At 48.3% G+C, this 71,578-nt stretch overlaps 1 protein-coding gene across 1 annotated transcript; it reads left to right on the top strand.

Moving 5' to 3' along the window:
• The first annotated feature begins 11,662 nt into the window (after nucleotides 1-11,662).
• LOC140904859 (uncharacterized) lies at nucleotides 11,663-21,870 on the top strand. Its single transcript, XM_078851041.1, has 6 exons — nucleotides 11,663-11,671; nucleotides 13,384-13,503; nucleotides 20,328-20,450; nucleotides 20,946-21,025; nucleotides 21,463-21,568; nucleotides 21,835-21,870. The coding sequence occupies exons 1-6, from the start codon at nucleotides 11,663-11,665 to the stop codon at nucleotides 21,868-21,870; spliced, it is 474 nt and encodes a 157-aa protein (XP_078707167.1).
• Nucleotides 21,871-71,578: the final 49,708 nt, after the last annotated feature.

Here is a 71,578-nt window from a genome sequence, read left to right on the forward strand (position 1 = left end):
TCATTTCCCCAGCGTGTGGCTGAGACTCCTTCTCATGAGATCACTCCCTCTCAGCTGCAGAGAAAAGCTTGACAAACTCAGGGACCCTGAGTTTAAAGGTTCAAAAGCAGAAGGCACATATGAAGAATCCATAGTTTAAATGAGACACACTTATTGCTTGAGGGCCCCACTGCCTGATTTTGAGATCCTGGCCAGGCTGACGAATGGGGACTTGGCTCGTTCAAGTAGGTGTGAGTTGGATCAGTGTCATTTCTAGGAGTCTCATTTCGAGCCCCCTTCCAGTGCAGTCTCTTTTCCCATCACATACACCTCAGGTTTACTACAGATCCACCGTCTTTCCATGTAGCACCGTGAGCTGCTGACCCCGTTCTCCTCGTTCAGATACGCACAGTCACCTCCTCCTCTTATCTGAAACCTGCAACACAGAAGCCAGGGAGCTGCAGTCAGGCAGAGGCTGGGCATTTCACACCAGTCCCAGCCAGGGGAGCCGTTCTCCACAGTGCAGGCCTGAGTGCGGAGCAGCTACTCTCCCAGCCCCTCAGGAGCAGAGCTCAGGATAGCGGGGGCTTTGCAGAACCGCTGACTGTTCATGACCCTCTATGCTGAGCAACCCACAGGGGTGCTGGAGAATGGAAAGTCCCCAGCAGGATGGAGAGAATTTGTTAGACTGATTGTCAAAAGGGACCGATCCTCTAACAAGAGGGGCAGACCATCACCAGAATCAGACAACCGAGCAGGAAAAGCGGGGGGCAGGAGGAATCTCGCCTCCTTGAAACACACGGAGCAGAACCAAGATGAACCTGAAAGAGGAAATTGCATTCAGGGGTTTCCTTTTCCATTGATCTCTAACTCCTGAGCTTTCCATTGGGGATGAGGGAAAAAGAGAGTGTTGAAGAAGTTCCTTTGTGAAAGCATGTGTGCCTTGTTTGTAATCCTCACGTGACCCTCCCAGAGTTCCTCTGGAGTGGAGGGTGGAGCTCTAGGGACAACATGCCTCTCAGGAGGTTTGGGAGGGTTCAGACCTGGTTTTGGGTCCTACAGCAGCTGATCTGCAGGGTCCCACATCCTAAGGAGGGAACCAGACAGGGAGTCCGTACCCCAGGAGAGGGCCACAGAGGCCCGAACTCAGGACAGTGTCTGGTGGCTATTCAGACCCAGTGAGGCTGGAAGCAGGTGGGATCCAAAGGTTGGGTCCAATACAGCAGAATGGGGACTGTCCATTGGGGAGCCCTGACCCAGCGCCATAACAGCCTGAGTTTTCAAAGTACTGAAGTAACCCAGACCAGGGAAGTGGGGGGTCTCCATCCCCCTCTAATGGCTGGCCTGCATAAGAGCTTTATCAATCGGGGGAGGGGGGGTTCAGTTAAAGAAGTGGATTCTTTCGCTCCTATGGCAGAGGCTCATGCTTCTAGTGCTGAATTCCGGGGTTCAAACCCTGCTCCAGGCTCAAGGTTTTGTGATCACACTTGGAGCCCACTGAAACCCATCGCGGGGTGTTGGCTGGGCAGCCATCACTACTGTACCCCGTTCCAGTGGGAGCCCCAGGCGTCCAGCACCTGTGAACCGCAGGCTCCCTTAACATCGGTGCCTTGCTGCGGATTCAGAGGCCTCACCAGCCAAGTCACTCAAACCTGCCGGCTGCAATCCCCAGCGGGACCTGCACCTGCCATGCACTGCTCGGCATGCTGCCCTCTCTAGCAGCCACTGTTAACCTGAGCTCCCTGCTGCCTCCTTTCCCCGGGGGGGGTCAGACACCCCAGGGACCTTGCTGAAGAGGGCTGGGGGAGAACAGCGAGTGTCCCAGCTGAAATCCCAGCGCGCAGCGAGGGCACCTCTGGCTATGGCGGGCTCTGTCTCCGGCCCAGCACCGTGCTGCGGGGAGGAGCCGAGAGTTCAGGGACACGCCGGCTCCCATCGGTCTCCGATACACGCAGGACGCGAACGGACCAGGGTCGTGTCTGGTGGTTTCACTAGCACTGAATGGTGGATCTACCTGAGCTCAAACCTCTCAGACACCAGAATCCCCAAGCCCAGGGAATTAGTCCAGAGGGGTGAGAGAGACTCACAGGCCCTTGAATTTGGTGCCGTTGGCCCATGTCCAGGGCTGACCCTGCTCCCTCCGGAGGCCGATCCAGTCATAGACACCCTTATGGTGCAGCAGGAATGCCTTAAAGAAAGCCGAGGGACAGCAGGTATCAGCCCCAGCTCCCGTGCTCCCCCCACCGCCCCTCCAGGGCTCTGTGCTGCAGAGAATCCCAGTCACATATTGAAGGGCGCTCAGTTTATTTTCGGGGGGGGGGGTTTCCCTTCCCTCTTGCAAAGCACAAGACCACCCGGGCAGTCTTAACCCTCCCACCGCACACAGCAGCCCCACCCCAGTGCTCCCAGTCACCCACACCCCAAGTCCCCCTGGGCTGGGGGCAGCTGCTGGGTCTGAGCTCTCTGCAGAGACGTCTCTTCTCACAGAGCAGCCCCCGCTCACCACAGCAGGGTAGGAGGAGGGAGCGAGTCAAGCTGAAGTGGGAGGGGTCAATGTGACAAGTTCCCACCCCCACCCCACCCCCCCACATCCTCACCTGGCTGCTCCTTTCCCTTCCCCCAAACAGGAGCACTGGCTGGGTTCTCAGTCCCACTCCCACAGCCAGTAGATGCCTGAGCCAGCCGTGCCCTAGAGAGGGGCTGTCTCCCTATTTGGGGAGGGTTAAGCTGAGAATGGCCAATCCTCGTGATCACACCCAGACAGTAGGGCCCTGGGCCCAGCCAGGGCTGGCGTTCAGCAGCTGGAAGTTCATTCACTCCGGCCTCCCAGCACGGGAGGGGGCACAGCTGCTCCTCACCCCACAGGGGCAGAGCCCAGGTCCTACTGTAGCAGCCGCCGCTGAGCCAAGGCCAGTGTCTGGCAATTCGAAAGTCTCTCACCATTTCCTGCTCACTGTCGATCCCAACCAGGGAGGCACCCGGTGGAGAGCAGCGGCTCTGGCTGTCGGTCCAGCTCCCTTCCCTCTCTGAGAAATAGTAACATTTCCCTCGGTATCCCATCCAGCCGTCTAGGCAAGCAGGGCCAGCAGGGGGGCACAGATCAGCTGATGAAAGCTTAGATGCCAGCACTGAGAATGAGACAGTCACATGGAGGGTAAGAGTTGCACCTAGAATTGGGCATTTGACTGGTACAAAAATTGGTTAACTGACCAGTCAAATGTGCCAGATAGTGGTCAGATATTTTAAAATACCAATTTATCAGAACAGTAACAAAAAAGAGCAAGACGTCATTGTCTCCAGTAGCTTTAGCTTGATATGGATCTACTGAATTTTTTTTTTTAAAATGTACTTCATTGAGTTATTTTAACTCAGAAAGCAAAGACAAAACACTGAAACCAAGTTCTGAAAAACACCAGCCAGGCTCCAAGACGCAATCCGAAAGGCAGGCTGCCTCCTGCCCCCAGGGCTCTCGCTGGAGTATTTGACTGTGGCCAAACGAAAAGGAGGACTTGTGGCACCTTAGAGACTAACCAATTTATCTGAGCATGAGCTTTCGTGAGCTACAGCTCACTTCATCGGAGTGTAACTCACGAAAGCTTATGCTCAAATAAATTGGTAAGTCTCTAAGGTGCCACAAGTCCTCCTTTTCTTTTTGCGAATACAGACTAACAGGGCTGCTACTCTAAAAGAAACAAAGAGGATCAATCAGCTCCACACGCTGCCAACTCATTTGCGGAGGGGTTTGGAGGCAAGGGGACCCGCTCCCCAGCCTGGCATAAGGGGCCCCTGATCTCGAGCGGGGGATGGGACTGTCTCTCACTGTGTCTCTGGGCAGCGCTCAGTACAAGACAGCCCTGACCTCAAGAGCTGAGCTCTAGGTGCTGCCATAACACTCACAGTCATTTATAAGTGACCCAACTGCGTCTCCTTCAAGGCCCGGAAAGGGTTAAATCTCACACACTGATTTTGAGTCTCTCTCTTGTTTAACCCGTCTCCTCCCGTGAGAAACAAGCCCCCCCCCCCTTTAAATAAACGGTGAATCACGTTCTAGCAGTGTCTGGAGTTAGTGTCTAACAGTCTGGGGCATGCAGTTCTTCTCGCACCGCCCCACATGCCCACTGCCTGCCACTGAGTGAAAATCACAGCACTTTTCCAAGCCATTCACCCCCTTTGAATACCCACAGGTTCATTCTGAAAGGTTTTTTTTTTATTTGTTTAATGAAGCCATCACAGTCTCTTTAGCACATTAATAAGCCTGATATTTCCCAGCTGCTTAGGAGAGAATCCGATCAGACTTTCTGCCCCCTTATTTATTATTATGATGATTTTGTATTACATCAGCTCTTAGGAGCCCCATGCATGGACCAGGGTTGTGCTAGGTGCTGTACAAACCCAGAACACAAAGCCAGTCCCTGCCCCTTGTGCGAGAGTGGCACTGTTAGCCCCATGCGGGATTGATGGTAGGAATCATTCCCTTTGAGGTGGGTGAGACTGGAGGAGGAAGGTAGCTGGGTCCATAAGCGTGTGCCATGAACACAGCTGTGCAGGAAAGGAACAAACCGTGGATCAGGGTTTTAAAAATCAATGTAGAATAAAGGATTAGATGAAAAGCAGATGATGCTATAAAAGGAAATGCTCTGCTACATAATGCGTAATTAGCCTGCGGAACTCATTGCCCCAGGATGTTGTTGAGGCCAAGAACTTGGCAAGATTCCCAGAATAATTTTATTTGGATGAGGTGAGTATCCAGAGTTAGATACTAAAGGTTGTTTTGGAATCACTAAAAAAATTGGGAAGGGCTATAAACCCTCATGCTTCAGGGCACGATCCAACCTAACAAGGGTCAGGAAGGAACTTGCCTTGGGAGCACTTTTCAGAATTTGTTCATGCTCTGGGAGCAGCAAGACTGGTTCTTTCTTTAGGCAGCAGGAGTGTGGGAGGGTGGGGCCAAAAACTGGCTTTACCCAGCAAGATCCAACTTACACTCGCTCCCAGGAGGGAGGAAATTCCTACCTGCTATGAGGCCACAGTTAAAGAAAACATGGATGCAGTTGCAAGAATATGAAATCAGGTCACGTAGAATATCAAGGTTGGAAGGGACCTCATCTAATCCAACCCCCTGCTCAAAGCAGGACCAATCCCCAATTTTTGCCCCAGGTCTGTAAATGGCCCCCTCAAGGATTGAACTCACAACTCTGGGTTTAGCAGGCCAATGTTCAAACCACTGACCTATCCCTCCCACCTCCTTGCCTTCTGCTGACACACATGCACTCTACATGCCTGTCTATAGAAATCTGGGGTCCATCATGTTTGCTGGAACCCCACCCCTTCCATTCCACCCCAGTTACAGATGTTTTGAGCTCCGGGTCCCGGTACAAGTGTCACACCTGTCCCATCTCTCATCAGCCTCACACACTCCACTCTCTAGGCTCCTCCTGGTCCCCTCTCTCCCAGGCCCAGATCAACAAGGTATTTGGGCTCCTGACCTCTACTGATATTATGGGACCCTGTCGCTCCCCCAGGGATGCAGAGCTGCCTGGCATCATTCACCTTCTAGCCTGGCCTGGCTCCTGGTGGAGTTAGTCCCTCCCTAGCAGAAGGGGCCGTGGCCAGGCTGGCACTGAGCCCGTCGTCACAGTGGTGGAGCGGCCCACGAGGCTAGGGCCGCGACTGCGGGCGGTGCTCGGCGCTGCTAGGGAGCCGGGCCCAGCTTGTTGTAAATGCTTTAGTAGGACATGAGGATGTTTGAATGGTTCTGTCAGCCAGGGAGTGCGCACTTTCCCCTAGAAAGTGACTGAAGTATTAATGGAAAAGCTGATTTTAAATTGCTCTTAGCGAGTGGGGCTGATTTGATCCTGGGAGCGGCTCCTAGGGAGCTGGAGGCGACGTTACGGACCGCGCCGATCGCCTTGGGATCGTTGACCCGACAGAGCCAGCTGTGCGAGCAGCCCAGCGGGCTTCAGCCGAAGCCGGGCTCTTGGCGAGACTCGCTTTTAGCCCGCTTCAAGGGCCCCCAATCCTGTGCGAACCGGGCTCTGTTGGCCTAGGCTCGGGCTGCTTTGGCACTCCGGCGGCAGATGGAGCCATCGGCTTCTCCCCCTGCCCAGGCAACACAGCCCGCGGGGCTTCCTCATGGCAGCAAAGCCAGGCCCAGTGTCACTGGGGGGAGGTTTTCGCCTCCCTGCTCCTGCCCGTGCGAGCAGCACAAGTCTCTGTGCGCTCTGCCTTCTCCCCTGGCCGTGCTCTGCCTTTGGATTCACCTGCTGCGGTGCTAAGGGGAGGTGCTGCTGGGGGTCAATGTGGGGCAGCAGCCGGTCACGGGGCCAGTGCCCCAGCGAAGCCCCAGCTCCAGGAGGACCCCGACAGCAGCAACGTGAAGGAGGTGGAGGAGATGGGGGGACAGGAAGAGGAGGAGATTCAGACGTGGGGATTCCTGGCCCTACCAACACCCTCCACAACCTCCCAAGGCGGGCTCCTGACCCATGAAGCCAGAGAAGGCACTTCTGGTGAGCGAACCTTTGTAAATACAATAAGGGTTTAAAAGCAAGTGTGTTTAGTGATTCATTTGCCCTGAAGACTTGGGATGCATTCACGGCCAGTACAGCTACTGGAAAAGTCTGTTCATGTGTCTGGGGACGGAGCGGGAATCCTCCAGGGACATCTCAGTGAAGCTCTGCTGGAGCTACTCTGAAAGCCTTTGCAGAAGGTTTCTGGGTGGGGCAGCCTTATTCCGTCCTCCACGATAGGACACTTTACCACGCCAAGCCAGTAGCAAGTCGTCTGGAATCACTGCAGCACAGAGCATGGCAGAGAATGCTCCTGGGTTTTGGGCGCATTCAAGCAACATTTGTCATTTATCTCTCTGTGTTAGCCTCAGGAGAGCGATATCATTCATGGTCACCTGGTTGAAATAGGGGAATTTGTTCAAGGGGACATTCAGAGGTGCCTGTTCTTGCTGAGCTGTTTGGGTGTGGCTGATGATAGCCACGCGGTGGGGCGAGGGGTGAAGCGATCATCCCAGAGAATTGGGTTGATGGGGGGTGTGTTGTGTTGCACATCCACCTAAAAACTGCAGCCTCTCCTTTTCAGTGGCCAACCCACCAGGCATTGCTTGGTATGGGAAAGGAGGGCACCGCAGTTCGAAAGCATTCCCACATGTTATGAAGGCGGAAGAAGCCAAACTCCGCGGGCCCCTTGGGATTACTAGGGCTACCTGCAAGCCAAATTCTGGTGCCCAGCCACATGTGATGTCTCACACCAAACCAGCAGGCACTCAATATAACAGGCAAAATGTGACCTTGTATCGAAAGAACATGTGCTGTGTGGTTTGAATCGCTTGATTCACTCTGAAAGAGTCTCCCCTTTGTTCTCTAAAATGTATCTTTTTTAATTCTGCTCTCCCTTTTTTTCCTCCCACAGGTGCAAATGTTTCTACGCTCCCCCTATCATCTCCATCCCAGAGGCTATCCCAGATTAGAAGGCAAAAAATCCGCACTCGTGATGACATGTTTTCCGAGCTCATGCAGTCCTCCCGCCCCACCACAGTTGGGGAACCCCATTGCAGCAAAGCCATCCACTATGACCTGCACATTTCCCAGAGTCACTACCCTTGGTAGCAGCAGCTCAGTGATTGCGTTGGCTACTTGGATCCAGCAGCCCCCAAAGTTGATTTGCCCACTCCAAATTAATTCCCAACTGACTGGTAGCAGTCAGGCGTTGCAAGCTTCCAGAGGGCTATCGCCACTCGTTTCTCAACTGTGAGGGCTCCTCCCATCTTGGTATTCTTGCGCTTCAGAGCAGAGGAAAGCAAGTCACAAAGTTCCATGAAAGTGCCCTTACGCATGAGAAAGTTTTGCAGCCACTGGGAATCATCCCATACCTGCAACACTATGCGGTCCCACCAGTCTGTGCTTGTTTCCCAGGCCCAGAATTGGCGTTCCACGGCATGAACCTGCCCCATTGCCACCAAGATGTCCAAATTGCCAGGGTCCGTGCTTTGAGAGAAGTGCGTGTCCATGTCCTCATCACTCTCGTCACCGCGCTGCCGTCGCCTCCTCGCCTGCTTTTGCAGGTTCTGCACGTACTGCAGGATAATGCGTGAGGTGTTTACAATGCTCACAATTGCAGCGGTGAGCTGAACGGGCTCCACGCTTGCAGTACTTTGGCGTCTGCACGGGTAATCCCGGAAAAAAGGCACGAAACGATTGTCTGCCGTTGCTTTCACGGAGGCAGGGAGGAAGGGAGGGGACACTGACGACATGTACCCAAAACCACCCGCAACAATGTTTGGTCCCATCAGGCATTGGGAGCTTAACCCAGAATTCCAATGGGCAATGGAGACTCCGGGGACTGGGGGTAGCTACCCACAGTGTACCGCTCCAAGAATTGATGCTCCCCACTGTACTGTGGACGCACTCCCCGATGTAATGCGCTTAGTGGGGGGACACACAATCGACGAAATAAAGTTGGTTCTGAAAAATCGACTTCTGTAAAAGCGACCTAATTTCGTTGTGTAGACATATCCTCAGTAACAAAAGTAGTCCCCCAGCCTCACTACTTAGATCTGTCCTCTCTTGGTGGATACTTTCCAAAGCCAGTCATAACGGTTGCAGTAATTTTAAGACAACTGCCAAGAATCACTCATAAGAAAGCCAGCAGGTTTTCCCAGGTTGGACTCATTTGAACTTCAGTCCCAGTGTATCTTCTATTTGTTTCCAAAATGTTCAATCCTTTTGGACTCTTGCTGAAAAAAGAGTCATAAAAAAACCATGAAATTTGTGGCTTTTTAATGTCTTGGAGATTCTGCAGCTTGTACTAGCGCTAGTTGGCGTAGATGGCCTCTACAGTGTGTGTAGGAGAGATTAGGGTGACACTTTTCTCTGAGCAGAGCTTGTACTCCACTAAGTCTTCCAGAGAAGTTTGTAGCTCCATCAAATGCACAAGCAGCCATCTCTTTGGGGTTCAGTTGACAAGCATTTAACTCTTCTAAAATGTCACAGATGCAGCTGATGTGTCTCCTATAACCTGAACATCTAGAATGCACCTACTGGCCTACCAGAGACATCAAGATAACATATGCAATGACTTAATAATTGATGCCTATTTGCATTGGTGCATTCGCCAGCCATGTATGCACATATTTTGAATATAGTGAGAGAGTTCTTCATTTTTTCAGCTCCTGAGTCTTTCCCTGTTGCACTGCATGTTTCTAGAGAGTCAGCTGAGCTTCTTGCAGAAAGATAGTGAGCATTTGCCAGTCTTGTTCAGAACCAGTGTCCAACTTCAGGATTAACAAGTGACAGTGCGCTTAACATAGGCCTCTAGTTTGTAGTGTGTGGTATCTCCTGCACAAATCCAGGTTCTCGTGTGTGTGTGTGTGTGTGTGTGTGTGGTTTTTGGGAGGGGGGTGAGGGGGTGAGAGAACCTGGATTTGTGCAGGAAATGGCCCAACTTGATTATCATGCACATTGTGTAAAGAGTTGTCACTTTGGATGGGCTATCACCAGCAGGAGAGTGAATTTGTGTGGGGGGGTGGAGGGTGAGAAAACCTGGATTTGTGCTGGAAATGGCCCAACCTGATGATCACTTTAGATAAGCTATTACCAGCAGGACAGTGGGGTGGGAGGAGGTATTGTTTCATATTCTCTGTATGTATATAAAGTCTGCTGCAGTTTCCACGGTACGCATCCGATGAAGTGAGCTGTAGCTCACGAAAGCTCATGCTCAAATAAATTGGTTAGTCTCTAAGGTGCCAGAAGTACTCCTTTTCTTTTTGCGAATACAGACTAACACGGCTGTTACTCTGATAAACTGAGTTGTGTCTCCAGCATTCTTAACAGCCTCCTTAAGTTCTTCTAAAATTGGCTTTGACAGGGACTGGCTTAGAAGGCTTTCTGCATGTCGACGCAGTCCAGAGGCAGCCTTTTCATGTCGGTTGTCAGCATTGGCTTAGCTGATCAGTCTGGCAAACCAAGCTCCTCCACTTCTACTATATAAATCCATGACATGCTCACATCTTAAATACTGCATGTAGTTCTGGTCACCCCATCTAAAAAGAGATATATTGGAATTGGAGAAGGTACAGAGAAGGGGAACAAAAACGATTAGGGATATGGAACAGATTCCATATGAGGAGAGAAGACTGGGCCTTTTCAGCTTGGAAAAGCGTGGATAGGATAGAGTCTTATAAAATCTTGATTGATGTGGAGAAAATGAATAAAGAAGTGTTATTACCCCTTCATTTAACGCAAGACCCAGGGGTCACCCAATGACATGAATGGGCAGTACGTTTAAAACAAACAAAAGGAAGTATTTCATCACACAACGCACAGTCACTTTTTTGCCAGGGATCTTGTGAAGGCCAAAATTATAACAGGGTTCAAAAAAGAATTCGATCAGTTCATGGAGGCTAGGTCCATCAATGGCTATTAGCCAATATGGGCAGGGATGCAACATCATGATCTGAGTGTCTCTAGCCTTTGTTCGCCAGAAGCTGGGAGTGGACGACAGGGGACGGATCAATCAAAGATTCCCTACTCTGTTAATTCCCTCTGAAGCACCTGGAATAGTCATTGTCGGGAGACAGGACACTGGGATAGATGGACCATTGATCTGACCCAATATCACCATTCTTACATAAAATAGAATTATAATAAAAAAAAAGTTTAGTACAGAAACTCCCCAAGATAATGACCTCTTGAGATAGCGATGATGTGAGATAATGACGTTGGCAAATAACGCATTTTAAAAATCTTGGCCTACTAGGGAAGATATATTGATGTAAGTTTCTCAGTCACAAATCTAGCTTCTGGAGAAAGGTCACTAAAACATAGTCCAGTGCTCTGGCTGCTGTTGTTTGTCAGGCCACCGTTCACCCGATTGCTCTGCCCCAACAGCCCTGCGCTGTCACCGTCTGCTGCCACCTGCCACTGTGACCTCTGTGAGTTGGTCTCTCGCGGTTCCCACCCAGCTCTCAGTGGGGGAACCTCCCTGCTAGTGCAGGCTGGGCCAAAGTGTCTTCCACAGAAACACTGTCCCACAGCAGGTCTGAGCACTTAGACCTGATTATCAGAGATTTCAGCTGCAGTGGTCACTGAACAGAACAAAAGACTCTCTATGGAGCCTAATCAGCTCTGTCTTTAAACAGTGGAGAGGGACAGGTCCCCACCCTCTCTCTTGATGCCCTCAATCAGCGCAGGCTAAGTACAGTTCTGCTGCCCTTTACTCATGCAATAAGAACAATAACCTTTCTTTCCCCCCCCCCCGCCCCCCCCACCCATTCAAGGGATTTGTAACCCAGCCCCAGCCAAAATCTATCACTTGGGCAACAGAGCTCTGTTTGCTGGATACCAAGGTAGATTAGGTGTGAATGTAAATATAATCTGGTCCTGAAGCCTTTCCCCCCAGTCCCCAGCTCATCACTAGCTCTCAGGGGGAGCTCATTTAGACTTTGCTTACAAATCATCATTTGAAATTACTAGGTTGGCCAACCTCACTGAAATGAATGCGCTGACATCGCCACCAAAAACAACAGCTGTATAAGGAAGCTAGTCATGTTCATACTTTTCAAATCTATTGTATTTTTTTCAGATACACGTATTTTATCATACACTCTACATGCTTTTAAAGTGGGTATTAATGTTTCAATTTCAATTCAAATTTCCAAACAATCACGAAAGTGGCAATGCTGCAGGTAACTAGTTCACAAAACTGTGTGTGTGTGGGGGGGGGGGTGTTGGGAAAATTTGGGGGTGGGGGTGTAGGGAAATCCCTGCCCCCAGCTTTCTCTGTGAAAAGTTTGCTGGGGCTGTGAGAAGGAAGCTGGCATTATTTCAAATCCCGGAGCTGTGCTCCACCCATGCGGTGGGCATGGGAATTGCACCTTTCCACGTTGCTTTTGAACACACAGTTGCATGAGCTGGCTTTCAGCACCCCCCACTATAAAACCGGATCGAGCCCCGCTGCCCTTTGCCCCCTTGTAGCCCTTGTAAAGAGCAGGCAGTAGAATCTGATTCCAAGTAAGGGGAGGCTGAGGACTGCGGCTTCAGCAGATGTTACCGAGCATGCTCAGGACTATCTAAGCAGCAAATTCTGTCAGGGAGCAGTTTTTTCACAGGACACCTGCCCCCACCCCCCCCGCCATGGGTGGAGTCTAGAGGGGAGGGAGGGGGTGTAGGCGTGAGGTGTTGCAAATATTATTACAATCTTAGGCGAAAAAAAGACAATTTCCAGGGTGAAACTGGGGTGGCCAAACCCTGGGGCGTTGGCGAGATCCGATGTCGTCGCTGTAGCCGGGTTGCAGGCTCCTGGCATCGTTAGCACTGACACAAGGTTTACTCTGACTTGGACAGGAAACCTCAGGGCGTTGGGGCATTTTTTATTGTGCAGGGGGGATTGCCAGCCTGAAAAGGTGGGAAACTGGTGGTCTGCATGATGAACAGAAAGGCCGAATGGAGGGAGGAGGAGGGAGAGGCTAATGGGGAGGGGCATGTTCAAGGCCGTGAGGGAGAGGCTCGGTGTGGTGGGGAGGATCCAGGGGCACCATTTCAGATTTTGGGGAGGGGGCAACTCCAAGTCCATGAGGGAGGGGGGAGAGGAGCAAACAATGGGGGGGAGTTTGCTTCTGCCTGGTGGTACAAAACTATGGCCACCCCGGGGGAATCAAAGTTTGAAACCTCTGGGGAATTCAACTCCTTCCCTATGGGGTCCGTTCCCTTTTAGGGGGGCCGAGAAAAGGCAGCACAGAAGAGCTGCCCCTTGCTCTCCTGAGCAGGGTAAAGGGAGCCGATGCCAGGGTGAGTCACTCCCTGTGGGTTCCTGTGCTATGGGAAGTATTAGGACAGGCCGGGCTGGGCCTGCCCAAAACTAAAGGCCCTGTCCCTTGACAAAGGGGGAGGAACCACTAAGTCCAGGCTCCAGTTGATGGTGGGGGACAACAAAGGAGAAAACAGGAACGGGAGCTTGGTCTCAGGTGGAAAATCAGGGATCCGGAGGGGGACGCCGAGCAGAGAACCCCCAACAGCCCCCACCGCTCCTCCAAGGCATCCAGGAGTCAGTGGGCACTGCCCAGAGGAACTCTGCCCAGAGACAGGAGCGGACAAGGGACCGGAAATAGGCCCCACAGTCGCAGGACAAACCCCATCCAGCTTTCTGCTCCTAGAGTGACAGATGGCTGTCGGGCCGGCGCCAGGAGGTTGTTGAGGAGGAATCTTATGGCTTTGTGGGGCGGCCGGGGCATGTGTGCAGCTCAGGAGGTGCAGGGAGAAATGCAGAGAGGTTCTGGAGGAGCCAGAAGAGGGGCTGCAACAAAAATGCCGTGTGCCTGGGTCTCTGTCTCCACAAAAGGGAGAGGCACCGGGGGAGCTGGGGAGCTGTGCCAGGTACACACCCCTGCTTTGGCTCCAGGGAGGAGCCACCCACGAGTATCCTCGGCTGGCCGTGCAGCCGGACAGCGGTACTGGCCCCCTGGGGTTCCTCACGCGCTCAGGGGGCAGCAGGCCCTGCCACCCGCTGTTGAAGCTGGACGTGAGGGCGAGGACATGGGTGGGGTGAACATGAGAGGGTACAGATGTTCTCTGGTGCAGTTTGGAGGCGGAACATCTGGCTGTTCTCCAGCCGGATCAGGTGGAGTTTTTCCTAAGGGGAGAATTCAGGTTAGATACACAGGGACATTGGAAAGATAAATCCATCCAAAGATTGTGAGATGCTCCCGTACTACAGTGATGGGGTGCGGGGGACATAAGTGCCATAGATCAATGTATAGCCTTCTCTTCACAATCCACACCCTACCTGGCCTCTCTCATTCACTATCACCCCTAGGAGGAGCTCCCCATCAACATTTGCAAAGCCTTCGCATTGCCCTCTTTCAAATCACCCCTCAAAACCTCTCCTGTGTCGGGAAATCTGAAACCAACTTGACACTGGTTAGGTTACTGGGGTGTTGAGACCACAGCCTCTACAGAAATCAATGGTACGCCCACATCTTGAATACTGCATGCAGATGTGGTCGCTCCAACTCAAAAAAGAGATATTGGAATTGGAAAAGGTTCAGAAAAGGGCAACAAAAATGATTAGGGGTCTGGAACAGCTTCCTTGTGAGGAGAGATTAATAAGACTGGGACTTTTCAGCTTGGAAAAGAGACAACTAATGGGGGATAAGATAGAGGTGTATAAAATCATGACACGTGTGGAGAAAGTAAATAAGGAAGTGTTATTTATTCCATCTCATAACACAAGAACTAAGGGTCACTAAATGAAATTAATGACAGGTTTCAGAGTAGAAGCCGTGTTAGTATGTATCCGCAAAAAGAAAAGGAGGGCTTGTGGCACCTTAGAGACGAACAAATTTGGTGTTTAAGTGTTTAAGTGACCATCGCGTATTAGCAGCGTAGTGTCCAGGAAGTGGATCTCTTGTGTGGACTGGTCCAGGCTGAGGTTGATGGTGGGATGGAAATTTTCTATTTTTGGCTTTTTGACCATGAGCGAATCTCTTTGCTTCTCTCTGCCTCAGTTTCCATCACTATAAAATAAAGCTAATCAAGGTTCTGTTTTTTTCTCTCCTGTTTCTCAAGGTAGGACACTTAGATACATTTGGGGCCTGTCTACGCTAGCAGTCTAGAGTGTATTTGTAAGCTGATGACCCCCACATGTTGTTCAGAAGCTATGGATGACACAAGCTCCTAAGGTTGTTCTGTGCTTAGCCCCTATGGCACAGCTGGGCTGGGCGGCCTTGTCTCGCTGTGCTGTGTGGAGCAGGTTCTGGGCACTAGGGATATGAAGAGGTTCTCAAGGACTAATTCTTGAAAATAAATATCAATGAACTCAACCCAAATAAAAAATCACTGCTGTTAACATTGGTGGGTGATAAAATAGTAGCAGCATGGTAATTAATGATGAGGACAGGGCAGTCACACAGAGCAATCGGATCCCTTGAGAAGCTGGACCCATTCAAAGAAAACAAGTTTGAAAATAACCAAAGGAAGGGTCCTATAGCTAGCAACAAAGCATGCAGGCCACACCTACAGAATGGGGAAGTGTAGCCAGGAAAGCACTGAATGTGAAGAGGACTTCGGGGCCATGCTGGGCAAGCCATTCAACATGACCACCCAGGGTGATGCTGTGGTGAAGGGGGCTAAAGCCATCATTAGATGTATGAAAAGAGCAGTGAGGCGCATAGGGAGGTGACACACCATGAGGAAGACTGATCATGGAATACTGTATCCAGTCTTGGCATCCACCTTTGAAAAAAGATTTTGAAATCTTGGAGATGGGGCAGCAAAAAGCAATGAAACGTTTTGAGGGTTGGAGAAAAATGCCTGCGAGTGAGCTATTGAAAGAGCTCATCCTGTTTAGATGATAAAAAAGATCGGGAGGTGACGTCATTGAAGTGCTGAAGTGACTTCATGGAGAGAAAATATCAGGTATTAAAGGGCTCATTAATCTAGCAGAGAAAAGCATAACAAGACCCAGTGGCTGGAAACTCAAAAGAGACCAATTCATATGAGAAAGAGGGCACACATATTCAACCGTGAGGATGAATCACCAAAGGAACAAACTAGAAAGGGAAGTGATGGGAATTCCACATCTCTTGATGTCTTCTAATGAAGACTAGATGCCTTTCTGGAATGTGTGTAGTCAAAAACTAGCTCCTATGCTCTACAGAAAGCATGTGATATGCAGGGGGCCAGATGACATGCTCTAATTGTCTTTTCTGTCCATAAAGTCTGCTAATTTATGAAAAACTGAGCATAGCAGGGGGAGAAGCCTCTGATGTTTTACTGTGTTCAGCTTGAGCCCACAATGAATGCTCATTGAGAAGGGTGATCCAGGGAAAGCAGGTCAAAGATCCAATGTAGCTGGATAGGGGCAGGCCATCAGCACTGCAGGGGAGGGGTGGGTGTGGCAGTGACATCACAAGGGCCTTTGGCAGGACCTCAGCCTATTGGACAAAGCTGGTGGGGAGGCGATGACCTCACAGAGAGATCTTGACATCAGCCAGGCAGGACAGGGGCGCAGGACAGGGGCAACCTCGGAGATCCCTGTGGCTTTGCTTCAGCACGTCTCCTTCTCGAGGTCTCTCCTGGAGGACTGAGAGAGCATTCACTTGCACGTACGTGAGCGCAAGGAGGACCCTCTTCGGAGTTTTCTCCTATTCTTTTAGTGGTTTTGCTCGAAAACAGACGTCCCTGTAGAGAAGGTAAGAGCCTCGGAGAGGTTTGGAACCTGTTCAGTCTGATCCATGAGGTGCTGGCTGATTTTTAGGAAAGGAAAACATTAGATTGTGGGGGCAGTATTTTATTTCCGACCTAGGACTTTCTCCCTTAGAATTACTGGGGACATTGGGGTTTCTCCTTTTTGTTTTCCCTTTTCTTCTGTCCCTCCTACCTTTCTCTTCTTGCTTCCTTTGTCCTTTTCCTCTGCTCTCCTCCCACCACCAGGAGCTCTGTGTGTGGAGTGGGGGCCGGGGGGGGGGGGTTGTGGGAGGCCCTCACAGAGAGGTGAGACTGGACTAGTGCTCCGAGAGTGATCCCCTCGGTGGTGACCAGGGCCATTCTTTGGGCTATTTGATGAGAACCCTTAGCCTCCCACCCCTCAAAGTCTCAACCGTGATTGGCTGAGGAGGGGGCTATTGACAGGAAGGAAACTCTGGTCTTTGTTGTTCTCTTTTATGACCAAGCAAATAAGTCACAACCAGTTATATGTGTGACCAATGTGGACGCTGCTCTCCATTCATTGTCTCGGAGCACTTCATGATCCTCTCGAACATTCCAATTCTTCTGAAATAATTGCTGAATAATTACTAGGAACAATTGTTGGTCTGTAGCTCATTTGAGAGCAACTCTGCTACTGACTGGCTGCATCAGCTAAGACAAGTCACTGCTCCTTTCTCAGCCTTCGTTTCTCCTTCTGTCAAGTACAAATAACAATCCTCTCCCACCTACCTCGCCATGGGTGGATGCTGGGGATCCACTGAAGAGTGTCACTCGGAGCAGTGCAGACTAAGGGGTGTCCTATCACACTGAGCCATAGCAGATTATGACCTAATATTCAATCTCATTTGTATTTTATTGTTTTGAAATTGTGAAGAGCAGCAACTACTCAGACTGAAGCATCTCATCTAATTTTCTAGAGCATAGTGTCTCCCCTTTGTGTACGATGAGACAGTTTAATGCACTGTGACGGACAGGAGATGCTCTTGTTTTGCAAACAAATATTTTTGCAAAGAATTTTCCTCCTACTTGTTACGATTTCAAGAAACAAAGTAGTTTCGTCTGAATGGATTTTCTGACAGAAAACGGTTTCCATGCAAATGTTCACACCTTATTTCCTGGGCTTTATCCCTGCCTCCGGGGGGGAGGGGGTGTTGTCTGTTAGAACAGGAGTCAGGACTGTTATCTTCTCTTTCTGGCTCCGTCACCGCTTTGCTGTGTGACACCTTGGGTAGGTCCAATGGGAACAGGGTCAATTCTCTAACTCCAGGCAGCAGGAGCCTGGGTGAGATAAGGGATGTTAAGGCCGTCTGCGAAGGAGAAAGCGATGTTTCCAGGTGCTGAATATCAAGAACTCTAAACTTTGCTAAAATGGCTAGACTCGAGAAACAAGAATTAGTTGGGTCCAAACTTTAACCATTGTCTTTTTTAAAGCCCATTCAGGGATGTGAGTCCCAGAGAGCCATAGAGAGGGGGAGCAACTTGCTCAAAGTCCCACAGATCAAGAAGCATCAATGGAAGCAGGAGTGACCCTCCCTCTCAAAGGCAGGAGGACCAGCCATTAGGGCCTGGTTGCAATTGCCAGCTGTGGGAGGGAGTGAATGGCAGTGGTTAGTGAAGGGGTCCATCCATGGCTCTGAGACTCAGTGTGACCCTGAGCTGGTAGCTGAGGCCCGTTTGCCGTCAGTTGGGTTGGGGTCTGATTGCTACAGCCCAGCGGGGTTGGGAGGCTCCAGGAAGGTGTGTAAAGAGCTGGGATGTCAGGATCCTGGAGGTGCTGACATCTCCGCCCTAGGGCAGTGTTCTGCACCGCCCTGCTGCTGGCTGAGTTTCTCCGTCCCTTGGCAATAAGACAGACTCTTGTTTTCACAGCCAGTCGATCGCCCTCGTGTCATCACCCTGCCTGCTGGCTGGGCAGGGTAACTCCTGAGGTCACCACCCTCTCCAGCCTGCCTTGGGCTTGGAGAGTGAGGAGGAGGGCGAGGGACGTCTGCTGACCCTGAACATCCGCCATCCATCATACCATCACTGAGAGCAAGTGAGTGGCATTCGGGTTCCTCGGTGGCTTCCCCTGTCTGTCTGGGGAGAGGAGAAACAGGGGGAGAGACTATCTCCAAAGGGGGATTTCCTTTGCAAACAGCCCCCAAGACCCCCTCACTCTTAGGCCAGGCAGGGGCTTCTCCAGAGCAGTCTCCAGTGTGTTTGGAAAGGTTCCAGCAATGGGGCTCCCAGCCCTTCCCTTGTGGGACACTGTTCCGCAGGCTGAGAGTCTCTGAGCTGGGCCAGACCCTGTGAGCTGCTGAGCCTGGAAATCAATGGGGAATGAGGAGGGCCCTGGTCTTCCTGTGCCTAGGGTCTCTGTGACTTTGACATGGGGAATGGTTTCGCAGGAGAAGTCCGGGCTCCTGGGTTCTGTTCCTTCTCTAACCTGGATGGGAGAGTGGCCTGGGACGACAGGAGGGGGCTGCTTGTCCAGAGTAACCAATGGTCTTTGGGACTGACCCCATTGCTGGAAAAGGATGAGACTTCCTGGCTATTGCAGCAGCAGGGATTACAAGGGGGAACGTTGGGAGCAGATCATGCAATGAACTCCTGCCCGTGTGTGTAGATGGCACTCCCTGCACTCCTGTGGGGGCAGAGGGGGCGGCTGTGGTTGGACGAGGGAGGAGGAGGGACGGAAAAGGCCCAGGAGTGAAAGGCTGCCTTGAGCCCAGACTCAGCCCTGCTCCCCGCTCGGTTCCAGGATGGCCAGGCTCCTGCGGATGTTCAGGAGGAAGGCTCTGCAGGTGGCCCCAGAGCCTGAGGGAAGCAGCTGCCGTCTTCCCAAGGGGCAGAGCAACCCCTGTGTCCCCGCTGGCGGGGAAGCAGCTCCCGTCCAGGCCAGACGGCGGAAGTGCCCGGCCTTCTGGAAAAGGACCCCGGCTCCCGGCGCAGGCGCCGAGCTGGGAGCGGCCCCGACCAGGCCCCAGTGGAGCTGGCCCAGGCTGCGGTTTGGCAGACAGGACCCAGCCCAGGAGGGGCGCCGGGCAGGGTGGCTCTGGGGCTTGTTCTGTGGGCAGCAGCGGCCCCAGGAGCCCAGCCCTCCTTCCCATCAGGAGGCCTCGCCCTGCCCGGTCTCTGAGGACCTTCCAGCCCCCGCCGGCCAGGAGGTGGAAGGTCCCTGGCCCAGCACCGGCAGCTCAGCCTGGGACAGCGGCAGCACTTGGGCCTCTGGCAGCAGCCAGGCCGACGGGCGCCACTGCTTTGTTCCAGGTGAGGAGCCAGGCTGGGCTCCGGGAGGGCTGAGGACGGGATGTGAACACCCTGGGCCCAGACGCTCTCCCAGGGATCCGGGGGGGGGGGGGGGGTCCCCAGCCCAGGTGTCTGGCCTGAGCCCCGCGAACCCCACGGACAGCAGCAGCCGTCACACAGCTGCCCCTTCCGCACGGGGACCTGGGGGTGGGGGCGTGAAGAGCTGCTGCCAGTTGGTCCATGCTGCTCCGGGCGGGGGGAACAGGCACCTCCCCTGGAGTCCTGGGCAGGGGAGGGGGGCTCTGCTCTGGGCTTTGGCAGCTGTTGGGGGCTGAAGGCATCCCTGAGAGGGAGGTTTGGGGCCCCATCTGCCCTGGGGGCCTGAGGTGGGAAGGGGGGTCTTGAATCCTGCTCTGCCCACCACGCCCCTGTCCTTCCCTCCCTGCTGCAGGGACCCCCCTGGATTCGGAGCAGGAGGAAGGGGTGGACGTGGCCAAAGATGAAGCTGCTCTCAAGGTCATCCGAGAGCAGCTCCAGTGCAGAGATAAGGTACAAATGTTCCCCACCTGGGCTGGAACCAAGATGGCCCTGTCCCTTCCCAGCATCCCCATCCCCTGCCGAGGGTCTTGTCCCTCCTGATCCACCACCCCTAATGGGGCCCTTTTACATCCATGATGTGGGACCCCCAAGATGGGGGTGTTTGTCCCACAACAGCCAAGGTTGTCTCCCCCGACAGGCACTGTCCCAGTTCCTGATCCTGCTTGCGTAGGAGTGGTGGGGGATTTGGACAATCGGCGGGTCCCCACAATCTCCCATTGAGGCCTGAGCCCTGGAGCTGGTTTGGGTAGGGCAGGAAGGTCCCTCGCTAACAGGTTCTCTCTCGCTATACCCCACTCCTGGTGGGTACAGGATGAGGGGCAGCAGCTCCTGTTCCTTCAGGCCATCTACCCCACATGTCTGGCTGCACGGGAGAGAGGGGAGGACACGCTGGAGCCGCGCTGCTGCAAGGCGGCTGTGGTGAAGAGGATCGTGGTGAGTGAGACATGCCATATGGCAGCTGGCGAGAGGAGAGAGACATGGGATTGGCAAGGGTATGGCCAGGCTAATGGGTGGGGGCTGGGTACTGTTGGAGGGGGCAGCAGAGGGCAGGGATTGCTGTCGCTGAAGACTTGGGAGAAGAGAAGGGAGAAATTCTGAGATTGGTGGGTAGTGGGCAGGGGGGGAATTGTGGGGCTGGAGGGCAGCTGAGAGTGGGGGACAGGGAATCACATGGTCCCAGATCGGTCATCGGGATGGGGCTAAATGGGGGATGTTTTGACAGGGAGGAGGAAAGAAGGGGATTGGGAGTGAGCTGGGCAGGAATCCGGGAAGGGGGACAAGTCGGATGCGCAGGAAGGAATCGGAGGAGCGGGAGGTTGTGGGGGATCCTGCTGGCCACGTGGGGCAGTGGCTGTGTCATCTCACCACTGGGAGGTGTCAGTCGGGCCTGAATCTCACATGCTCCTTTGTCTCCTTCGCGTCTCACAGGAGCTCATCGAGGAGCTTCCCGACGACTCGTCACCCAGCGCCGTCCTCGCCCACTCCCTGGCTGCAGTGGGCAACCTCTGGTACCGAGACAGCCCCACCCCCCCACTCCGCCGGCTCCCCTCACCCCAGTGCTGCTCAGGCCCAAGGCTGGGAGTCACCGTCACTGTCCCTCCCAGGTTACCTCCCAAGAGTGGTGCCTCTGGCAGAGATGGTGGGGTGGGAAGGGTCACTCTCTCCTGGCAGGGCTCTTCTTTTCACTTCCATAACATGACAGGGGCCTTGGGGAGGGGCTCACTCCCGGGCTCAGATACAGGAGGGGCAGCAGGCTCCAGGGAACAGGAGCTATTCCTGTCCTGCCACTGTCTGTCTGACGCCTTGGCCTTGTCATTCCCTAGCTAAGTGCCTCAGTTTCCATTCTCGCCAGCCTGTGCCTCTATCCCTGTGGGTTGGTGTCTGTGTTGGCGACAGTCCCACCCCTGTACTGTACAGTCTAATACCAGCTCCTCTCTCTTGCCAGCACCATGAAACCTGCCCTGGAGCCAGCCCTAGAGACCCACCTCTTGCGAGCTGCCCTTCACTCCGTCTTCACCCTGGACACGGAGAAGGACGCCACCGACATCCAGGTACCTCCTCCTCCTCCATCCTCTTACTTTTCCAGAGTGCTCCTTGGTCCCTGCTCCCTTGATTCGCTAGAGCTCCAGATTTAGGGGTGGGGTAACAGAGTTGGAACAAGCTGCAGGGTTGGATTCTTCCCTCCAGCAGGGAAGATATTACCCCTCCCTGGGGGATTTCTTTCTTTCTTTCTTTCTTTCTTTCTTTCTTTCTTTCTTTCTTTCTTTCTTTCTTTCTTTCTTTCTTTCTTTCTTTCTTTCTTTCTTTCTTTCATAAGCCATGTTTTATCCAGAAGCCCAGCTTCCATCCATAGCAAGTTGGCTGTTTCATACTCTTCTGCCTACAAGATCCTCTGCAGAGACCTGCTAAGCTCATGGATCAAAGGTCCAGGGGTCATCAATTCTTGCGAATTGCCTGCCGTGGGATGTGAAGGAGAGAGGCCAGGAGATGTGTTTGGAGTCTCCCCAGTGCTTCCCAGAGACCCCTCTTCCCATCCTGTGGCACGTGTAGGCCCAGGTTCCCTAACTCTGACCTATGCTTTGCAGGCTCTGCACAAAGTCATCCCAGAGGTCCTGGATGCCATGCTGGGGAACCTGCTGGCAGAGTCCCCAGACACAGACAGGCTCCACTTCATCTTGGAGGTGAGCCCCATTTCACCTGAACTCTTTGGGGGACTGGTAAGGAGAGGCTGGAAGATCCATTTTCTACTGTGTCCTCCTAGCTGGGTCCCCAGTGGGCCGTCCTTGGTTGGGGAGGTCAGTGCAATGCAGTGTCAGGTCCTTCCTTCTTGAGGGACAGAGGAAAGAGCTGGGATTTCAAGCCAGAGCTCTGCCTGGTTCTGCTGAGCACTAAGCACAGGGCTCCTGGCTGTCTTGGGGAGTGAGAGTCTGAAAACCCACCCTTCCCCCACCCCTCCAACACACAAACCCCATGAGATTTGGGAGATGGTTCTCAGAGGAGAGGCACACGCTCCTTCCTAGAGAAACAGGAGGAGCCCAGGGAATCAGCCCTTCCCTCTGATCTGCTCTGAAATTCCTGGGGGGATTGTGTTCTCAGTCACTCCCTCCATCCCCCCAAGGATTTTTGTAGCAGGGAAGGGCCGAGGGTTCAGTCTCCTTTCTGGTGAACTGTTCAGGAATCAGGAGTTCTGGGAGGATGGGACCAGCCCTGACCCCGAACGTTGTCCCAATCGAGAGAGACGCTGACAAGTTGTGACCTGCAGGGTACAAGCTGTTTCCAGGGGGAAAGAATCCCCTTCTAAAGCTCTGCCATCAAGGCCTCAGATATTCCCCCCTGTTCAGAATGTCTCAGGCCCCTGGGGCTGGGGGCGTGGGGGGCTCATTTGCAAAGCAGGTGCACCTGGCCACTGAGTCTGACCTGCCTCCTTTCCCCACAGGATATCAACTTGTGGGTCGTGTCCAGGGTGTCGCAGGAGCGAGCCAGGGCCATCAGGAGCAGCACAACCCTGCTGAGATATACAGTCTCCCTCCCTGAGTTTGACGTATGTGACCTCCGACCCCAGCTTGCTGGCTCCAGGCAGAGGCAGGCTAGCTCCAGCGGGCTGCAGGATTTGCTGCTGCCGGGGCTGTGGCTTAGGAGGGTTCTTCATGGGGAGGCAGAGTCAGAGCAGGGACTGAGCTCGGCTTGAGTCAAGTTCTTCTTGTCCTGGTTCAGTGTTGTCCCTGGGCCTTTAAGGAGCCCATGCTCCACCCCTGCTTGGCATCCCAAAGCAGCTCCGGGCTCCCTTGGCAGCAGAGCAAATGAAGGGTCTATCTCAAGCTCCTCTCCCCCAGCATCTGCTGCAGAGGAGCTAAGGGGAAGGAGCCCTCTGGCCCAGGGGAGCTGACAGGAAAATGCTGATGGAGTCCCCTCTCCTCTCCCTTCCATTAGATCTCAGCTGAGTTCCCTAGGATGGGTCACCATGTGGCCCAGCTGGCTCTATTTGTCAGCGATCCAGACAAGGACATCAGCCGGCAGGCCAGGGAGGGGACTTACCGGCTCTACCAACTGCTGCTCCAACAGAGGGGTAAGGAACCCAGCTGGGACACGGAACCCAATAGGGGACTGAGAGTGACCACAGGTGGATAATGGGACCCCAGACCATTTCTCTCAGACTGACTCCAGCTGGAGGACAAGTCTCTCTCTGCCTCTGTTCTTCTCCACTCCACTGTGGAGCCACCAATGGGATTGGAAGGACACAGAAACTGCAACCAGAATGAGGAGAAAAGTCTCTCTCTCTCTCTCTCTCTCTCTCTCTTCCAGGCCTGACCATACATGACGTGGAAGATCTCTGGTGCTATGACTGGCACCAGGACAGAAGGCTCTTGGGCTACAAGAACACAGCCAGAGTGGGGGAGGTAAGGGCACTGTGCCAGGGCATGACACAGCTCAGGGAGTGTGGCTGGCTGGGTTCCCTGCAGTGGATGCCTCCTGGAGACAGGAAAAGAGCCCACTCCTTATTTCCAGCTCAGAGTTCCTCATCCAGCTACCAGTGGCACAGGCTGGTGCTAAAGGTCCCCCATTGGAACCTCGCTAGTTGCCGTGATTTGAGTGTCTTACATGGCTGCATTGCTCCGTGGCATAAGGAGGATCCCCTGGTGGGTGAGTTTATATAGGATTATGGCTCTGGGTGTCTCTTCTCCTTGTCCCCCTGGCTGATCCCCAAGTGTCTGAGAGGAGAGCCCTGAGTCAGTCAGTCACGATTGCTTGATCAGACCCTTGTTTAATTCCCTGCACCCTGTAGAAGCAGAGAAAGGAGGTGGGCTTTGCCCAATTCCATTGCCGGTCAGGAAGCAGAATGCCCCAACCTGGGAACTGGGTAGGGGACATAGTGAGCTCCAGAGCCAATATGGACCACATGCGCCCCCCTCATGTCTCCAGCCCTGGCCAGGGAATGGCAGAGTATCTGGACCTCAGCCACTGTTCCAAAGAAGCACATTGTCACTGAGACAAGTTGCGGCTTCTTGCTGCACAAGTAGAAAATCAAAGACACCCTCCCACCCCCATCTCACAACTGTGGTGAGAATATCCAAACCTTCGAACACACCGTAACACAATGCCCCCAGCCTGGAGTCAAAGGTGAAATGGGTGATTGCCACAACATCACAGAGGAGGACCTGGAGCGGCTCCTGGATCGACAAGGGCATCAACAGAACGCTGCTCCACAGACGCCCCGTGAGAAAGACTGTGTGAGCTTGTCCCGCCTCCCACAAGCTGAATTGCTGCAGCGGAAGAAAAGTCTCCGAGGAGCGTCTGGGATGGGGACTGGGCCATGAGTCTTCTTGTCCTTGTCAGGCTGCAGGTTGGATTCCCCTTGAAGAAACCAAGGAGATGCAGAGGCCATTCCCAGCAATGAGAGAAATCACTAAGCTGGGGTGAAGAGACCTTTGGTCTGTCAGCTCCAACCCCCTCGCCCCACACAACGCACACACAGACTCCTGTAGCCGCTGAGGTGCAGGAAATCTCTCTGCTGGAAGCAACACAGGGTCCCCTGTCGTCTTGGTGCCCTGCACAGCAGAGTGGGCCTGCTCACACACATTAGAGATCCATTTCCAGCCCATTCTGGCCCCTGCCAGAAATTGCCCTCCCGAAAGAACCACTGGAGGCTTTGGTCCCTCAGCATGTGTGACCTTTTAATAAAGGGGCTTCCCTGAGCCCTGGGACCCTGAAAGCCTCCTGGGGAATGAACTGCCTTGGCCACAGCAGCTCTCTTCCCCGCCCTTTGGGGCACTAGACGGTGATGTCATTTTACAGCCAGGACTTGGAGGCTGGCTCTGGCCAATCTGCTCGAGCCTCATGTCCTCTTGGTTTTAGGTCTTTGGAAAATTCTTCTCCATCGGTCAGAAAAGATCCTTCCTTCAGACAGCAGTGCTGGCTATCCACGACCCCGTGCTACGTGTCAGCCAGGCTGGGCTGGTGCTTGTCTACTCCCTCCTGGGGGAAGCCCAGCAACTGATGGGGGTCACGGTAAGCAGCTGCAATCGACTCAGGAGCTTGGGGTGGGGGCCAGGAACTGACTTCCCATCCTATCGCCATTCGCTGGCCTGGTGGCAAGGAGCCTAGTGGGGACTTCTGGACTTCATGGACTTCTCTTCTTAGGATGTGGTGCTCTGCTATCACTCCTGGAAAGGACAGGAGAGTCCCCTCAGAGCCCTCTGGGAACCTTTCCTGCCCCACAGAGCTGCACCCATTTCCCCATAACCTAGTGTCCATGTCACCTGAGCCACCATCGAGAGTTGCTCCCTTCCCCGGCAGCCTGGGAGGCCAAGGACTGACTGGTGATGGCAACTGAGCAGGAAGGGCTGAGGCACATGGGCGTGGAAAGCTGGTGTTGCTGCTGGTAGGGCTGGACCCGCTCTCAAGAGATTGGGAGGATTCAGTCAGCAGGGGCTGCTGACCTGCCTCGTTCACCAGGGCTGCCATCCTGTGGCTTCAGCTTTTGTCACTGGGGTGACTTGGGGAAAGGTCTCAACCTCTCCCCATCTGACTTTACTGCTGCCAGAATCCCTCCTGCCCCCCGCCACCCTGCTAGAGCCCCCTCTCTGCCCTACCTGGGTGGGGATGGAGGTAGGGGTGGAGGAGAGGGTTCTACGAACTTGAGCGGTGTCCCCAGGTGGGTTGGAGGTGGAACAGCTGTCAGGGGCAGTGATGGGGAGGTGGCAGGAGCTCACCCGACAAGGAGGGGGGTTGGCACTGGAGGTCACTAGAGAGGACAGCAAGCCTCCATCCTGGGTGTCAGAAGGGTGAATCCACCACTCAGACATGAGTAGCTGCAGGGTGGAAATGATGGTGCTAGTTCCAGGTGCCCTTAATCCTCCCTGATTCCTGGGGAGTGTCTCCGTCTCTGACATGTTCTCGTTCCCCTGCAGCACGAGGATGTCACAGCCAAGGTCATGGGCCAGCTTCACATCATCAGGCACTTGCACCAGATGCCCAAGGCGCTGCAAGGGCTGTGGCTCGTCTGATGCTCTTAAAGGTTCCCCTCCCTGTTCAGCAAGTCCCGCTCTCTGCTGCAGGTACTGCTCTGTCTCACTGTAAATGCGGGGCTCGTGGAAGCGGAAATGGAGTTCCCTGTCATTCACAGAAATTCTCTGCCCTCTCTGTGGAGCTGGGTCCTTCCCTCAGCCCCCCAAATTCCTTCATCTGGGGCAGGAGCTCTTTCTCTCCCACCCATACCCCTCCCCTCTTTGCTTGATCTGACCCCCATCCCATTCCCCGTGCTCCCAGGCAGAGATCTTCCTGCCCCATATGGCGCAGAAGGACCTTTGTGTCAGGGCTACAGACTGTCTGCCCAACTGAAGCTCAGGAAGATCCACATTTGCGGAGGTGAGGATGGGACAGAGGCTCAGGGCTAGCTTCATCTCCTGCCCTTTATTCTTCTTTGGGCTCTCAGAGTCTGACATGAAGAGGAGCCTCCTCCCCCCATGTCTTCTAGGCCATGGGGTGTGTGACAGGTTCCCAGATGGCTGCAGTCAGAAGCTGAACCACCTCAGGGAGCAGAGGGGGCAGGTCCCTTGTCCGAGGAAACCAAGCAGTGGTAGTTCTCAAAGAGGCTGAGAGGGAAGACCCCACTCCCTCATGGAGGTAAGAGCCATTGACTTCTTTGGGCATCTGGGTTTCTTGGGGGAGAAATGGGATACCTGCTGCATAGCCTGGCTGGGAGCTTCCCCCATCCCTGGGACAGAGACATCTCCATCAATGTGCCATCCTTGTTTTTTTCCTAGCAAGAGACTCCCCAGAGAACTCCTCAAACCTGTTCTCCTGGGAGCGTTTCTGGGAGGAGGCTCCCATCCCTCAGTCTCCAACTCCATCATGCAGTCTCTTTCACCTAACTTCTCCGCTCTCCAGCTCCACTTCCCGCAGCAGGACAAACGGACCTTCAGCTCCTAGAGAACAGACTCTGACCTCCTTCTGATCAGCAATGGGGTTTCATGATCCCCGCAGCAAACCTGTCAGCCGGGCTGGACCAGATTTGAAGAAGGAGGGTATCTAACAGGGTGGCTTGCCCTATGGCTGCCTAGCCTGGGGCGAGGCCAAATTGATGACCAAGTGAGCCCCACCTGAGAGGAAACAAGGGAAAACAGCAGCAAAAGTCCAGAAGCAGAGCGAGCTGTTCAGTCGACGGCCTTGGGTCAAAACCTGGAGTCCAGGGTAGGACTGGGTTTTCTCACCGTCCCTAAGGAAGGGGACACAGAAGACCATAGAAACCCAAGAAGGGCAGGCTGAGCCGAAATCAGGCGGAGGAAGAACTCCCCACGAGGGTGGAAGGCCTTGTTTCTGTTCAAGACATTTTTGGACTTTGTTTGGAAGGAGCACGACCCAGGAAGGAGTGGAGTAAAGGCCAGTCACTTGGTTGGAGGGCTGAGTTCTCAGCCAGCAAACTGCAAGAGTATCAGCGGGGTTGCTAGCCCAGCTAGAAAGCGGTGACACGAGGCCTGGCCAGCATCTAGCGGTGAGTGAACTCTGGTACGCACCTGCTTCCATTCTGGAAACAGCCTGGTATTGGAGAATGGATGGGGAGAGCAGGGAGGTGGGAGGGGTTCCTGATGCTGGGGTGGGGAGGAAGCTGTGGGGCTGGGAGGGGAAGGACATGGCCCAGCTTGTGGGAGGGATCCTGCTGGCTGTGTCTGGAGCCCTGTGTAGCCTCTTCTGTGGGAAGTTCTCGTGGATCAGTGGGGCCTGAATCTCTCCTGCTCCTTTGGTCTCTTTGGGCTTCACAGGAGATGTCTGGTGAACTGCCCTTGGACTCTGGGCCCTGCACCGCTCAGAAATTATTCGCTACCTTCAGAGAGACAGGGCACAGCTCAGCCTGTTGGGTAGGCTGGAGACTCACACTTCACTCGAACACACAACGCTGAGGTGCTTTGGGAAGCACAGTAACAAGAGATTTAAGTGAAACTAAGCAAGAGAAAGAGACAAATTTCACACAGACAAAGAAAACAAAACACACTTTGTCGTGATGTAAACTGAACCTTAACAAGTCACAATCTTTGCCTTAGCAGTTTCCAGACTAACATCTCAGCTTTCCTAACAGACTTTCTTTGAAGTCCCTGTAGGGTGCAAAACCTCTCTGTCGAATCCACGGATTTGATTGCTTCGTCTTCTGGTTTCAGACCCTCTGTTCTCCTTCTGGGCTGCCTGGACCCTGACTGTAACATCTCTCTGGCCCAGCCTCTTACACAGATGTGTGCTGCAGCCAGCCCAGCGCAGGGAGCAGTGGGGACAGATGATCTCATCCTGTCAGACCAAGAAACATGGGTCCCAGTGAGGCTTAGATGGAAGATCCCAGGCATGTCCTGGAAGTAAGAACCGTCCACTCTTCTGGGCACTCGGGGCTGTTGCAAGAAAGAGGGGACTCCTGTTCCATAGCCTATTTGTCATCCTGACTCTGGTTTTTTCTTCTCAGAGGATGCGTCCGGGACCCTGGAGACTGTTTCGTGCAGGAGGTTTGAGCGGGGAGAGATCACTCACTGTCATGACCCATGGGTCATTAACCCGGGTGTGCAGGGTTCCTGGGAGCAGCCACCCTCCAGGACGCCACCTGGAAATCTACGAAAAACTGCTTAGCTAGGACTGACGAAGTCCAGACCCAGTTAGAGGCTCCTATTGGCAGAGTCCCAGAGCAGCTAATCGGCCCCCAGGACCTCCTTAAACCAGCAGCAGGAACAAGCTGTCTGAACACCCGAGATCCTCTCTGCCCGCTCTGGACCATGTGTTGGCTGTTCCTGTGTTCATGTGTCTGACTCCCACTCCCCAGGCTTGATTTCCTGGCATCCGGACTCGGGGTGACTCATCTGACTTGAGGTGCTGAACACAATTTGGTCTTTTGCTTCTGCTCTTCCAGTGTCATGACCCAGCTGACTCTCGACTCCTGGCTCATGAGTGTGGACTCTGCCTCTGACCACTAGGTCTGGCTGCCCATGACCCGGCCATGACACTGACTTTTCTACAATTCCTCCAGTGCCCTTTTCTGCTCTCCAGCTCTGCTCTCCCAGCAACACACACCGATCCCTTGGCTCCCAGAGTCCTGCTTGCCTGCTAGTCAAGGGCTCAGGGGGACAGCTTGTCTTGCCCCCTCCCCTACCACAGCTGCTTTTCCTCGGGGACTCTCCCTAGCGCAGAAGAGTATCCGTCCTGGCAGCAATTCAGGAAGTCACGGAAGGGACGGTCTGCTCAGCTCCCTCTGCAATGCCACTGCCTGAGACCATTACGAGTGAGTGCCCAGTGACTGCGCCGGCAGCTCCTTGAGAGACTTCTGCGGGCAGGGCAGTCATGTTTCCCGGTGAGCGCGGGAAGCCATGCAAAGTGTGCGGCATTGAGGAGACTCTCCTGCTGTCCCAAAGGGTTTCTGTTCTCCTGCACGATCAGACCGATCAGACCGTGGGGCCGGCTGGCAGAATGGGGAAGAGCTGGTTGGTGATGAGTCAGAGGAATCACCATAGAGGTGGCAGCAGCTGCAGATCCTGGAGTTCCTGTGGTCGGGTTACCATGCGTCCAGATTTTCACGGACATGTCCGGCTTTTTGGGTTTTCAATTGCCCACTCTGGGGGCTGGGGGGGGAGCTGCGTGCTCTGCGGGGGAGCACGGCACTGTGTCTGACTCCGCACCCCAGACACACTGCTCTGAGCAGCAGGGTACGGGGGCCGGGGGGCTGGAGAAGGGGCATGGGGTCCCAAGGACAGTCAGGGGACAGGGAGCAGGAGGGATTGGATGGGTCAGGGGTTCTGGGAGGAGCCTGTTAGGGGGTGGGCATATGGAGAGGGGTCAGGGGAGTCAAGGGACAGGGAGCAGGGGGGGTTAGATGGTTTGGGGGTTTTCTGGGGGCAGTCAGGGTACAGGGAGTGGTTGGATAGGTGTGGGAGACCCGGGGTTCTGTCAGGGGGCGGGGGTGCGGATAGGGGGCAGGGCAGTCAGGGGACAGGTAGGGGGGAAGTTCTAGGGGGGCAGTTAGGGTGGGGGGGTCTAAGGAGGGGGCAGTTGGAGACAGGGAGAAGGAAGGCTTAGATAGAGGGCAGGGTCCTGGGAGGGGGTGATCACGGGACAAGGAGCAGCAGAGGTTGGATGGGTTGGCTCTTCTGTGGGGGGCAGTCAGGGGGCAGGAAGTGGGTGGGAGTAGATAGGGGGCAGGGCTTCAACTCCCCTCCCCCCCCCCCCCCCCCGGAGTGTCCTCTTTTTTGAAAGTTCAAATACGGTAACCCTACCCTATGGGCCAAGCCTCCACTCCTGAGAGTTCAGGCGAACCTCCCCCTGTTCTCAGGGAGTCTTTGGCTTTTGTGCCTGGGCCTGCCTGCCGAGACAGAGGACTCAGTGTTTCCATCAGGCTGCTCAGCTGCAAATGCAGCCACCCAAAGAGGTGAAGAATGGAAGCGAAAGAGCAAAGCTGGACCCTCCACTGAGCTCCTGCCATCAAGTGAGCACAGCCTGGGAGAGACGAGGGAAAGCTCCAAGGTGGCTGGTGGCTGCAGGAATCCAGGGGAGGAGAAATAAATAGTTCATGATGAATCCTACGGGCTTTGTCTTGTGTGGTGAAGGGTTTAAAATGGGTCTAGTTACGATCACATTCAACTTTACAATGGCTGTGTCTGATTGAAGGGCAGGTCTGGAAAGGTCAGAGGTCACTCTAGGAGCTTCAAGTCTCCGATTCTGTCCCTATTGTCTGCTTTGACCAGCTGATCTCACCCCAACACATCCCTCAGTTGGTCGCAGTGGTGAGCTCTTTCCCTCTTTTTCTGAATTAGCTGCCAGCATGGGGACGGGATACATGTGGCCAAGGAAATGGAGAGGCATGGGGGTCACTTGCAGAGGCATGCAGAGAACTTGCAGAGTTGCCTGTTAATGCAGCTCCTATGGGGGAAGCACGGTAGGGTACTGTGCACTCAGGGGCACCATTTCCAATTTTGGTGGTGGCTGGGAGGATAATTTTACCATGATTCAAAGGGCTACTTAGGCTCCTGAAAACTCTAGTGTTTTGGCAGATAACTTAGCAAAGAGCTGACAGGACCACTTGCCAGACTGCTTTCCGGGGAAGACAGCTATAAGAATGGATCCAGGGAATGGTTCTGTATCTCTGAGCTGTTTGGACACTTTCAGGGAACATTCCCGATGCAAGACAGAGATCCCCAAAGTTATCCTGGGTACCCCTGAGAGACTTATGGAAAACTAGCAGATACCACATCTCTGCTGTCACTTTGCACTGACAAACTTGGACTGTCCCAACCTGTTCATGTATTTTACCTGCTTTCACCTCTCAAGAACTTTCATCTATAAAAGAAAGAAAATTAAATATATGACGTATTTACACCGATATAGGGCCGTAGCGTAAACCCGACCTCAGAGTTGTTCCATTGAAATGGAATTATCACAGCAGTCATTAAAGTGAAACATGCATGTAAGGGTTTCCCGGGCCGAGATTAAGGCCACAGCGTAGGAGAGGAGCTGATGCAAGAAGAGAAGAGCTGTGCAAAAACTGAAATACCACTTGCAACCTGGCCCAAACAATGCATCATGACAAATAAACTCCTCTTGTTATACAGTAATAGAGCTGGTTCAAAATGGTTTTACACTCACAATGCAACCTTTTAATTAGAAATGCCACTTTGGATTACATTGATCATTTGAAAAAAGTTCCCTTTTAAAAAAAAACATTTTGGATTTCTCTGCCCACTTGAGAGAGAACGTGGAGTTTTTCCCACCAAAACTAAACAGAAATTTGATCATTAAAAACATTTGCAAATAAGTTAGAAGAATATCGGGGGGGGGGGGGAGTGGTTTCTTCTTCAATTTTCATGACCGTCTCCACCCCCGCTATTTTTGACCAATTCTAATTATGAATAAATGTCTGTCTGTCCATGAATGATAAATATGTCTGCTTCTGAAACATTTACAAACAACGGCTCTCATCAGGAGCCCTGAGGTCACATTACGCAGAGAAACACCCAGGCCTGCGGGGTTCACATTCACAAAGACATAAACCTCCTAGGATGGGAATGTCACACACAACACAGCGTGAGTGGCCCGGGTTGGTGAGGTGCATGTTTTGCTGTTGCTGGCAAATTGTGCTTTTTTGAGGTGGGGGCGGGGGGGAGTTATATTTGCAAGGAGTTCTTCATCCTCTCCCACTCTCAGCCAGGGGAGCCGGAACAGGGGAGACCAGGGCCCACCACTTTTTACTGGCCATAAGTGTGAGCGACTGGATGACAGGGGACAGACGGGAGCCGGGCGGGGGCGGTGTTTTGGGGGCAAGGGGGGGGCATGAAGTGGCAGCTCAGAGAGAAAGGCTGCATGAGGGGTGGCCTCGGAAAGGGGCGGTTTGAGGGGGCTGGACCTCGAGGAGAAGGGGTGGCACAGGGGCTGGGCCACAGTTTGGGTGACAGCAGCCCCCCTCCCCCTTTTAGGAAGCTTTTGCCCATCTTGCCCTCATCTCAAATCAATTTGTTACAGTAAGAAAACTTTGAGCAACAAGGAGACTCAAAGACCCAGAATATAACCGCTAAAATCCTCACCCACCCCTAGAGCTGGGCAAACAGAATTTTTTGGTCGCTGACAATTCCAAAAAAAAGAGATGGAAAAAAACTGGTTTCAGGTTGAACAAAAGTAACGTTTTTCCAAATTTTTCATGAACGAAAAAGCTTTAAAAAACAAAAACAAAAAGACCCAGGAACATTTCCAGGGTGGTAACTTTTTGAATTTTTTTAAAAAAAACTAAAGGACATTTTTAAACAAAAAATTGTTTCAAACTGAAAAATCAAAATGGTTTGTTTGGAAAGTGTCTAAACAAAATGCTTTGACTTTTTAACAACTGAGGGGAGGGGCTGGACGTGAACAATTCAGCAGAATGCATATGAATTCGCAAACTGCTGAACCTAAAATAGGTTTAGATGAAAGTTTCTCCCAGTTTAGTCCCCACCATTGAGGGGCATCGTAGGAGGGATCAGCTCTTCTAGCTGGTTTCCCAGCCCAAGTCTGTCTCCATTTAATGGGTCCCTCCCCCCCACTTCGGTTTAGGGTTGCCAATTTTAATTGGACCTATTCCTGAAGATTTTATCATGACATAATCTTTAATTAAAAATTAATCTTAAATTCCTGCAGACTCCCGGTCATCCTGGAGGATTGGCAATGCTACTCCAGTTTCCTGGGCCACACCCGTGGATCCCTTCCTCTGGGTTCCTGGGTGAAGCGTCTGTCCACCATTAGCAGGTCTCCTTCCCCATTCTCCAGGGCTGGGTCTCGATTCCTGTTTCTAATTCCCTGGGCCTAGTCCCCGTCCCTGTCACAAACTGCGGTGAGCTCAGATTCCTGTGAATCCTGCAGACTTCCAGGCTGCTGGGAGGGATGAGTCAGCAGCTTGCTGAAGACGAGTCGCGGGTAGGCAAACACTTTCCCTCTACCTTTCCAAAACCCACATAGGTACAGTGAGACCAGCACCCCCACCACCCCCACCACTCCACGCACCATGAGATGATTCCAGGACGCTGGCTCTGAAAAAAAAGAGAGAGAAAGGCCCCGTGACTAAGGGAGTCCGTTAAATCATCCCACTGCTGCCATGAGGATCCCAGAAGATGAAGACATTCCTGGGATACAGTAAGAGCTGAGTTGGGTCGTGTGCACATGGTCACCACTCAGAGCAGCGGGAATGAGATCTCCAGGCTCATTATCCCCATCGGCCAAGGTGACGGAGGGAGAAAGGTGAGCCCGGCAAAGCAGCCCCTGTTCCAGAGTCTGGGAACCGTGATTTTTAAGATGCTCCAGGATGGGGTCCCTCAGGTCTTAAGGTTAGAGGGGACGGTTAGGATCATCTCCTGCAGCGTCTCCTGAAGCATGGGGAAGGGCTAGCCATGGTGGGAAGAGTGGGGTTTGAAGACGAGTACATGAAAATGGGGGAGTGGGGTCGCTAACACATTGCTGGTGGGTGAGGGGCACGATCGGTTTCTTTGCCTTGAGGAGGGGGCTCAGCTTTTAAAAGTTTTGGGAAGAATAATTTAGTCTGAGCCCTGGCATAACCCAGGCCAGAGAACATCGCCTACTGATTCCTGCACCCAGTCCAGTGATTTATGGCACTGACTTGGCATTGAGAGGGATTTTATCATACGCTGAAATCCAGCTGCAGAAGGGAAAGGGCATTAGAAGCTGAAAGACCCCAGAAGTGGCTCTGGTTTTCTACTCAAAATAACCAGCCAGGGCTGATTTTCCCCGGCCCAGCGCCTTGCAGTCATGCAGCAGCGCCTAGTGAGTTCGGTGTGCAGGCAGGCTCCCAAATCCAGACAGTGGCACTTCACATCCACTTTGCTCTGGCGTCAGGGACTGCCCTGAGCGCCCATCCTGCAAACACGTACGCACCTGAGCCCTCCCACTGTGATCCAAGGCTACTCCTGCTGATGGAGTTAAACACGTGGCTAAAGCGTTTGCAGAGGTTCCAAAGAGCTGAGGCTCCATGTAAAAGGAACATTACTCCAGTTATTCCAATTTTGGGTTGATGAGATGCTCCTGCCTGCCCACCCCCCCCTTCACAGCTGAGTCTCCCACCCAGTGGAATTCTCCAAGGAACTTCCCACTCCAAGAGACAGAGGTGCCTGAAGTGGCCATTAGCCTCTTAAGTCCCTTTGGGAATCCAGCCCTAACCGTTCATCGGGACAAGTCCTCAGCTCCCTGCAGCTGTCCCGTTACCCAGGTCGCACGGTGCAGGTTTCCTCTCATCCATCAGACTTCGTTTTTAAAGGAAAGCTGAGATGCAGGAGATCAAGGTGGCGCTTCCAATGAACAAGTACCAGGTCACCCACCCCATGGGATTCAGCCTCGTATGGTCCTTGCTCCAGACCCCCTAACTCTGTGGTTCTCAAGCAGGGGTACACGTATCCCTGGGGTACACAGAGCTCTTCCGAGGAGTAGGTCAACTCATCTAGATATTGGCCTCGTTTTACAACGGGCTACATAAAAAGCACTAGCGAAGTCAGTGCAAACTAAAATTTCAGACAGACACTGACTTGTTTATACTGTTCTGTACGCCACACACGGACATGTAAGTACAATACTTATTTCCAAAGGGTTTATTTTATAATTGTATGGTACAAATGAGAGTCAGCAATTTTTCAGCAATAGTGGCTGTGGCAACATTTGTATTTTTAGGTCTGATTTTCGAAGCAAGTCGTTTTTAAGTCAGGAGAAACTTGGGGTACGCAAGACAAATCAGACTCCTGAAAGGGGTGCAGTGGTCTGGAAAGGTTGAGAGCCACTGCCCTAACTCACCTCACAGCCTGGGACGTCTTCTCGACTGACGCTCAGCAGTGAAGTTGGAGATGAAGGAGAACACCAGAGCCCAGCTTCCCATTAGCGGGAGGGGGAGGAAAAACTCACCTCTGGGCCTTTCCTTGTTACACGGACCCACAGTGACACGGACTCTCTCTCACTCTGCAGCTTCTCAGGCTCTGCTGCTGGGAACAGCTGCGGGTGGATAAAAGGCAGCCAGGTTCTGTCTGAGACGTGTGCCACGGAGCTCAAATGGATCTGCCAGAAAGAAGTGGCCGTGATAGAAACAGTGCAACTGAGGATCTACATTTGTGTACCTGTAATGTGAAGTACCCCCCTGTTCAGTCTCCTGGGTAGGGCCCGACCAAATTCACCCATGAAAGTTTGGTAAATGTCATGGTCAGGAGATTTTTAAAAGTCTTTCCCGGGCTGGAGGGAAGGGGCCCTGTGTCCCCCCTCTCCCTTCCCCCCCTTTCCCGGGCTGGGGGGGCCCTCTCTCCCCCCTCTCCCTTCCCCCCCTTTCCCAGGCTGGGGGGGCCCTCTGTGATCCCTCTCCCTTCCCCCACTTTCCCGGGCTGGGGAGGGGCCCTGTGTCCCCCCTTCTCCCTTCCCCCCTTTAACGGGCTCGGGGGAGGGGGGCTGTGTCCCTCCCTCCCTTCCCCCCCTTTCCCAGGCTGTGGAGGGCCCTGTGTCCCCCTTCCCGCACTTTCCCGGGATGGGGGGGCCCTCTGTCCCCCTTCCCCCATTTCCCAGGCTTCGGGGGGTCCCTCTGTCCCTCCTCTCCCTTCCCCCCCTTTCCCAGGCTGGGGGGGCCCTCTGTCCCCCCTCTCCCTTCCCCCACTTTCCCAGGCTGGGGAGGGGCCCCGTGACCCCCTCTCCCTTTCCCAGCTTTCTCAGACTGGGCGGGGGCCCTGTGTCCCCCTTCTCCCTTCCCCCCCTTTAATGGGCTTGGGGGGGCTGTGTACCCCCTCTCCCTTCCCCCCCTTTCCCAAGCTGTGGAGGGCCCTGTGTGCCCCTTCCCCCCCTTTCCCGGGATGGGGGAGCCCTCTGTCTCCCCTTTACCTGCCCCCCTTTCCCGGGCTGGGGGGGCCCTGTGTCCTCCCCTCCCTTCCCCGGGCTGGGGGGGGCCTCTGTAAACCCTTTCCCTTTCTCCGCTTTCCCAGGCTGTGGAGGGCCCTGTGTGCCCCTTCCCCCCCTTTCCCGGAATGGGGGGGCCCTCTGTCTCCCCTTTACCTGCCCCCCTTTCCCAGGATGGGGGGCCCTGTGTCCCCCCTCCCTTCCCCCCCTTTCCCGGCCTGGGGGGGCCTCTGTCCCCCCTTTCCCTTCCCCCCTTTCCCGGGCTTGGGGGCCCTCTGTCCCCTTCCTCCATTTACCGGGCTGGGGGGGCCCTGTGTCCCCCCTCTCCATTCCCCCCCTTTCCCTTGCTGGGGTGGTGCCCTCTGTCCCCCCTCTCCCTTCCCCCCTTTTCCTGGGCTGGGGGGCCCTCTGTCCCCCTTTCCACCCTTTCCTGGGCTGGGGGGGCCCCCTATTCCCCTTCCCCCCCTTTCCATGGCTGGGGGGAGGCTCTGTGTGCCCCTTCCCCCCCCTTTCGCAGGCTGGGGGGGCCCTCTGTCTCCCCTTTACCTGCCCCCTTTCCCGGGCTGGGGGGGGGGGGGGCTGTGGCCCCGCTCTCCCTTTCCCCCTTTCCCCGACTGGGGGGGGGGGCCTGTGTACCCCTTGCCCCCCTTTCCCAGGCTGGGGGGGCCCTGTGTCCCTCCTCTCCCTTCCCCCCCTTTTCGAGGCTGGGGGGCCCTATGTCTCCCTTCCCCCCCTTTCCCGGGCTGGGGACGGGGGGCCTGTGTCCCCCTTCCCCCCTTTCCCAGGCTGGGGGGCCCTCTGTCCCCCTTCCCCCCTTTCCCAGGCTGGGGGGGCCCTGTGTCCCCCCTCTCCCTTCCCCCCCTTTTTGAGGCTGGGGGGGTGCCCTATGTCTCCCTTCCCCCCTTTTCCCAGGCTGGGGGGCCCTGTGTCCCCGTTCACCCCCTTTCTCGGGCTGGGGGGCCCCTGTTCCCCCTTCCCCCCTTTTACTGGCGGGAGGGGGGCTGTGTCCCCCTTTCCCGGGATGGGGGGGGGCCTGTCTCCTGTTGTTTCCACTCCTGTTTTTCAAACAAACATTTTTCCTGTTGAGTTGAAGCCCTTTTGCACAAACACTTCTAAATCATGCTTCCTCTTAGTCATTCCCCAAAGTAACACATCAAATCAAATTCTGCTCCCCATTATATGGGAGTGAATCCAAAATAACTCATTGATCGCTATCCACATTTACACCAGTGTAAGTGAGAGCAGAATTTGGGCCTATATAGTACAAATTGAAAAATACTGCTGTATTGTCTTGGGAGACAGCGGCTGTTTCTCTTAGAGGAACTATGGTATTGTCTTATGAAAACCTTCACGTGCAGAAGTGGTGAACAAAGATGAATGTGTGAAGCAATGTTTGAACCAAACATGCCAAACCCCTGGAAAAAAACACAGAAATTGGGCTTGTTTTTGGCTCAATTGGCTTGTGAGTTGCTTGTTGGCTAGGTTTTAGCTTGTAGCTTGTTGCCTGTTACTTTTTTTTTTTATCAGCTCCTGGCAATCAGCGGCAAGGAGGGGAAGAGAGTCATGGACAGCAGGCCCACCACAGTCCCAGACTGCATGTTCGGGGGATCTAATCGCATAGAGAGTTGGGGTTCTTAAAAAATGGCTTGTTTTGACCTTGTTTTAAAATGGGATTAGCTTGATTTTTGGCTTATTGTGAAAGTTGGGGTGCTTATTTACTACATGAAAGTAACTGTGGTTTGAACTGATCCAAACAGCGATGACATTTACTCCACTCCCCTCTTCATTAGAAGCTCCAACTTTTCCTCAGTGTTTCCCCCTCCCCCATTATCTTCCCTGTCATCAGCCATGAGAATGGAGAGTATGGCATGCCCACTTACGTACCTATTCTGCCACATGCCATAAGGCTTTGTATGAAGCAGCATCTCCCAAAAAAACATGTTAAACATGCACGGCCAAAATGCAGCAGAACCAGCCAATCTGTTGAAATACTTTATGCCTCTGACATCGCTCATGTCTTGTAGGTAAATGATAATGTTTCTGCAAATCTGTTCACTCAGTGCTTTGGGACTTAAGCACAGGAAAAGTCGCCATTCTTTTATTATTATTATTTTGTCTTTACAGTCATAAGCAACAAGATTCACTTGGCAGGTTCTTCCACTTTCTGGATCATTTCTGTTTTCACCTGTCTAGTTCCAGTTACTTTTCTGGCAGCCTGGCACCACTGCCTGGGCATTACAGTCCAGCTTTATTTTTGGTCCCTGGAGAACATCCCATTTCCTTAAAAGCCTCATGAAATTCTGCCACCAAATTCTCTGTGTTATCTGTTTGTATCATGAGGCTACCTGATGAACATTAGCAATCCACATGCACAAGTGGGTGACTATCTAGTACTATAGCAAAGAGCAGTTTACTCACTTTTAGAGCCCTGGGCGGGTACGTAAATGTGTATCCGCCTCCGAGCCGCGATCTGCAAAAATTATCTGCGGATATCCGGGGATTTTCAGGGCTGTACACCGGGGGCCGGACTCAGGCGCCGGGGCACACGCTCCCCTCTGGAGCCCGGTTAAGGAGAGACGCCCTGGCAGTTGTGAGGAGCCGCAGTGGATCCTGAGCAGCCCCCCGCCCAGTGTCCCAGCCCCCGACCCAGGGCAGGTGGAGGGACCCAGGCTCCCCCCAGCTGCCAGCGCTGGTCTCCCTGACCCGGTTCCGGCCCGGCCATGGTAAGAGCCAGGCGGACAGCTGTGTGGAGCTGCGGCAGACCCTCTACCTGCCCTGGGCGTGGGGCCCGAACAGTCGCTGGCCCCTGTCCCGGCCCCCCAGGCACCGCCCAGGGCAGATCACAGCTGCCCATCTGCTCTTACCATCAAAGCCCTGCCCGGATACAAAATTTGTATCCGCATCCATGCTCAAATGGTCCATGGATAAAAAGCGGATACCCGCGGATTTGCAGGGCTCTACTCACTTTTTCTCCACTGCACTTTGATCAAGTCCATTCATGTTAAATCAGGCTTCCCTTTAGGGTATTGTAACAGACGTCCCTCTCACCTTGGACAAGCCTGAACCTGACCCCATGTAAACACCATTGGATGGACATTTAGTAATGCGGGAAGTTGTAGCAACCATGCGACAAGCCTGAAGACCCTTGCTGTAGGTATTCCAATGGTTAGAGCCATGTGTCAGTCATGTCCATCTAACACTCAATGGACTGACCCAAAAATGACGCTCACAATCAGGGATCACAAATTTTAAGGCACCTTTATTCCCAATCTGGCTGAGACACGGCAAAAGATACAGGTTAGTTAGGATGCAGGATACTTCAATTAAAGGGGTTACACTGAACAATATCAAACCGTGAATAACATGAGGGTATAACACAAGTAGTTCTAAGCCCTGTAGCCCCACATGTTCCGACTGATGACAGATATCTCTGGGTAACCCCCAAAATAATCCCCAGGAGGGTGAGAAATTAAGTTAATAAAAAGATCTATCGAGAATTTATTTAACCATCCTGTAGCATTTCATAGCTATTACATTTCTATTAAATTATATTAAATTTCATAGGATGATTCAAACAAACCTGGAGAGAGGTAACAATTTTCTATTCGATTTTATAGGAGTTCATAATGGGGAAGATGTTGACAAAGAAAAATTAAGGCAGAATATCAGGAAAAACTTGCTGATGGTGGGATAGCAGCCTAAAGGATGAGGTGAAAGTCTTGGAACATTTAAAAATAAACCAGCCAAAATGTAAGCAAATGTACAATAGGGAACAATCCTGAAACAACAGTGAGATGGAGTAAATGAGAACTGCTGCATTAAGCCTTTTCCTTCTCGACCTTATCAGTTTATTTAAAGCTTCAGAATACACCCCATTCACAAGTTTGTTTGGGGAGTACATGGACTGCCCTGTATGTATGTCCTCAAGCAACTAAGGAGTACAAGTGTGATGCCTGGCAACTTGGCCAACACACTAGGAATTGAATCAGGAGCCTCTAGAGGTGGTTCTCGGGCTGCCAGCTGCTTGCAGCCCAATCAACACATGGCTGCAGCCCATGTGATATCCTCCGGGCCATACAGGTAATATATAGCGTGGATGCAGCCCACCTAACACAGAGAGAGTTGCACATGTGGCCCACAATGGTAAATACTTTGAGAACTACCGTGAGCTAAAAGCATGAGCAACTACAGCTTGAGCTAAAGAGCCAGATTTCTGTTACAGACTTCTATCTTCTGATTGGGCACACAAGGGCAACTGTGATACAGTACACAGTCACCAGTGGGTTACACGAGTTACATGAGTAAAACAAAACAAGCTCAAATTACAATCTGATCATTCATCCTTTTATTACTCTAATACATTTCTCTTAGACCCAGCAAGACAAGAACTGATATGGAACTATGTCCCCATTAATTCACATTAGGGTGAAGTAAACAAGTATGATAATGTTCATCACAGCAAAGGATGCACATTATGATAAAGCAAGTTCTAAAATTAACAAAGCAGTACAGAGAAACATGGAACACTTTTCCATGGATACACAAAACCTCTCTTTTTTATCAAGAGATTAGCTTACAAAATGTCTGCTTATCAGCAACAGAGAATGAAACAGCTTCTTTATCTGTGGACTAGGTGATACTGGAAAACAAAACAACAATGGAATTCTTTTTTTAGCACTTTAACTGTCCAATTCATGCCTAACCTAAAACTTGATGACTAGGAGAGTGATTTATCATGTTGATTTATTCAATGCTTTTAGGAAAACCGCCAGTCTGAACACCCAACCTCACTTCATCTGAGCTTCCCTTAAATTTACAACACATTGTAAGAAAAAAGGAAGGTCATGGACTAATGGACAACTTCCTGTCCAAATAAAAGACTATGCTGTGGATCTAGTGCAGGAGGACCTGTGAACTGTTACATCCAGACGGTATTAAAATGTACTAGAAATATATCTTTTAAAAAATCATAGAAAAACAGTAGCTTGATTTTCAAATAGTCTCATTCCCAGTCCAATCAAACAGTTTCATGGAGGTACAGATGCTTTCATACTCTGATGCCATAACTTGGATCCCTCAAATGGATTTTGCTGTCAGCCTGAACAAAATTATGGAATAACTACTTTGTAATGAGCTGGCCATTCATACATTTAGTGAAATAACTTCTTCCTCTATGAATTGGCAATGGGGAAATAAGCTAGATGTTCACGCTATTGCTATGGGAGAAAATTGGCCGCTTCCCAAACTACTTTGCTTTCAAACTAGACCACTTTAGCAGTCACAATGCACCAGAGAAATGTGCTTGAATACAGTGTGAGAGACTGTCATGTCACTAACCATACATTACTTTTAAAAATGTAATACTTCTCTATGAATTATTTAAAATGTTAAAAAGAAAAACAGACTGTGGGCAGGGTGTACCAGGTCTTTGTGGCTTCCTTCTGGAGGCTCCTCTGCTCTGCTGCACCCAGCCTCCGGAGCAGTTCTCTGAGAGGAAAAGAGCAGCAAGTGTTAAACTTCCAGCGTTGCCTAAAGAGACATCCAGAGAGCAGCCATTTTAGGAACCATTGAGAGCTGGTCCTCCAGCAGCTAGAAAGGCTGGGGACCAGTTACAAACAATCAAGGCTCAGCAGGCCAAAATAAAAGGAGCTGCCTGGGTTTAGCAATATGGTTCCTGGCTGGAGCCAATGGAGCAAGGTGGGATGTTCCCTATGCTACAGCTAAAGGAACTGGGCTGGGTCAGGCCAAGCCTGGATCTGTTTCTGGTCACCCATGAGAGTAGGAGTGTGGGAGGAACCCTGCTGAGTTAATTCCACAAAGGGAGTTAAGTCGTAGGTGGGTAAGAAGCCATTTTTGTTATAATGGCCAATTCTCTGCAATCACATCCGCCAACTCCTTTAGCACCCTCAGATGCAGTGCATCCGGCCCCAGGGACTTGTGCTCGTCCAGCTTTTCTAAATAGTCCTGAACCTCTTCTTTCTCCACAGAGGGCTTGTCACCTCCTCTCCATGCTGTGCTGCCCAGTGCAGTAATCTGGCTGCTGACCTTGTTCGTGAAGACAGAGGGAAAAAAGGCATTGAGTACATTAGCTTTTTCCACATCCTCTGTCACTAGGTTGCCTTCCTTATTCAGTAAGGGGCCCACACTTTCCTTGATCTTTTTCTTGTTGCTAACATACCTGAAGAAACCCTTCTTGTTATTCTTAACATCTCTTGCTAGCTGCAACTCCAAGTGTGATTAAGCCTTCCTGATTTCACTCCTGCATGCCTGAGCAATATTTTTATACTCCTCTCTGGTCATTTGTCCAATCTTCCACTTCTTGTAAGCTTCTTTTTTTGTGTTTAAGATCAGCAAGGATTTCACTGATAAGCCAAGCTGATCACCTGCCGTATTTACTATTCTTTCTACACATCAGGGTGGTTTGTTCTTCAACCTCAATAAGGATCCTTTAAAATACAGCCAGCTCTCCTAGACTCCTTTCCCCTTCATGTTATTCTCCCAGGGGATCCTGCCCATCAGTTCCCTGAGGGAATCAAAGTCTTCTTTTCTGAAGTCCAGGGTCCGTATTCTGCTGCTCTCCTTTCTTCCTTGTGTCAGGATCCCGAACTCAACCATCTCATGGTCACTGCCTCCCAGGTTCCCATCCACTTGTGCTTCCCCTACTAATTCTTCCTGGTTTGTGAGCATAAGGTCAAGAAGAGCTGTGCCCCTAGTTGGTTCCTCCCGCACTTGCACCAGGAAATTGTCCCCTACACTTTCCAAAAACTTCCTGGATTGTCTGTGCATGAGCCTTAGTGGTATCTCCCATAGCAAGTGCATTTGTAATAATGCTCATGGTTATCTGCTGGAAGCTGTTGGGTTTAACCTATATATCTCTGATGGTTTTAATATTGGTGCATTGAGACTACCTCTCATTCTGTGTGATACAACCATAGGTGAGATCTGCTGAGGCCTTTGAGATAACAACACCACAGGTTTAGCACTGGGGTGCTGATGAAAGAGAATTTTCTTTGGTGGGACCATCAGTGAAGGGACTCAATCTATCCCTTAGTCCAACAGAGGCTGAATGCATTGAGCTGTGGGGCATGGTGCAAAGATTATCTCATATCCCAGGCTTCTCATAAATGGGATTATGGGCCTAGTGGGGCAGCGGGGGGAGAACTGTTCTGATATGGTAACCAGGCCAGTTGTATTTTTGTACATTGTTTATATATGCACCCAGAGTTGTAAGCCTAACAGGCGATGTCTCTATGCAGGAGTGAGTGAATTAGAGTACATTTCCTGTTTTCTGGCCTCTCAGCATGGTTTTATGTGGCAATGAAGTAGTGGTCCTGGCTATGATTTTTATGTGGGTTTTGCAGGTTCGTGCTTCACCAGCTTATGTATAGAGCAGACAGTTTTGCAAACAGTTATGTTGCTGGCGTGTGAAATTCAGGCAACCATTAATGATGCTCTAGGATTGAGTCCTGCTCCCACTGAAGTCAACAGCATAATCCCTAGAGGGTCAAATCCTGCCCTTTCCTCCATGGATGCAGAAGGGACACCTGGGAACAGAATCAATCAGTTCTGTTGAATAGGGGATAGGATATGGAGAGCCATGCCGCGTGTGTGCAGACCTTAGCTCTGCTCAGCAGTAGCTCCCTATGTGTGCTAAAAGGGAAAAGAAGCAGTGGGCTAAGGGTGTGTCTGAGGATCCTCTTTTATGTGGATCCTTCTGTTCCCCACTGTCACACTCAGAGGGCGAGCTATGCTTTAGATGCCTTTGCAGTATCTCTTGAGTACACCCCTTCAAGTGACAGATCTAGGCCTGTCTTTTTCTCAGGGTAGAATTCTGCAGTTCACTCTGCTATTAGACTGGGTTTCTTCCTGCAGTCCCCTTGTTTCCCAACCATGATAATTCCACACATCCAGCTGTATTTTGAACCTTCAATAACTATCCCTTTGGGAGCTTGTCATCAGTGTCTGATTCAAGCTTCTTCCAAACAAACACATTTGTTCATTAATCCAAAGGTACATAGCAATGGGAGAACAGGGTTTAAAAATCACAAAAAGCCTATTTGTGTAACCCTTCTGCCCATCAGAGTTGGCAGCAACAAGGGCCGGGTTCAATATCTAGGGGTTCCATTCCAATAACACAATGCAAACCGGCTCGAGCCCCCACCCAGTGACCTGGGACAAATATATACCACCCCCGCTGGGTGCCTCCAAGAGGCAATACTTCACCTCTCGCAAGCACATAGTCTGAGTGTAGCAAAAGTCTTTTAATAACAGAGAGAAACAATGTGGCATTATGTTGGGGAAACACCACCAACAGGATTCATAACACAACCCATGAGCAAAAACAACCCCACCGCAGGCAAATTGGGGCATGCCCTTTTCCCTTTGGTTCTTGAGTCCAGCAACCCCAAATCACCCAAAGTCCCAAAAGTCCAATGCCCCAAAAGTCTCTGTCCCTGGTCAGGGCAGCCCCAGAGTTCGAAAGTTTATCGGCGGAGCTTTACCTCCCAACCTGGGTGGAAATGGGACGGGGGTAAGAGGCACCTTACGTGATCTGAAGCTGACCGCCCCATAGCTCCATAGCGGCGCTCCGCTCCGCCAGCCGCCCCACAAAACTCCTTCGCTCAGCTGCACTCCGCTCCACCAGCCGCCCCACAAACTCCTTCACTCAGCTCCACGGCCCACAAGCAGCTCCTGCCATCCACACACTGCTCCGCGTCAAACTGCTTCACCAGCCGTCCCGCAAACTGCTCCACAATATATCGTCAGGCTCCCCCACTACTTAACACAACACTCAGTGATTTCAGCTCTTAGGTGAATTCAGCTTATAGTAGGGGAGCCCCAGTGTTGGCGCACTGTCAGCCCAAAGTGAGCTCAGCAGCCTATAACTAGACTTCTAATGAAATCAAAATTAGCTCTGATATTCCACAGTGGAGAGAGGAGGAAGTGCAATCAGCATGTAAGGCCCACACCAAGGGGCCCATGCCACCAAGTATTAATACTTGTCCCCAGCCTCTCTCCATTCACACAGTTTTAGAACCCATGACCCTTGCCTAGCGAGCGCTACTTAGTTGATGGTGAATCCTTCCATCATAACAAAAGGCCACGTACAGTTCCAAGCACAGTTCCCATAATCAGGGTAATAACAATTTATTCTTCCTGCCCCAATAACAGAGACACTGGGGATCCCACAGCAGCCAAAGTGACCATTTGGGCAGCTATGGTCTCATTCTAGGCGTGGTGGGTGTGCCTATGCAAATGAGATCGGCCCCTGAAGTTCTTTTCCACAACTTGCCACACCTCACCACCAGATGTCAGGGTGGAGCTCATCCTGACACTGCTTACATATGCATTTCGCTTTACCTAGCTTAGCCTTTCCTTGACGGTTTAAGTAGGTTCCACTTAACCCCGTCACTGGGCTGGGTGAGATGCGTTCCCCTGTAACTACTGCTCCTTGGACATCCCAGACGGCATCTCTCCCCTCTTAAGTCTCAGGTTGTCTTTTTAACCATTCTAAAGTCTCTTTGCTTCGTGTTTCTGACTAAAGATCTCCTGGGGTTTTGAGCAGGGCACCAAATTCACTTACGCATGTCTCCAGAGGGTACTGGAGGTGCTCTTCACAGAATGGATTGCTGGTATGGGCCCTCTGAACACCAGGAAATTGAATTCTATCTACTAGTGTTGTGTGTGGTTCCTGCAGGACTATCAACAAACTCACAGAGCTAGACAGAGATACAAAACATTCAAAAAATTAGTATATATAATGTCCATGTTCTTCACAGCCACCCTCAGAGGAATGAAGTGTTTTTGGACCACTGTGGCTAGTGCGTTTTCAGAGCTGCAATAATAGAAAGGTCCAGCAGCTACTTCATAGCCTGAGTATGGAAAACTCTTTTGCCCCAGTCTCAGGGCCAGCTCCAGGCACCAGGGTTCCAAGCTAGTGCTTGGGGTGGCAGAGTTTCCGCCGCGGCGGCTATTCGGCAGCAGCTCCTCAGTCCCTCTACAATTTGTCTGTAGCACCTGTAACTCCAGCATGTAAGTGCCTATCACCATAACATCTCATTTGGATCCACAAAGCATGACCCATGGGTGGTCTTCATAGTAATTATTACTCTTTGCTTCTCCACAGTTCTAGGGAAGCTCCCCTAGGCAGAGATTGCTTTGATTTAACCCCTTTCTCTCATGCTAGTGTTCACTGCATAGATGTAAAGGTTATTAAAGGTTATGAAATTATACAAGCCTCTTAAATGCTGTTAGTCCCACTCTGCTCTGCTCAGTTGATCAAGCTTCGAAGGAAATGTAGCTCAACACTAAGCCTACTCTGCTTTGAAGCTCCGCTACACAATCAACGGAGGGATGGAATTTTCTCTGAAGCCAGGCTAATGCCAAGTGATGCCAGCAGATTTTCTTTCAAGCCCTGCTGTCGCTGTGCTGACCAGCACAGGATGGGGCCAGCACCAGCAGCCTGAGTTGCTTGTTCTGTGGAGCTCTGACTCTCTTCAGTTGAAAGGAGTGGGGTTGGCACTGGTGGCTATTCCGAAGTTCTGCTCAAGCCACTGCAGGATGAAAGAAGCGAGGAGGGAGAGAAAAATATGAGGGAGGAGACCACCAGAGAGAGGAGGAAGAGATGGGGGAAACGGAGAGGAGAGAAATGGGTGGGGAAGTATTTTTTAGAATTGTCATTTACAATTGCCTCACAAACATGAAGCATTTTCACGTGGTCCCTATCTGGTTACAGACAGTGGGCTAGATTCCCTAGATCGCTTGGCTGCTTTGCCTCACTGGAGCTGCTTGTACAAGCTGAAGCATACCTGGCCCTATATAGTTATCCCTGAAAGTATAAACTAAATTCCTGAGTTACACCAGCTTTAAACTGAAGTAACTCCACTGACTTCAATGGAGTCCTGCATAAAACTGAACTAACACAGCAGTGAATCACTCCCTGATTTTTATTTACACCCTTTTGGTATGATGATATTTTACCTACCATTTGATTGAGATTTTTGGTGGATTAACAATCCATAAATTCATTATCAACAGTCAGAAATCACTTGTATTCTTTTTGCAGTAAAACATGCTATGAATGCAATGGCACATTCTGGACTGTACTTTTGCTCAACCAATATTAGCATACTTTGCATCTGTTGAGGCATGAGGCACACACCTAAAATTATATTATATTTACAAAATTACAAATGCTTACATTATTAACCCACTAACAAACCCCCACCCAGGGATAATTCCTTGCCATTCAAGGAGTATACATATTGAGATCCCAGCTGGACAGTTTATTGATTAAAAGCAAGTCAACTAAACCACTTGCAGATGTCTGTACTTTATGCGAAATAATTATTCAGATAGTTTCCCAGATTAAGTGGGGGGGGGGAAACCAGCTCTTTTGCAAAATATCAATTTAGCAAAGAGGTTAAGATTACTTCGTTATACACCCCATATTTGTAATATGTTTGTTGAGCTTCACAGATAGCAAAAACACAATGCTGCATAGTCCATTTTATCTTAAATGCTTGCTTCTCCTTGTCCTATTAGCTGGCAGCGTCAGTGCAGACCCACAGAGCATGTGTGATTGGCACAACTTTTACAAACTGGTGAACCAGGCCTGAGGTTGTTTGAAATCAGTGTTCCTTCTCCTGGGTTCCCTGCCTGCCAGGGCTGACAAACCCCCGCTGCCAGATGGAAGCACAGAGGAGCGAAGTGACTTGCCCGAGGTCACCCCAGTGGCAGAGTCGAGAATCTTGAATCCCAATACTTCACACTCTTCCCTGTACCATGCTGCCTTCTCTTGCCCCTCCCTATACACTCACATTTAATCTTAAATATCTTTCCTCGATGTTCAGATTTCCCAAAGTTACTCTGGGGTTTAGGAATATGGTGATCACTGCTGCCTATTCTGAGCTCAAATAATGCTTTTAAAATCAAGCAGTTGAACTCTATTTTTCAATTTTTGCAAATTAAAAAAAAACATTGTTTTTTAACTTTCTAGAGAGCACAAAAAACTCATGCCAGGAAAGTATGCCAGTGTACAAACGAATCAGCGACATGTTCTCATCAAAGAAGTTACCAAGTGTTCAGACGCAATAACACTAGAGTTTTGAGACTATATTAATCACAATGAAGTGTGATGATAACTACAGACAGTAGAATGAAAAGGACGAGTAAAAGCGTGAAAAAGAACACAAAAGGATTATGAAATACAAGAAAAATGAGAGTCCTCACTACAAAATGTGGAACACATTTTCCCTTTCATTCTGCATGAGTACAACTCCCAGGATAGAAGTTATTTAATTTTGAGAGGCTGGTTTATAATAATGACTGTTTAGGAGTTGTAAAAGTTATTTTGAGGAAACCACAGAGCACAAGGAAGGAGTTGGAAGTGGGGTGGAGGGAGGGAGGGAGAAGGAAAGAGAAAAAAATATTAGATATTATAAAATCAGACTAAAGGAAACAGACACAACTCTGGAGGCAGGTTAGTCAGTGACGATCTGTTGAGGTGTGTATATATTCACAAAATAACAGTTACCAGTAATTTGTCTCTTGTCCAGAGACATCCTGCCAGAACAGATACCCAGTCTTGGGTACTAAAATATTCCAGAGAAGTCTTTGAAACAATAAAAATGCAACACTACAAGAGGTACTGTAAACAGCAACAGGAGGTAATAGAATGTAAAAACACACCTTCCACATAGTGTCAATATCTCACTTTTATATGGAAAGAGATAATATGATTTTCAATGAGGTTTTAATGTCTTCACTGAAAGAAAGAGAGCCTCAAAAACAATACAAACACAGAGTAAAATAAAGCTATGTCCTATCCCCTATTGAAAATGACAGGAGAGGAAAAGTTGAATTACTCCTATTTCCTGAATCCTGCCATGAATGGATGGTTGTATGCTGACAAACGATTATCTGCTGAGTGTAAGCTGGTTAGAAAATAGGTAAAACTTGCATTGGTTATGCAATTGGTTGGCGTTGATATTCAAAAATCAAAGGTCAAGGGGGCAGAAAGAGAGAAGCAACAAGACAGGTACTAACAGGGGATGAAAGATAAAGTAAGCCCTGGCTACCGTCTTTTGCACCCTCCTGCTAAGTGTTAGTTGTTTTTTCCTGCCTCCTGCAGGGTGTAAATTATTCATTTTACACAACTCATGAAAGCCAGACCAGTGCAAGTTACATTCATTTATTATTTGCAACTGTTTTCTGACCAATTTACACCTTTATATCCAATGAATGCCACTATTTACACCACTGCATTGACCACTCTCCTAAGGATGAGCCCAAGAAATGCTTTGTCAAGGTGTGCAGAGAACTCCAAATAGCTGTGTTATGAACCTCCTCGATAGGAACTGATCAGGGATTGGCCACAGAGGCCAACGTTCCTTGGATCACATGAGCCTTGAGATGGCCTTCAGGTTTCACATTTGGCAAGCTGTAGCAATGATAATGACTGTCTGATTTATTTTAGACATGGTTTGCTTAGAAACAGCAAAAACCTAATGTTTTGGGGTCAAACAAAACCACAAGCTGGGTGGATTTTCTGAAGGAATCAGACTCACTATCCATATTGTGTTCCTGGCTCACACCTGGTAGCTCTGGCAAATACGTGCTGCCAAATCCACACCCGTCCAGTGGTACTCAGACATGCACCAATGCCGAGTGCAGGTGCGGGCAGTGTTGTGCCAAGGCCTGTGCCAGCTAGGATTGCCAACTTCGTAATATTTACAAACTGGACACTCAAGCAGGAGTGCTGGAACCCCCCCTCCCTGCCTCTTTCCTGCTGAGGCCCCGCCCCTGCCCTGCCCCCTGAGGCCCCTCCCCCCATTTGCTCCTCTTTCCCCCTCCCTCTGTCATTCCCTACATAGGTTGGGAGGTACTCACCTGCAGAGTGGGGGCTGGGAGCTGCAGCTGCCCGATGCAGGTAGGAGGTGGCCCTGGCTGAGTAGGGGCTGGTGCAGGTGGTAACTTGGCATCTCCCCACCTCTCCCACCTGCAGTGACTGGACTTTGGGTTTCAGATCAGGTCCACTTTTTGACCGGACTTTCCAGTCAAAAGCCAGGCACCTGACCACCCTAGTGCCAGCAGCTTCACCTCTGATGTATCCATACCCCAGACACCCCTTTCTCCCATCCACACAGAAAACAGTCTGACTTGGGTCAGCAAGCATGCAGGTCCTAGTACTCTGCTGGGGGTGCGGGTTAAAACCTGAATCTCACTCAGGTCCAAGCCCTGGCATTTTACTGTGTGGATGCTGGTCAAGCCACAGATCCAAATCAGAAGGGCTGCATAGTGCAGAATGGATGCGTTAGCATTGCAGTGAGACCTGGGTCCAGGAATTGTAAACCTGGGTTTGCAGTGCAGTGTGGACACTCAAGCAGGAGCTTGGAAACACTGAGTCCACATGCCCTGGTCCCAAAGACCTAAGCAGAGTGTGCAGTTTAGACATAGTCTCAGAACCAAGCTCCAATCAGTCTAAGACAGCAATTGTGTTTTTTAACTCAGCTAAGCAAAATGGTGGAAGGAGGATAGCTGGATGTACTGTACTTCCAGCTGTTTCTTGGACTTCAGATTATGACTGATTGGCACCGATGCATTTGGGGTCTGCACTGCTTACTCCCAGGTAACAAAGGAAGATAAGATGCCGTGTTTAGATTCAAATGAGTTTTATTAATCCACTTGGAGGGATGGTACTGGGGCCTCTGATGAGTTGGCATTAAGCACCCTCTGTTAGCATGTTGAAGCACGGAAGGCGTTTTTGATTCATTGTGCTCCGTTCAACTTCTAACACAGCCCGCCAAGGAAAAGCAAGGAAATGCTTAAACAGGCCAATCTGCTTATTCCCTACTTGCATTGCACATTCCTTCGTCATTTTCTGCACAACTTCTCAGTTCAGAAGTATAAAATAAACCCATCTGCCTGGTGGAATTCTTAACACTTACTTGAAAGAGACAGTGTTACATGGAAAAAATACTTCATTTCAGAGATTGTCCGTATTCAGTAGATGCCGAAAATGTAGTAAGAGCACATAGCAGCTAGCTCCACCTCAGTAATCAGAGCCAGTCGGCATGGCAACACCATCCTAGTTTGTATCTTAGGGTCCTGTATAACCCACCCAACACCACACACAGCGGCAATACTGGGATATTCATATGAGCACAACCTATCGATTACTACACAATCCCAAATAGCATTTGCTGAATGGAGCTTAACAAGCTCTCCTGCAGTTCAACACAAAATGCAGTATGGAAAAGGCTTCCTTTTTAAGGCTGCCCACTGCACCATTATATGCAATGTAGAGCTCCCTGAAGTTTTTAAACATTGAGAGAAAAGCACAATTTGGCAGGAAATGTGTGGTAAACACTGTCTTCCCATAAACTAAATGAATAATTCATAGGAAATAGGTTGTAGAAAAGTAATTTAAAAAGGCATTTTTTCAGCACCCGAGTATTCTGACTTAAGTAATGAATTATTTTGTTTGTATTACTTTAAATTACAGTGTTTGAGGACTGATGGGTTGAAATCAAATCTACTGCATCGAAATCAGTTTCCTTCGTGTGCATTTTTATGCTGAAATGAAGTATTTGCCAAAACAGGTTATTCCACCTCGTAACCTTTTTATATTTTACTCACTCAAATGTTTCTCATTTTTAATATTATTTGTATGTTTTATCAAACCTCCATTTTAATATGTCATCTTCTTAATGGCAAATGGAAACCTTCATTTTCGCTCAACACAGAAAAAAAAAAGGCCAGTGTAGGAGTTTAAGCAATTAGAAAAAAATAGATTATACCCTAGACCTCTTATCACCTAAACTAAGCATTTATCCAAACTGTCTTATACTATCTAGAAACACCAGACTACTTTTGGAAGGTTATATATGGTAAAGAAAATTAAAATAGGATCTAGCCCCTTTTTACTTCACTTCCCCTTTCCCTACTCTTCTTTTATGGGCTCTTCTGTATTGGTATGGTCGCACTACTGCTAGCAGAAGTGTAAGGCTGCTTCCAGTGACCTGTGTTGAACTACATCCTATAGAGGCCTACTGCTCAGAGCAACTGGAAGTAAGGCGATCTGAGATTTAGTTTCAGCCCTGCCACTGACTTGCTGTGTGACCTTCAGCAAATCATTTACCATCTCTGTACTTCAGTGTCGCCCCTCCATGAAATGGAGACAATAGTTACCTCTCTCAGAGGAAAAGTTGGGAGGGTTAGTTGTTTTGGTGAGGAAACCAAAAACGAAAAAAATCTTATGTCTTTAAAAGTCAGCCTAATCTAATCTGGAACTACAAACACTATTATGTACTGATTATAACTGTATGGTAGTTCCATAGCATCACTATAGGCAGAGAGGCAGAGTTAACGTTACTGAGTGCCTTAACCGTGCATTTTCATACCTTGGATATCTTTTAAGTTTTACCTTAAATCTGAAATGCTAGGTTTCTAAAGCTTGATTTTTGAGATAATTACAATGTTCCTGTAATGTTTTTGTTCTTAAATTACCAAGAAATACTCACCCTTAACTCTGGTTTTAGGTATTTTTCATCTGGGGAATTATTTCATATAGCATTCAATAGTGCTAGGTGTCTCCCAACACACAAGTCACGGTCCATGCCCCAGGAATCTTACAAACTAACATCACAAATGATATTAACAAGAGAGTGAGGTTGCGGTTGAGGAAGGAAGGCCAAGGGTTACATCATTAAGAGAATATATTTACTCAGCAAGGGCACAACATAGTGGAGTGATTTCTTGGTAAAAGAAATAAGAAGTCTTAGCTGGCTAACTTTCTGTTGGAGTTGCAGCAGAAGCCAGGTTTAGGAGGAACTTGAAAGAGAAGGGGTCATAGCTTTGAGGACCAGCTCAGGAAGGGAGTGCTGAAAACAAAGCGATAGTTGAGGGACAAGTAGACAAATAGGGTAACATCTTTAGCAGAGGTGAGAGAAAGACAAGTGCAGTTAAGGGGCAAAGTTATGCAGGGCCTTGAAGGTGACAAGAAGAAACTGGATGTTGATGCAGTGAAACTGGGGGAGCCAACGGAAGCAGTCAAAGAAATGATTAGATTGACGCAGCAGGAACATTACTTTAGCAACGATGTTGTGTATGGAAGACCAGAGAGGAGGAGGTTATCGTAACTGAGATAGGGGAAGTATTTCAGCTCTCTTGTCAGGAGAGAAAGGTCAGATCTTAGATACCAGGAAGGAAGCAATTATAGGGCTTGGAGGTGGCTGGGATGTGGTGGACTAGGGAGAGGAAGGAGCCTCCCTGCTTCCCAGGTTACAGTCATGAATCACCACAGGCGGGTGGATGGTATCACTGACCAAGAATGGGGAGAGAGGAGGTTCTGGGGAAAGGATCAGCAATTTGGTTTTTGCCATGTTAAATGGCTAATGAGATATCCGAGAGGAGACATCAGAGAGTCAGGCTGAGGTGAATCATGCTCACAAAGCTCTTTGAGTTCATCACATAAAAGACATTATAGTAGTGCAATGTTGTACTACAATGTGATGTACCCTCACTACCTCCTTCTGCACTATGCTTTTACAAACAGCAGAATACCTCACTCACCACAAAGTGGGAAAAGAATAATTAAATTTACTTAGATTTTTCAAATGTGCCTCTGAGAGTGGAATGGAATTGTACACAGCCAATAAGAGCTTGGATTTTAACTTTAATTGGATTGGCTTTTCATTGCTTATACTGATGGGCAAGATCATGCTTAAGGCCTGGATATTTAAAAATACACACAATTTGTGCCAACAATTATGACAATTCATGTTACCCATGCTGGGAAGGTAGACATCTAACCAGCTTTCTGCTCCTGTATGTATCATGTATACCCAGGATCACAATAATTATGCACATTATGCATGTGCATATTAAAAAATATATATATTCTAATATATAAACATAACAAAGATTAATTTTAACATCTGGACCTCCAATTTGCTGTATACTTTTTGACATAGGTGACCACAACTTGAATATAGGTAAGACACAACTTAGGTAAGATCAGACCAATGATGTATGAAATGCCATTATAATATTTCTATTCTATTTCATATCACTACCACCTCTCCCTGGTCCTCTCCTATGCCTGTTTGCCCCCCTGCACCCTATCAGTAATTTTAGTTTTATCTGTGTGTGCATGTGACTGTCCATATTTTCTATTTCTTTGTAATTAACCCCACAATACTGCTTAAATATGACATTTCACTGAAATAGTTTTTCCTTTGTCTTTTGTTTTTATGCTTTTGCACAAGAAATGGCCAGGCTACTGAATATTTCAGAGAAAAGCAAAATGTCATAAATGCAAATAACCTACACCAAGCATGTGGAAAATTTCAAATAAGTATAATTTTGTCTTTTTTTTTGGGGGGGGGAGGAACGAGTAGCATTATTGCATAATTCTAGTAAATGCCCTTTTCAATCCAGGTGGACTAGCAATACACCATCTGTTTTAATATCTAATTTACTATATGCCATCCACGACCTTCAGTTTTAGCTTCACTTTAGAATCCATCGATCTGGGCACCTGGCACACATCCTTTGTGTGTGCTTGATAATGGGAATCTTCATTTTAATGGCTTTTGTAGAGAATAGCAACTATCTTCTATGTTCAACAGAACGGCTGGTGTGCTTTTGCATCCCTATCCATGGCACTGTTATTACCAGGAATTTGTCTACATCAGATTGAAATCCATTTATTATTTTGTGAGATTAGGAATTTGAAACCCTCCTTGTTTGTTTTTAGCACTTAACTTTGTGACATTTTTTCATGCAAATGCTTTAGAAAATATAAACAACCTATCTTCCAAAGGGAATAGTTGTAAAAGAAAACTAAGTTGTGGATCTGAGACCAATTTCAGTACAGTAGAACTACCCCATAGAAAATTCCACCTATCCAATCAAGAGGTCATCTAGTCCAGCCCCCCTGTGCAGAGGCAGGACCAAGTAAACCTAGACCATTCCTCACAGGTGTTTGTCTAACCTGTTTTTAAAAACCTCCAGTGAAGGAGATTTCCCCCTCAGTTGTCTTTTCTCAAGACTAAACGTGCCCAGTTTTTTTTTACCTTTCCTCATAGCTCAGGTTTTCTAAACCTTTTATCATTTTTGTTGTTTTCCTCTGACTCTCTTCGGTTTGTCCACATCTTTCTTACAGTGTGAGAACCGGACATATCACTTGCATATGACACTCCTGTTAATACATCCCAGATTATTAACCTTTTTCACAACTGCATCACATTGCTAACTCATATTCAATTTGTGATCCACTATAACTCCCAGACCCTTATTAGCTGTATCACTGCCTTGCCAGATATTCCTCATTTTGTAGTAGTGCATCTGATTTTTCCTTTCTAAGTGAACTACTTTGCACTTGTCTTTATTGAATTTCATCTTGTTCATTTTCAGACCAATTCTCCAAAGTCATTTTGTATTCTAATCCTGTCCTCCTAAATGCTTGCAACACCTTTCAACTTGGTGTAATCTGGAAATTTTATAAGCATACTCTCCACTCCATTATCCAAAGTGATTAATGAAAATATTGAATAGTACCAGACCCAGGACAGACCAAACTATATATGTCCCCACAATTTGACAGCAAACCGTTGGTAACTACTCTTTGAGTACAGTCTTTCAACCAGTTATACAGCCACTTTTTAGTAATTTCATCTAGACCACATTGTCCGAGTTTGTTTATGAGAATGTCATGTGGGACTGTATCAAAAACTTTACTAAAATCAAGATGTATCATGTCTAAAGCTTCCCCCTTTCCTCTAGGCCAGTAACTCTGTCCAAGAAAGAAATTGAGTTGGGTTGGCATGATTTGTTCTTGACAAATCAATGCTAGCTATTCCTTATCACTCTATTATCCTCCAGGTGCTTATAAATTGATTTCTTAATAACTTGTTCCACTATCTTTCCAGTAATTGAAATTAGGCTGTGTCAAGGTTCCTCCCCCACTCTGAATGCTAGGGTACAGATGTGGGGACCTGCATGAAAACCTCCTAAGCTTATCTTTACCAGCTTAGGTCAAAACTTCCCCAAGGTACAAAATATTCCACCCTTTGTCCTTGGATTGGCCGCTACCACCACCAAACAAATACTGGTTACTGGGGAAGAGCTGTTTGGAAACATCTTTCCCCCCAAATACTTCCCAAAACCTTGCACCCCACTTCCTGGACAAGGTTTGGTAAAAAGCCTCACCAATTTGCCTAAGTGACTACAGACCCCGTCCTTTGGATCTTAAGAACAATGAACAATCCTCCCAACACTTGCACCCCCCCTTTCCTGGGAAATGTTGGATAAAAAGCCTCACCAATTTGCATAGGTGACCACAGACCCAAACCCAGGGATCTGAGAACAATGAAAAAGCATTCAGTTTTCTTACAAGAAGACTTTTAATAGAAATAGGAGTAAATAGAAGTAAAGAAATCCCCTCTGTAAAATCAGGATGGTAGATACCTTACAGGGTAATTAGATTCAAAACATAGAGAATCCAGTGAGAGCTTGGTTAAGGCAAGCTGGCCTTAGTATTTTACTTCTATTTAAGTTTAGGCTGGACAAAGCCATTTTATGTTTGGCTTTTTTTTTTTTCTTTTTTTTTTTTACATGAATGTTAATCTGAAGGAAGTCTGATTATTGATATATGGGCACCAACTATATCAGTCAGCCATTCCACGCACTTCACCTCAAACATCTTCTGTTTCAATTATTCTGTTTCAATTCAATTATTTCCATGGTTAAAATTTTATTTTGTTGTTTGCTTATTTGTTGGCAAGAAGAGGACATTTCTGTCCCTTAATACATCTTTGTCTCAGGAGGCAGTGACAGTAATGTTACTTTCTGACCCACATCTTGGCTTCATCAAGAAGAATCAATAAGGAGAGGACGTCCATGGAGGATATCATCCATGCAGCTGCATAGAAACATCATAGCTAAACAGATATGTTAGTAACACAGGCCCAGTTTGTACTGGCTTTTCTCAGGTTGAGTGGTACCTTGTCCTGTGACCAGCCCTACTGATTGTGCTCTCTGAGGCTGTTCAAGGGGAAAATATAATGCAATGTTAATGAGGATGTTGCAACTGGAACCACTCAGTTTTTGTCCCTTTATTTATTTTTAGTTAGAAAGCTAAATTGGGACCAATATTCTATGGATGAGATGCGGATTGCTACATTTGGGGCGGGGGAAGAAGAGAAGAAGCCGATAGATGGGAAACAACATCTCAGCTTTAACTAGAGCATTCACCACCAGCCTTCCCTCAATTATGTCCAGACTGAGCTTCATTCAATTCATTCTCAGACAAGTACAAGGAAATCAGAGACACTGTCACTCATGTTTAATGTAAGAAGAGAGAGTTGTGTACCAAACGTTCTGATGGTATTACTATCCAAGCTGTAGTTTCCCCCCAGCAGACAATAAGATGGGGACAGAAGAGGCCCCCTACAGAACTCCACACACGAGTGCCCTTTGGACTGATGAATAATTCCATCTTCTGGGACCTGTCTGAAAGGGAAAAGTGGAACCCCCTTAAAACTGAACCTATCTGCCCCTAATAGGGAATGTAGCTGATTCAACTAAACCTTGAGGTCAAAGGTGGCTGACAGATCTAAAAATTAACATAAAGATTTTACTTTTGTCCCACCATAGGTGTAGAACAACAGTTGTCCTGCAGACACCCATGCTTCCTGTGGTTCAAAGCCCTATAGCTGGGGAAATTACAATTGAATATGTAACATGCTGCTGACATATTCAAATAGACAATTTTTGATTGGAGGGTACAGGCACAAGTGGACTTGCAGGGCGTAGAAATGGACAGCAGGACAGATACCTTAAACAGGATATTGACCTACACTGAAAAGTGTAGCTGTCTGACAGTGCGAGTGTATGGGCTTGGTTCTCTCCCGTGGCTGAGCAATATTTCAGTATGAGAGAGGTGGGTGTCAGGGACCCAGTTCCTGCTTGTCGGGGCTCTGGCTGCAAAGCCACTTAGAGCTGTTTCCAGGCACTGCTAACTTATGCCACTGATACAGGTTCCTTAATGGACTCATCCGCTCCCAGCTTCTAACAAGCTCCCTAGGCCAGCAGAGGAGGGGATGGAGGCTCAGGACCTGTCTGTTGTGCCTATGTGCCAGAATGGAGTACCCCTATGCAGAGCATTTTCAGATAGGCCAGGTTTTATAGGTTAGGTTATAGCTCCTTGGCATCAAGCTGGTGGTTCAAGAGGCTGTAATCTAACACCTCTAGGACTAACACAGTTTAATACTCTGTATGCTCATGATGCCTATTTCAAATTATCATAACTTTGATCATTCATTTTTTTCCCAAACCTACCAAAAAGCCACCTTAATGCCATGCTTCAGGTTTCAAAGTATTTGGTGTAGTCCATTTTCTTTAAATGAGGATGGTGGATTTGTTTTCCTCCTCACCGAATTTAAAAAGACAATGAAAGGATTTTGCTGAGACTTTCCAGAAAATATAGTGTTTGGACAGAGACCAAGTATGAAAAGTACATTCTGAATAGGAAAATTATTTTAATAACTTACCAGTCTGTGAAAACAGGGGCATATAATTGAAACCATTATGCAGCCTTAGCACTAGCTGCTACCTACGCTCTGACAGGTTTCAGAGTAACAGCCGTGTTAGTCTGTGTTCGCAAAAAGAAAAGGAGTCCTTGTGGCACCTTAGAGACTAACCAATTTATTTGAGCATGAACTTTCGTGAGCTACAGCTCACTTCATCGGATGCATACTGTGGAAGTGAGCGGTAGCTCACGAAAGCTTATGCTCAAATAAATTGGTTAGTCTCTAAGGTGCCACAAGTCCTCCTTTTCTTTTTACCTACACTCTGTATATATACACACATTATAAATAAATAAACCATACTTAATGCTACTAAAGTAATTAATTATAGCAATAATACACACACAGCGACTTTATACCAACGTTAATCTTGTAGAAGCATGTCATTTGGGAAATACATATTTTTTAAAAGCAAGTTTGAAATACCTCTATTTCTGAGCCTCCAGTGAATCTTCCTGTCTTAATTTTGTGCTCTGGATAAACTGGTAGAACATTTTTATTTTTGCATTTATGTTCAAAATGTGTCTGTCACTGATCAGCGAGGGAATGCATTAATCTTAATTTTTAATGATCAAAGTAAGACAAAGCAGCTTTTATTTCAATTGGAATTGTGCTATACTGAAAGCTGCAGCTGCCTGATACCTTACCACTCTGCCCCATCGGAAGCTGAACAGTTTCCACAACAACACACAATGGAGTTTACTTTTGAAGAAAGTCATAGGCAGTTCAAGTATATAATCTGCCTCAGAACAATAGCTGTGCTGTTTATTTTAACTCCTGGGGAGAGCTTTTCAATTGCCATCTTCAGGTGCCTTTCTTTGAACCCTTGAAGAAGAAAAATAAATAGGATTTTGTGTTCCAAAATCGCTTAGGTTACATTCTGTGTGTATTTGGTAATAATAATTTCCTATAAAGACGCTTTTACGTCCTACTTTTTTTTCTAAAGGTCTGTTTTATCTCACTCTTAATAATGGTGCCCAACAGGGTAGTTATATTTAAGTGTCCTAAGTTCTTTCAGCATTACTATTAAGAAATGCCTTTTTGAGGGTTTTTTTTTTTATAATGCTGCCATTTTTATTCACATCAGGCCAAAAGTTGGCAAGCAGGTTCCCACACTAGAAGTGAATTGGCTGTGCGTAATAAAATTGATTGGACTGTTTCTTAGACTGCAGCCCAAAAAAATGAGGTTCTGTGCTCCATTCCTACCACATGAAGGGAGCCATCTCGTAGTTGGAGGATGGCTTACAGTTATTTAAACCTCAGGTTGGAAACACCTGGTGCCATTGGCTTAAATCCCACCTTATGATAAACTCTAGACTTAGAACTTAAGAACGGCCATACTGGGTCAGACCAGTGGTCCATCAAACCCAGTATCCTGTCTTCCGACAGTGGCCAATGTCAGATGCTTGAGAGGGAATGAACAGAACAGGGCAATTATCTAGTGATCCTTCCCCTGTTGTCCAGTCCCAGCATCTGGCAATTAGAGGCTTAGGGACATCCAGAGCATGGTGTTGCATCACTGACCATCTTTGCTAATTGCCATTCATGGACCTATCCTCCATGAACTTATTTAACACTTTTTTTTTTTAGCCCAATTATACTTTTGGCCTTCACAACATCCCCAGGTAATAACTTCTGCAGGTTCACTGTGCGAAGAAGTACTTCTTTTGTTTGTTTTAAACCTGTAGCCTATTAATTTCATTGGGCGATTCCCAGTTCTTGTATTATGTGAAGGTGTAAATAACACTGCCTTATTCACTTTCTCCACATCGCTGGTGATTAGTTGTTTCTTTTCCAAGCTGAACAATCCCAGTCTTTTTAATCTACCCTTATAGGGAAGCTGTTACATACCCCTCATTAATTTTGTTGCCCTTCATTCTTCCTGCTGAAGGAGATTAACTGAGTTCTATGTGACTTATTCTTGAAGGGGAAATGCATCCCCCTATGCCCCAGTAAAAGTCCAGTCTGCTCTGAGTAGCCATCAAAGGGCCTAATTCTCATTTATACTAGTGTACACTTACACCCACTTTATGTATCTCCTTTACAGTATAAAGAACCTTTAGTGCAAATGATAATCAGACCCCAAAGATTCCATGGTAATTGATAAGAGCCAGTTTTGCTATTGTCTTTGGTCAAAACTCTCCTCTTCCTGCACCACTGTGTTGCCTGTCTCCCTCCTTATGCAGGTGCTGTAGATATTTTGCAAAGAACTTTTAAAATACACACTTATTTCCGTAAGTCATCCTGAAGTGTCACCAGCACCCCTGAGTTGGTTGTCAGGAGCTGGGATCAAACATGGGACCACTGGATCTTAATACATGAATCTCTTCTGCTTGAGCTAAAAGACCCACTTGTGTTGGTCCAGGCTGTAGCAGACTCCTTAATCTCTGGTTGGTTTAGCCTCCCTGCCTGGGGCCAGATCATCCCACTGAGTAGGCATAGTTTATATATATTATTTCTCTAAAATCAGACCTCATTTTAAATGCCTCCCACTAAGTTATTTCATGATCAGCCCTCTCCCTGACAGAGTTTGGACTACCCCCTCTTTCAGGGATCAAACAGGAAATGTAGCCCTCGCTTTCCAAACCCCAGAAACACATTAAGTTACCAAAACTTCCAAATGACCATAATTTTCCCCTCCTATAGAGCCCCAGTGGGAACTGGAGTGGGATGAGAGACTCGGAGTGTCCTCAAATGACAGCCTGTTGGAGTGTCAGGTCAGCTGAACACTGGTGCAAGAATAATAAAACATAGATTTATCAGCCTAGAATGGTTCCATATGAAATCCAGGCTAGATTTCTTGCAGGAAAGTTTCCAACAGGGGCCCTCTTATATAGTGTAAGGAGGTGAGACAGTGATTAGGTGAAACATGGCCATTTGGCTTACTATGTATCCTGTCGTTCAACTCTTTAAATGTCCCTGATATTTTGGTACAGAACAAGGATGAAGTTACAACGAAATGTCACGGTGACCCAGCCAAATATAATCAAAATAAACCAAGAAAATCCCTGTCAAATATTAAGATTGATAGTTCTTTTCATTGTAATAAGTAGATAAACAAGTTTTATAATTTAGGGTGTAATGTGGAATCTTATATTTGGTCACAGAGCATTCATTATTATGTAACAAGTCAGAAGCAAGGGGTGTTGATAAAAGTCTGGTAGCATCTTGGGTATAAAAGAGCATACTGAGACTTGTCTTTGCCTTTGCTGCATATATCCTTGTCTGTAAATACTTGGTCAGCTCACTGGCTGGTCACCCTCAGCTGATCACTGTGGTTTGGGACTTTATGCCTATGCTGAAATAAATCTGTTCTTTGGCTCTGGTTCTGGAGTTAGCCATGGTTTTGCCTGCTACAGCGAGCAGTCTGCTTTGCTAGGTTTGTAAGGTAACCCGTGGTCCTGAAAACATGCTCACATATGGAAATGTACCTGTGCTTGTCTCTGGATAATGGAGTCTAGAATGATTAACTGTATTTAAATAACTTCTCTTGGTTCTGTGCAAAGCATTCCTCTTCCTCCTGAATACAGCGGTATCTTGTTCAGGACCTAAAAGTTTTTACATTTGTCCTGCACAATGATTGGCATTGTACAGCCTTCTCCCTCTGAGTGCAAGGCTCTTCTTATGTCCGAGTTCACATCAACAGTCCTTCTCTGCAGGACAGACGTGTGCAAGTGCTACCCCACAAATATCTGGGTTAGTGAATTTCCCCATGAAAAATACGGAATCTTTCCATTTTCAATTCCTGGAGAGTTGAACCAGGAATGGGCTTTTTTTTTTTTTTCCGGGGGGGGGGGGGGGGGCGCACAGGGTGGGTATTGATCATGCTCATTTCAATTTCTTGGAATTTGTCTCAGGTGTCCACTCTGGTTCTTCCTTTTGTAATTCATTCTTTGTATACTTATCCAAAGTTTTTATCACTTCCCTTATACAAATGTTCTCATACTTACAGTCAAAAGTATTTGCCACATCAGGTTGAATTTTTTTACAGATTGACAGAAAATGTCTTTTTTTTCTCTTTTAAAAAAATCCATTTTTAGTTAAAAAATTCACTTTTGTAGAAAGCTTTTGGGATTTTCATTAAAAATCCCCAAATCAAAATATTTTCATCAACTCAAAATTTAGTCTTCAGGTTGTCAATGACAACCCAAAAAAATCTCAGAACATTTTAAAAAAAACAAACAACCCCAGAAAAGTGTTTTCACTGATTTTTTGTTTTCATTGGGAGGGGTAAGGGGGGGTATAATTTCCCAGCCACCTGTTTTTGACAAAGTGACACCAGCTATGCAAACAGACAGCTTTTGACACTCAATTTGTAAGAATTAGCCCATGAGATTTCACTTATGCCTGTTGGGTCACAATCTCTATTTGCATATCGCTTCTATCTTCTTCTTGCTTATCACTCATACAATTTGCAATTACAAATACATTAAACCTTTTTTCTATTCTTATCCCATGTTGCAGAATGATTATCTTTTGTTCTTGTGCAAGTTGGAAGTACATGCTAGACTGTTTGAGTGACGCAGATCTTCTCCTTCCCTCCCTAATTAATATAAAGCTCACCTGTCAAGCCTTAATGATCTTCAACCCAGTAGGCTAGTACCTCTTCTGTTTAAGTGGAGGCCATCTAATCTCGTTGTGAACAACAGAAAACACTCATTCTTATATCATTTAGTCTCGAGTATCAGTCTTCCCCTTGTTTTTGCTTATAAGGTGATACGAGGAAGATCTCAGAAAAGGTTACCAGTGTTAATCTCACCTTCAGCATTTCTCAGAACCCTGAAAATGATTTTCCCCAATTCTTCTTTGTTTCGTCCCACATTAGATGCAATTCACTAGCATTCAGCAAGCAAATGTTGCACGGTGCCACATCAAATGCCTCACAGAACTCAAACTATATATTTCATCAACACCGTTAACTTTATCAGACAGACTTGTAATACCATGAAAAGATAATATCAAGTTGGACAATCTATTTTCCATAAACTTAGTTTGGTTGGTGTTAGTTTCATAATCCTCCTTTTATTTCTTTATTTATCAAGTCCCATATCAGCTGCTCCATTATCTTGCTGAGGATCTACATCAGGCTGACGGGTCTGTAATTACCTGGGTCCTCCTCTTCACCTTTTAAAAATATTGGCACAGCATTTATCTGTCGTCTTTGTTCCAAGACTTACAAAAATCAAAATGTACAGTTCATTGAGCTCCTGGGCCAGCTTTAAAAAAAATAAATAATAATCTTGGATGCAAGTTACCTGGTAGGCTGGGAGCAGAAATAGAAAAATGCACTGGATTTTTCAGTATCCTGGCCTATATTTTCTCTCCATACATAGTTTGGTTGGGTAGAGAGGCCATAATCTGTGTGTTCTATTTAATGGGTATCCTTACATATATTCTAAGATGTAAATCAAAACCTTTTTAGTAAAAGGGAGGTGCCCTTCTAAAATATTAGGGTAATTAGGGAGAACTGGTTGGATGTCTTACCTGTTTATTTCAAGATTATTTGACATTTGAATTCATCTTATTAATATGTGGAGTTTTTGCAAAACTTGTCCTGTTGTTAATTACATGGACTCCAGGTTGCAGCTCACTTTTCAGGTAGGTTACAGAAGTTCTGGAAGGATGGGGGAAACACCATCATACATGGAGCCCTGAATCAGATTCACACAGTATTGGTCCTGGCTTCCCTTTCCCCTAAAGAGACTCATGTAAACGATGGGCAAGATTCTGCCACCCTTGCTCACTTATTCAAAGAGTCACAGCAATGGGCCTGCTAAGGTGCTATTCACCGTGAGTAGGGCCAGGATCCATTCAGCCTTAACTGTGGAATCAGTCTCACAATGCTATAACCAGCTATCCTAGTTTTTCGTGATTTAAAAAAAAAAAAAATTCTCCAAATAAAAAACCAAAAATATCCATGTTTTTCAGTGATTCAAATGTAATTCTGAACTTTAATTTCCCTAGCCACTATATATATAATAAAATACTGTTTGATTATACATATGTATAATCAAACACAGTATTTTATTATATATTAGTATATTTATAAAATCAAACACAGTATTTTATTGATATATTTATAATTTTAAGCAAGTTCAAAGCCTACCATAGAATCATAGAATATCAGGGTTGGAAGGGACCTCAGGAGGTCATCTAGTCCAACCCCCTGCTCAAAAGCAGGACCCATCCCCAATTAAATCATCCCAGCCAGGGCTTTGTCAAGCCTGACCTTAAAAACTTCCAAGGAAGGAGATTCCACCACCTCCCTACCAGTGCCATCAATCATAATAAGATTAAATTAATAGTATTTCCCCTTGTTTTTTCCTATCCCCCCCCCCCCCCCGACGTTCTTGTTAAACCCTGGATTTGTGTTGGAAATGGCCCACCTTGATTATCATACACATTGTAAGGAGAGTGATCACTTTAGATAAGCTATTACCAGCAGGAGAGTGGGGTGGGAGGAGGTATTTTTTCATGCTTTGTGTGTATATAAAAAGATCTTCTACACTTTCCACAGTACGCGTCCGATGAAGTGAGCTGTAGCTCACGAAAGCTTATGCTCAAATAAATTGGTTAGTCTCTAAGGTGCCACAAGTCCTCCTTATTTTTTAAGATATTCTCATTTTAATTCAATCAATTCTGGTAAATCATTGTTTGATGCCTCTTAAACTAGGAATTAATGCTGACTTCTTTCTGTAACTGATTGCAATTTGTGTGCATTGAAGTTTCGTAAGGAAGAAAGTTATGGCCCCCGGACCTCAGTTATATAATGCTCTAGCACCTGTTCCCACTGTACTATTAAAAAATGTTGCGAGTTGTATTGTGTGTGTTTAAATCATGAGGCTGACTTCTGCTTTGACTGAAGCACGGAGATGGTTTTGCACACCATGTAGACATTGAAATATTGCTGAATCATGTCAGGGAAGTTGTCTTTTTATTTGCTGTTGTTTATCAATAAAGTTTCAGGCATTCTCCAGGGTCCTGTTAGCCGTGTTCACAAACGAAAGCAGCTCCAGACCTACACTTCTAACAATAAATTGTCTTGAACAACTAAGCTTGTATATTGCTCTGTATTCAATTAAGTTGTTCTTTTGCTACCTTAATTGTAAGTGACACTGGCAGTTTTATTTTCCCAGTAGAGCAGTGTTCGCAGCCAGATAAAGTGTGTATGTCCATTATGTATCCAGCTATGTCACATTGAATGTCTTCTGTGAATTGGCATACCAAATCAATAATTTTTTTGAAATGCACTCAATAGCTTACAATTATTCCTGCTATCTTAACGCTTTTAACATTTTGCTATTTGTACATAGGACTTTTCTTCCTCTATTTATATCACATTGTTTACTAGATTAAGTAGAGTGAATTACCTACTATTTTATTCCAGTTTGTGTGCATTTACATTATCCCTTATGCCATTCAGTAAGTACTGAAAGCAGAAGGAAAAAAAACCTCTAGTAGAAATCTATATGCAATAACACCACTAGAATACTTAGGCTTGATATCTTCCAATTTGCAGCATACTAGACAAAGATATATCTTGAGGGCTTTGTATATCAAGGGCCTGATTCCACCATGTTTACTCCTTGCGTAGTACTTTGCTCCATGAATAGTTCGTATAAGTAAATGTGGCAGAATTTGAGTTCCAAAATTTATGCTACAGATTCGAATTGTTCATTTCACCCAAAATAGCACAGAAAGTAGATATGGAAAATTCCAATTTGTTTATCTTGGCCACAACTGCGACAGTATAAGATTTTTCCCTACACTATGTATGCAAGTTTTTTTGTCTCGTTTGATAATGACTGAAATATTGGGGGGCCTTCAACTCCCTGTAGAGACTGTCTAACAGACTAGTAGATCTCACTGTTAGAATGTATTTTCTAGATGCCCAGTTTAATTTTTTCTCTGCTCCACTCATACCATTACCTCTAGCCAATAAACCTTTGTGGGCCACCCAAAACACTGTTTGACTTTCACTTAGATCCATTGTGGCTTTACAAGGCACAGTATAATGTGTTTTGGGAATCGGGAAGTGCTCAAATGCAAAGTGTATTAGAACCAGTGTGGGCCCCTTACTGAATGAGGGAGGCAACCTAGTGACAGAGGATGTGGAAAAAGCTAATGTACTCAATGCTTTTTTTGCCTCTGTCTTCACAAAGAAGGTCAGCTCCCAGACCGCTACACTGGGCAGCACAGCATGGGGAGGAGGTGACCAGCCCCCTGTGGAGAAAGAAGTGGTTGGGGACTATTTAGAAAAACTGGACGTGCACAAGTCCATGGGGCCGGATGCGCTGCATCCAAGAGTGCTAAAGGAGTGGCGGATGTGATTGCAGAGAATTGGCCATTATCTTTGAAAACTCGTGGAGATCGGGGGAGGTCCTGGACGACTGGAAAAAGGCTAATATAGTGCCCGTGTTTAAAAAAGGGAAGAAGAAGGATCCTGGAAACTACAGGCCAGTCAGCCTCACGTCAGTCCCTGGAAAAATCATGGAGCAGGTCCTCAAGGAATCAATTCTGAAGCACTTAGCGGAGAGGAAAGTGATAAGGAACAGTCAGCATGGATTCACCAAGGGAAAGTCATGCCTGACTAATCTAATTACCTTCTATGACAAGATAGGTTTCAGAGTAACAGCCGTGTTAGTCTGTATTCGCAAAAAGAAAAGGAGTACTTGTGGCACCTTAGAGACTAACCAATTTATTTGAGCATGAGCTTTCGTGAGCTACAGCTCCCTTCATCGGATGCATACCGTGGAAACTGCAGCACACTTTATATACACACAGAGATCGTGAAACAATACCTCCTCCCACCCCACTGTCCTGCTGGTAATAGCTTATCTAAAGTGATCATCAGGTTGGGCCATTTCCAGCACAAATCCAGGTTTTCTCACCCTCCACCCCCCTCCAAAAACCACACACACAAACTCACTATCCTGCTGGTAATAGCTCATCCAAAGTGACCACTCTCCCTACAATGTGCATGGTAATCAAGGTGGGCCATGAGTGAGTTTGTGTGGGGGGGGTGGAGGGTGAGAAAAACTGGATTTGTGCTGGAAATGGCCCAACTTGATGATCACTTTAGATAAGCTATTACCAGCAGGACAGTGGGGTGGGAGGAGGTATTGTTTCATGATCTCTGTGTATATGAAGTCTGCTGCAGTTTCCACGGTATGTATCCGATGAAGGGAGCTGTAGCTCACGAAAGCTCATGCTCAAATAAATTGGTTAGTCTCTAAGGTGCCACAAATACTCCTTTTCTTATGACAAGATAATTGGCTCTGTGGATAAGGGGAAAGCAGTGGACGTGTTGTTCCTTGACTTTAGCAAAGCTTTTGACCCAGTCTCCCACAGTATTCTTGCCAGCAAGTTAAAGAAGTATGGGCGAGATGAATGGACTATAAGGTGGATAGAAAGCTGGCTAGATTGTCGGGCTCAACGGGTAGTGATCAATGGCTCCATGTCTAGTTGGCAGCCGGTGTCAAGTGGAGTGCCCCAAGGGTCGGTCCTTGGGCCGGTTTTGTTCAATATCTTCATTAATGATCTGGAAGATGGTGTAGATTGCACCCTCAGCAAGTTTGCAGATGACACTCAAGTGGGAGGAGAGGTAGATATGCTGGAGGGTAGGGATAGGATACAGAGGGACCTAGACAAATTAGAGGACTGAGCCAAAAGAAATCTGATGAGGTTCAACAAGGACAAGTGCAGAGTCCTGCACTTAGGATGGAAGAATCCCATGCACCGCTACGGACTAGGGACCGAATGGCTAGGCAGCAATTCTGCAGAAAAGGAGCTAGGGGTTACAGTGGATGAGAAGCTGGATATGAGTCAATAGTATGCCCTTGTTGCCAAGAAGGCCAATGGCATTTTGGGATGTATAAGTAGGGGCATTGCCAGCAGGTCAAGGGACGTGATCATTCCCCTCTATTCGACAGTGGTGAGGCCTCATCTGGAGTACTGTGTCTAGTTTTGGGCCCCACACTACAAGAAGGATGTGGAAAAATTGGAAAATGTCCAGCAGAGGGCAACAAAAATGATTAGGGGACTGGAACACATGACTTATGAGGAGAGCCTAAGAGAACTGGGATCGTTTAGTCTGCGGAAGAGAAGAATGAGGGGGGATTTGATAGCTGCTTTCAACTACCTGAAAAGGGGTTCCAAAGACAATGGATCTAGACTTTTCTCAGTGGTAGCAGATGAAAGAATGAGGAGTAATGGTCTCAAGTTGCAGTGGGGGAGGTTTAGGTTGGATATTAGGAAAAACTTTTTCACTAGGAGGGTGGTGAAACACTGGAATGCGTTACCTAGGGAGGTGGTGGAATCTCCTTCCTTCCAAGTTTTTAAGGTCAGGCTTGACAAAGCCCTGGCTGGGATGATTTAGTTGGGGATCGGTCCTGCTTTGAGCAGGGGGTTGGACTAGATGACCTCCTGAGGTCCCTTCCAACCCTGATATTCTATGATTCAGGTTCCGCCCTTCACAGATGTTTAAAGATGGAGAGTGATTTATTTATGCCTTCTCCCTGCATTGCGCAGGGAGGAGATGTAATCTGGATGTTGATGTAGATGCTCTTCAAATTCTAGTGAATATACAACCCTACTAAAAGACAGGTGGATGTAGAGCTCTTGGGTAAATGTGGGGAGGGTTGAATATTGATCTATTCTAGTTAGCTAGCTACACACTGCAAAAATATCGAAGCTCAAAAATCCCCATGTGAGGTGTGCGAAAACCTCTCTCTCTAAGGCAAATCTTACCTCAGTTTTGTAATTATTGAGCTCAGAGATCTTAGGTGTGTATAGATTCTGTATCCATCACTCTTTCTGGAGGATTGCATGCTTCAGCAGCGCAACAGTTAGAAATTTTTCTCTGGAACACTAGGAAGGAAAAAGAAAAGGAGGACTTGTGGCAAATTTGTTAGTCTCTAAGGTGCCACAAGTCCTCCTTTTTCTTTTTGCGGATACAGACTAACACGGCTGCTACTAGGAAGGAAAATTTTCTGATTCCCTCCTGATGACCTTCATGGTAAATAGGAGGGGAGTGCCCAGTCCAACTAAACAATGTTATGTACCTAGAACATAACACTTTCTGTGTAAATTCATAGGAGCCAGATGTCGTTGAAAACTTTACTCTCCTAGCACAAACTATCCCATCATTTTTTATCTTTCAAATGCTTAGCTTTTTTTAAAAAAAGATAATCCTGTAGATGACCTTAGCGAGAAATACCTGTCTTAAATACTGCAGCATTCTAATTTATTGGGGAGGGGGAACATACTGTCTGTCCCATAAAGTGTTATGACAGGCTCTGCATTAAAGGCTTGCATAAAGGACCTGTCACAACAGTTCCTACACTTACATAAGAGCAAGGAGCACTCCCTTAGTCCATCCCAGGAGCTCATAGTGTCCCACAGAGTGATAAGTAGGTAAGGCTATGGAAGAGTGGGCCAGCCACACCATTGGGAACAAACTGCACAATACTGAAGGATGGTGCAGACCACCTGCTCACTGAAGTGTTTGGTGAGGAATTGTTCCTCCCAGTGGTGATATACAATGCCTTCCCAAGATTCTGCACCCTCTCTCACTTTAGTTCTGTACCCTTTCCTACTTGGGGCAACAGCTAAATGCCACAATTTAACTCTTAATCATATGCATGCTTCCTATAGTTAGCAAAGGGATTCCATATAACAACACAGTGGCATATGCTTTTAAGTTATTTCTAAATTAGAATGTCCCTGGCTTTTACAAATGATGTGTTAATCGAGATTCTGCTGAATCAATGTCCTCTCTCTTTGCCAGCAGTAAGCGATAATGAAAACTATACAACACTGATGAATATTTGAATTCAGAAATAATTTATTATTGGGTAGTTCAGATACTTCTGCTATAAAATCACTAATTTCACCACATCTATACTAACAGATTAGAATTAGAGAAATTGTATAGAGAAGATGGCCTGGATAAACTATGAAGTACAGACTGAATTTTGTTTGTAGAGTCATAGATATCAGACTAAAATTTATTTTGGACAAATTTAAAAGATTGTCACTTTCTCATATGGTTGGTAGAGGTTGGTTAGATATTAATAATTCACTAATCCAGCCTTGTAGGAAATTGTAGCA

This window comes from Lepidochelys kempii, unplaced genomic scaffold, assembly GCF_965140285.1.
Source record: "Lepidochelys kempii isolate rLepKem1 unplaced genomic scaffold, rLepKem1.hap1 scaffold_134, whole genome shotgun sequence".
NCBI classification, from domain to species: domain Eukaryota; kingdom Metazoa; phylum Chordata; order Testudines; family Cheloniidae; genus Lepidochelys; species Lepidochelys kempii.

Coding starts and splice junctions, on each gene's coding strand:
- LOC140904859 (XM_078851041.1), top strand. Junction 13,504..20,327: donor ACCCGCTGTTGAAGCTGGAC/GTGAGGGCGAGG, acceptor TGGTGGGTACAG/GATGAGGGGCAGCAGCTCCT. Junction 21,569..21,834: donor AGGACGCCACCGACATCCAG/GTACCTCCTCCT, acceptor TTCTTTCATAAG/CCATGTTTTATCCAGAAGCC.